General features: G+C 41.9%; 3 protein-coding genes and 1 long non-coding RNA gene across 4 annotated transcripts; 3 read left to right on the top strand and 1 right to left on the bottom strand.

Annotated features, from left to right (window-relative positions):
- Positions 1–33409: 33409 nt before the first annotated feature.
- Positions 33410–39112, top strand: LOC109146846. Its single transcript, XM_019294520.1, has 2 exons — positions 33410–33647; positions 37326–39112. The coding sequence occupies exons 1-2, from the start codon at positions 33410–33412 to the stop codon at positions 39110–39112; spliced, it is 2025 nt and encodes a 674-aa protein (XP_019150065.1).
- Positions 39111–39790, top strand: LOC109146862. Its single transcript, XR_002048519.1, has 3 exons — positions 39111–39126; positions 39227–39345; positions 39502–39790. It is a non-coding gene; the product is annotated as an uncharacterized LOC109146862 (long non-coding RNA).
- Positions 39791–41675: 1885 nt separating this feature from the next.
- Positions 41676–44235, top strand: LOC109146865. Its single transcript, XM_019294535.1, has 2 exons — positions 41676–41995; positions 43520–44235. Exons 1-2 carry the CDS (start codon positions 41755–41757, stop codon positions 43729–43731), a joined length of 453 nt encoding a protein of 150 aa, XP_019150080.1. The 5' UTR covers positions 41676–41754; the 3' UTR covers positions 43732–44235.
- Positions 44236–63249: 19014 nt separating this feature from the next.
- LOC109146835 (superoxide dismutase [Fe] 3, chloroplastic-like) lies at positions 63250–67553 on the bottom strand. The gene is made up of 10 exons (XM_019294507.1): positions 67443–67553; positions 67225–67364; positions 67062–67154; positions 66735–66926; positions 65967–66138; positions 64752–64825; positions 64630–64656; positions 64453–64476; positions 64220–64364; positions 63250–63498 (listed from the first exon to the last, which is right to left on the bottom strand). The coding sequence occupies exons 2-9, from the start codon at positions 67327–67329 to the stop codon at positions 64239–64241; spliced, it is 813 nt and encodes a 270-aa protein (XP_019150052.1). The 5' UTR covers positions 67330–67364; positions 67443–67553; the 3' UTR covers positions 63250–63498; positions 64220–64238.
- Positions 67554–72089: the final 4536 nt, after the last annotated feature.

Raw genomic sequence — 72089 nt, 5'->3', positions numbered from 1 at the left:
CCATTACTTGGTCGGCCAACGGCTCTTCCAGGTTTGTAACAGTCCTACGGGTCCTGCTTTCAATGCCCTAACGGCTCCCTTTTAAACAAGCCTCTTCAATGCTCTCAACGGCTCCTTGAACCGAGTCTTCTCCTGGGCTTGGGCCTTGGTCGACTCCTCGTCTCAGCCTGAGCTCCCATTGGGCTCCTCGTTAGTAGTTCTGATCTGGGCCCCGTGCCTGGGCCTGGGCCGACTCCAGGACTCAGCCCACTTGCTCTTCGGGCTCCTCAGACGCTGGCCCACTTCTCCTGTCTTGAACCATTTCCTTTGGGCCCCTATCTCTTGGGCCGGGGTCCTTACCCCATCAACTAGTCCCTCACTTTTTCATACCCGGTACGCTAGAGATAGGGGCCCAAAGGAAATGGTTCAAGACAGGAGAAGTGGGCCAGCGTCTGAGGAGCCCGAAGAGCAAGTGGGCCGAGTCCTGGAGTCGGCCCAAGCCCAGGCACGGGGCCCGGATCAGAACTACTAAAGAGGAGCCCAGTGGGAGCTCAGGCTGAGACGAGGAGTCGACCAAGGCCCAAGCCAGGAGAAGACTCGGTTCAAGGAGCCGTTGAGAGCATTGAAGAAGCTTGTTTAAAAGGGAGCCGTTAGGGCATTGAAAGCAGGACCCGGTCAGACTGTTACAAACCTGGAAGAGCGTTGGCCGACCAAGTAATGGCGTCCAACGGCTCCATATCTTAATTAGTCTTGAAGTCGGCCATTAAGGGCTTTCAAGTCGGTAGAGGAGGAGCCGCTATATAAAGTCATCCATTCTTGTAAAAGGACAGACAATTGAACACCCGGAGAGGGGAGAATACCAAAAAGATTCCGAGTATTAGCATTATCTCCGAGATAGGCATACATTTTTATTGAAAGGTGTATCCTCCAGCTAAAGGTTGTGTTGGACCTCCTTGGGCCTGAAAACCCTAAAACCATCACTGGCGCCGTCCGTGGGGATTGAAAGTAAGAGTCACGTGTCCTCTTGAGTGAGGCGAGTCCGAGGAACGACAATTAGAATCTCAGTCGAATTAGAAAAGCTCCAGACATGGCAGGAAGTGAGGAACATCGAGCCGTCATGACAATGGACGGGAGGCAGACCTGAGAAGCCAGCTGAATCGGAGAAACGCCCGGAGCCGGGAAAATGAGACAACACCGCCGCCGACACCACAGATAAACCAACAATTGCCCCAAGTGCTGCTCACCCCGGAGCAGCTACGCGCAATCGGGCGCGCCTGCGCCGAAGCAAGCCTAGGAGTGAGAGAACAGTCGTCACTCGCAGCCGCAACGCGCGAGTTACAGCCGCTTCATAGGCCCGACAACCGGCAATAGAGCCGGCGGGCCGAAAGCCAACCGGTACAGTCCGTTCATTCCCGGCTGGGTCCCAGCGTTGGGCGTCGGTCGGCAAGAGAACGATTGGGTCGGAAGGAACCCAGTCGTGCCCCGTTAGCTGCTCGCGATCGACAAGCTGCACAAGAGAAGAACCGTACCAAAAGAGCCAGGACTGAGACTCGTCGCGTGGAGCAACCTCCCTGCAACCCGACCAACGGCTGAGTCTGAAGTCGGTGAGAGCACGGAATCCACAGGAAATCGCACCCGGGAGAGGGTCGAAGTGGCAAACTTAGTGCAAGAAGTGCGAAATCTGAAAGAACGGATGGAGGGGAAAGCCAAATCCCCAGGACGTACGTTACTGACCGCCTTACCCTTCTCGGACGAGGTTATGGCTTTTAAGATACCGGGTGATTTCAAGTTCCCGGAGCAGGCCACGTTCGATGGAACCCGGCGATCCCGGGAGCATTTGCTGAGCTACCAGGCTAAGATGCAGGTTTTGGGGGTACGAGATCCGGTCATGTGCCGCGCTTTCTTACCCACGTTGAAAGGGTCAGCACAAAGGTGGCTAGTGGCGCATCCCTCGGGGTCGATTCGCAACTTTGAAGAGGCTGGCAGACCGCTTCATGAGCCATTATGCCGCTAATATCAAACCACAAAAAAGACTTAACACACTTGGGCGACATTCGTCAAGATGAAGGCGAGTCCTTGAAAACCTATCTGGCCCGCTGGCAGAAAGAAATCCAGTCTATAGAGGAAGTCGAGGACCAGACGGCGCTCACCTTCTTCATCGAGTCCTTGCGGTTCGGCCAGCTATACCGGAGACCTGAGGGACAATCGCCCGGCCACCTACGCAGAAGCCATTCATATGGCCAACAAGAGGGCCAACACAGAGCAGGCTATGAAGTATAAGCGGCAGCGCGAAGTCGGCGGATCCACCAGCGGGAAGAGAACGCGAGCTGAAACCAAGGAAAGGCGCCCAGACGTAACTCGGCGACCCGGAGGTCAGACGGCCGTACGACAGACCCGTCGTCCACGCCTATCGACCGATGCCCGAACATCTGGTCCACGAGATACAAGCGGTTTGCCCACCTCCGCCTCCGTCGACCGACGATCGCGCGATGAACGAAGAGATGGGTAAGACCTCTAAGTATTGTCGTTATCATAAATCTTATACTCACAGCACGGAGGAATGCTTCTACCTGAAGAAGATCATGGAGGGTATCATTCAGCAAGGAACCCCGCCTCCTAATCAGTGGAGGCGGAGATCGGTCAATCGAGGGGATGAGGATCCCGCCGCCGTCGCCGAAAACAGTCGAGGCAAGCAGCCGGCTCCCGAAGAGGAGGAGGCCCAGTGGCGTCAGAAGCCGGTTATCAACATGATAGTTGGCGGGCCGGAAGGTGGTGACTCAGCGAACACCAGAAAAGCCTGGGCCCGCCAGTTGTACGTCGGAACGGTGTACGGACGTGAGGAGAACCCTAAAAAGGTGTGCCGAGAGCCCATTGTGTTTACCGACCGAGATTTACCAGCCGGGGAAATACCGCATCGAGATGCGTTGGTTATAGCCATGGACATCAATGGCGTTGTCGTTCGACGAATCCTGGTAGACACCGGAAGCAGCGTCAATGTGCTATACCTAGAAACCTTCATCAAAATGGGAATGACTCGAGAACAGCTGAGTCCTGTCAAAACTCCCCTCGCCGGTTTCACAGGGGACTCGGTGGAGGCGGAAGGATCAATCACACTTCCAGTTGAGATCGGCAGTTACCCAGATGTACAGAAACTCAGCATGAAGTTCATTGTGGTGAACCTGGCCTGTTCGCATAACGCTATACTCGGCCGACCGGGTCTCGAGGATCTAGGAGCTCTGATTTCAATTGAGCATCTTTGTTTAAAATTCCGCACGCCAAACGGAATAGGCACGGTGCGCTGTGACCGTAAGGTCGCCCGCGACTGCTACCTACAGGCATGTAGGGGGATGGGCAAACGCGAGATACAGGTCCATGAGATCACCGAGAGGCCCCCAAAAAAGACGATAATACCACGCCCAGAGCCTGCCGTCGAGTTGGAAGAAGTCGAGATCGACTCCACACAGCCGGACCGACGGGTCCGAATTGGAGTCCGCCTCCCCGCGGAAGTAAAGGAAGAAATTATAAAGGTACTCCGGGAACACCGGATGGTCTTCGCCTGGTGCCCGGAGGACATGCCGGGCGTCGATCGATTGATCATATCGCACAGACTCGCCGTGGATCCCGGGCATCGACCGGTTGTGCAGAAGAAGCGATACCTGGCCAACGACCGAAGAGAATTTGTGAAGAAGGAAGTGAGCACGCTACTCGCAGCCGGACACGTCCGCGAAGTTAAGTACCCGGAGTGGTTGGCGAATGTGGTCCTTGTACCCAAGCCCTCGGCGTGGCTGATGTGCGTGGACTACACCGACCTTAATAAGGCCTGCCCAAAAGACCCGTTTCCCTTACCTCGGATCGATCAACTGGTCGACGAGACGGCAGGGTCGGCGCTGTTGAGCTTTATGGACGCCTTTAGGGGGTACCATCAGATATTCATGCACTCGGCGGACGAAGAAAAGACCGCGTTTTTGACACCGGACGGAGTTTATTGTTACCGAGTCATGCCCTTCGGGCTCAAGAACGCCGAAGCCACATATACCCGAATGGTGGCCCGATTGTTTCAGCACCTACTGGGAAAATCGATGGTCGCGTACGTCGACGACATGCTCGTCAAGAGCCGAGAGGAGAGCAAACACGCAGAAGATTTGGCCGACTGCTTCAAAGTGATGATAAGGTACAACCTCCGGCTGAACCCTAAGAAATGCGCGTTCGCCGTGCAAGGTGGAAAGTTCCTGGGCTACATGGTCACCAAGCGAGGTATCGAGCCTAACCCTGAGAAAGTACAGGCCATCGTCGACATGCACCCTCCCAGCACTATAAAAGACCTGCAACGGCTGACCGGCCGATTGGCCGCCCTTAGCCGCTTCCTAAGCAAGGCGGCAGATAAGACCGTGCCTTTCTTCGAAGCCATGAAGAAGAAGGAAGGATTCGCTTGGACCCCGGAGTGCCAGCAGTCGTTTGAAGAATTGAAACAATACCTCTCGACACCCCCGGTATTGTCTACCCCCCAAGCGGGCGAGCCCTTGTTTCTGTACTTAGCCGCCTCTTGCAAGGCGGTGAGTTCGGTGTTGGTCCGAGAGGAAGAGCAAGTCCAGCACCCGGTTTATTACGTGAGCCGGTCTCTAAAGGCTGCTGAGTCAAGGTATACCGCCATGGAAAAAATTGTATACGCGTTGGTGATCACCGTGCGCAAGTTGGCGCCCTACTTCCAAGCCCACACCGTCCGAGTACTGACAGACCAACCTCTCGGAAGTGTTTTGCGAAACCCATCGTCGTCCGGCCGCTTGGTAAAATGGGCCGTAGAACTAACCCAGTATGGGATTGAGTACCAGCCCCGGCCTTCCATAAAAGGACAAGCCTTAGCCGACTTCTTGGTCGAATGCACAGCGAGCGAGGAAGATAAGGAACACGCCATGGAGAACTGCTTAGGCGAGTGGTGGGAAATGCATGCAGACGGAGCATCAAGTCGACAGCACTGTGGAGGTGGTATTGTTCTCATTACTCCCGAAGGATTCCGACTGTACTATACCCTGAGCTACCTGTTCCAAGCCTCCAACAACGAGGCCGAGTACGAAGCTGTGTTAAACGGCTTCCGACTCGCCAGGGCCCTAGGGGTCGAGAGGTTACGAGTCAAGACTGACTCTAGGTTAGTAGTCGGGCAGATTTCAGGCACGTGCGAGGCCAAGAATGCTCGGATGACTCTATATAGAGAGCGCGCAGTCGAGGTGTTAAAAGAGTTCGAAGCCTACGAAATAGAGTATATATCCCGGATGGATAACATAGAGGCGGACATATTATCCAAGATTTCCTTGGAGGGAGTACCGGACCACTTGGCAAAAATCTGTCAGAGGGAGGAGCTAAGTCGACCAAGCGTTGAAGAAACACCGTTAAGGATCCAGCAAGTGACCGGCGAAGAATGGGACCGAGAGAAAAACCCCGAGATGTTCTGGATAGAGGACATCCGGCGATTCATAGAAAAAGGCGAGTTACCGCTAGACCCGGGAGTCGCCGCAAGGGTTCGACGAAAGGCCCCCTCTTTCCAAATCATTGATGGACAACTATATAAACGATCATTCGGAGGACCTTTGTTAAAATGTTTGCTAAGGCCCGAGGCCGAGAAAATAATGGACGAAACCCATATAGGCATTTGTGCCGCGCACCAAGGCGCCCACACGCTTGCTCGGAAGTTAGTCGTCCAAGGATATTATTGGCCAACCATGATGCGAGACTGTATTGAATGGATATCCAAGTGCAGCGTTTGCCAGGCATTCGCCAAGAAAGACACTCGGCCAGCTAAATTTTTACACGCCGATCACCACCGCTATCCCATTTGCCAAGTGGGGGATTGATTTGCTGGGCCCATTACCAGTCGCCCCTGGAGGCTTAAAGTTCTGTGTCGTAGCTATCGACTACTTCACCAAGTGGGTTGAGGCGGAACCACTGGCTACCATAACCGAGTACCAATGCCGACGCTTTTTGTGGAAAAGGGTGATTTGCCGCTTCGGCCTGCCCGAGCACATTGTCAGCAACAACGGGCGACAGTTTGATTGTCAGGCATTCGCTGACTTCTGCCGCCGACATGATATCCGGCACACTAAAGTGTCGGTGGCATACCCGCAGACCAACGGACAAGTCGAGAACGTGAACCGAACGCTGATGGATGGGATTCGGAAGAAATTAGAAGATATTCGAGGGAATTGGGCGGATGAGCTTGACCGAGTCCTATGGGCTTATCGCACTACCCAACGACGAGCAACGGGAGAGAGTCCGTTCTCCCTCGCGTACGGCTTTGAGGCCAAGGTTCCAATTGAGGTGGTCGAGCCCACTCACCGGGTCCGTACCTATTCAGACACGGAGAACGAAGAGAGTCTTCGAATTGAGAAAAATTTCTTAGAAGAAAAGAGGGAAGCCGCGAGTGCGCGAATGATTGAATACCAACAGGCGGTAAAAAGATATCGCGATTGGAGGATTCGTCCGCGATCCTTCCAGGTTGGCGACCTCGTACTACGGGATCGACAGGCCAGTCAACCCACCGAAGGAGGCAAGCTTGCGGTTAAGTGGGAGGGACCATACCGCATCGCCGCGGTTGTCCAAGCTGGAACCTACAAATTGGAAACCATGGAGGGCAAGCCCGTGGACCGGATTTGAAACGTTATCCACCTGAAGAAGTTCTACCAATAGAAAGGGACAAAGCATGTATGGGCCCAAGGGTCCTGAAAGACTTGAATAAAAGTACAAGTTACGGTTAATCATTCCATGGACTTGGCGAGAAAGAGTTAGGAAACAAGGGCCCAGACCTTTAGTCGTTTCCGTGAAAAAGCCAAGAGGAGTCGCCTCGACTGAGGGACTCGGCGAGTATTTAAAGAAACAACGGGGCACTGACCCTAAACGTTTCTGAGAAAGAAAAAGCCTAAGGAGTCGCCTCGACTGAGGGACTCGGCGAGAAAGAGTTAGGAAACAAGAGCCCAGACCCTTAGTCGTTTCCGTGAAAAAGCCAAGAGGAGTCGCCTCGACTGAGGGACTCGGCGAGTATTTAAAGAAACAACGGGGCACTGACCCTAAACGTTTCTGAGAAAGAAAAAGCCTAAGGAGTCGCCTCGACTGAGGGACTCGGCGAGAAAGAGTTAGGAAACAAGGGCCCAGACCCTTAGTCGTTTCCGTGAGAAAGCCAAGAGGAGTCGCCTCGACTGAGGGACTCGGCGAGTATTTAAAGAAACAACGGGGCACTGACCCTAAACGTTTCTGAGAAAGAAAAAACCTAAGGAGTCGCCTCGACTGAGGGACTCGGCGAGAAAGAGTTAGGAAACAAGGGCCCAGACCCTTAGTCGTTTCCGTGAAAAAGCCAAGAGGAGTCGCCTCGACTGAGGGACTTGGCGAGTATTTAAAGAAACAACGGGGCACTGACCCTAAACGTTTCTGAGAAAGAAAAAGCCTAAGGAGTCGCCTCGACTGAGGGACTCGGCGAGTATTTAAAGAAACAACAGGGCACTAACCCTAAACATTTCTGAGAAAGAAAAAGCCTAAGGAGTCGCCTCGACTGAGGGACTCGGCGAGAAAGAGTTAGGAAACAAGGGCCCAGACCCTTAGTCGTTTTCGTGAAAAAGCCAAGAGGAGTCGCCTCGACTGAGGGACTCGGCAAGTATATAAAGAAACAACGGGGCACTGACCCTAAATCGTTTCTGAGAAAGAAAAATCCTAAGGAGTCGCCTCGACTGAGGGATTCGGCGAGAAAGAGTTAGGAAACAAGGGCCCAGACCCTTAGTCGTTTCCGTGAGAAAGTCAAGAGGAGTCGCCTCGACTGAGGGACTCGGCGAGTATATAAAGAAACAACGGGGCACTGACCCTAAATCGTTTCTAAGAAAGGAAAAGCCTAAGGAGTCGCCTCGACTAAGGAACTCGGCGAGAAAGAGTTAGGAAACAAGGGCCCAGACTATTAGTCGTTTCCGTGAAAAAGCCAAGAGGAGTCGCCTCGACTGAGGGACTCGGCGAGAAAGAGTTGGGAAACAAGGGCCCAGACCCTTAGTCGTTTCCGTGAAAAAGCCATGAAGAGTCGTCTCGACTGAGGGACTCGGTGAGCAGTTAAAGAAACAAGGTTAAAGAAAAAGTGTCGAGCCCAAGATAATACGCAAAGGAAGAGAAAACGGGAATTTTATTAAAGTTAAAAAAGGCCCGAGAAGGAGGCCAGCCTTTACAAAAGGGACTATCCCAAAAGAAAAGCCCTAAACTACTGGGGAGGGGGTGTCAACATCAATCCCCTCGACTTGAGCCCCTGCCGTTGGTCCAGTCAGGGAAACAGAAGAAGGGTCCTCAGCCTGAAGAGAGGACTCGGCGAGCTCAGGGGGTGTTGCTGAAGGAAGAGTCGCCGGATCAGGGGCTGCCGGGTCCACAGCTGCCGACGGTCCTTCAGTCACCGGAAGAGCATCTATCACGGGCTTGAGGCCCCAGCCCTCGGGAGTGAAAGAGGAGTCGCGGACCAGCAAGGCAGAATGGATTTCTGTCTGCGCCTCGCGAAAGCCAAGGCGATAGTCACGCTCGCCCAAGTCTAGGAGGAACTCGTCACCATCCGGCGTCTACAGCCACTCCTTAGCAATTTCTTTTTGGCGAGCCTCTATCGCCGCCTTCACCTCCGCCTCGAAGGCGGCCGACTTCTTGTACTCCTCAACAGAGGTCGCAACAATCGTCGCCACCTTGTCCCGCTCCTCCTCCCACTGACGGGTGACCCTCAGCATATCGGAATTATGCACCTCCACCACCTTGAGGTGCTTCGCCTGCTCTTCCAGAAAGGCCTCCTCCGTCTGGCGCAGCTTGAGGGTCATAGACCGCATCTCGGCCTTGTAGTTCTACAGCAGCTTGCTCATCTCCATCTGGAAGGTGAGGTTCTGCGAAACGGCCACGAGTCAGATAATAAAAGAAAAGAACGAATGAGAGGAATTAAGTTGGGAACACTTACGCGATACGACTGGCGCAGCGAGGCCTCGATAATGTACTCATCCCCCAGAGCATGAGTCGCCGCCACGTCCTTAGGCAGGAGGACGTTAGCACACCACTTGCGGACGGAGGAGGCGCCTATCCAGATCTGGGCATCCTCCTCTACCTCATGGCACAGCCGGATTCTTTTCGGAGCCGGCTCATCAGTTTGACCGGCAGGGCGCTTAGAGCTCGGACTCTCTGTCTGAGGAGGAGGCGGCTGCCGAGTGGGCGACACAACGGGCAACGGAGTCAAATCCACCACATTACGAGGTAATGGGGGAGTCGACCTGGGGGCAGGAGACGGTTGGGAGGAAGAGGCGGCAGCAGTGCCGGAAGTGCGCTGGGTCAGCCGACGCCTCATCTTTTCGGCTTTATTCGCCATCTCTGGAGTCGGTTCAGCTGCTTCGTCGGAGCTGGAGGAGTCGGAGTCGTACGGACCTGCGAAATGGAGGAAACGCCATGAAGTATTCCGAGTCAGAATGTGACAAGATAAGAAAAGAAGAGGAACGAGGGGTAACGAAGACTACCTACAGTGGCCGCACCCTCCGGCAGCAAGCCACGCTTAGCCATGGCCTGGACTCGGGACCAGTACTTGATGGAGTACGGCCCAAAGCCCTTCAAGAACTCGCCGCCTAGGACCGCATCATCGGAAGGGACGGCACGCCGAGAGCAAGGCTTGAATAGAGCGGCCGGCCACAAGGTCGGAAAGGTGAAGGAAGAGAAAGCAGGGCGGACGAACAAGTAGAGGAGCTTCCAGTCCTTAATGGAATCGGACAGCCCCTCGAAAAGCTGTCGCCCCGGGCGAGCGGCAACTTGAACAAAGCCCGGCGAGTGCGAGCCAACCCTTTTCACGGTGAAGAGATACCGGAACAGGTCTAGATCCGGCTCGCACAACCACCAGTGGCAGAGGTTGACAAAGCAGGTGAGGAGTCGGTGAGAATTGGGCACTAATTGGCCCGGAACTAAGTTATAATGGCGGTAAAAAAGGGAAAGGAAAGGACACGGAGGAACTCGGAAGCCAAAGGCAACCGAGTGCAAGTGAATGCCGACACAACCCTCGGGGGGGTCGTAAATTTGCCGGCCCTCCGGGGCGAGGACTACGGCTGAAGGCCCAAGAAGGTATTGGGCCATTTCCAGGTCCACCGCATTAACGATGGACGGTGGCCCGGAAGGGCGGACGATGGAATCGAACTTGCCCCGCGGTCGTCCGACGCCACCCGGCAGAGCCGCCACCGTCGTCAAAGGAGCGGGGCTCAATGGAGTAACCGCCCCCGAAGAAGAGGGGGTCGGAGGAAGAGAATACGTCGATGGAACGTCCGCCGGAAGTTCCATACGACGAAGAGAAGACGTCGATGGAACGTCAGCCGGGAGTTCCATATGACGGGGAGGAGAAGAAGAAGACGAAGAAGGAGAAGAAGAAGAGGGAGAGGTCGCCTCCGGGTTATCAACCGAGTAACGACGGGAAGAAGAAGAATGCGAGGAAGAAGACATTACCTAAGTCAGGAGAGAGATCGGAGGAAGTACAGAGTGGCCGGAGAAGCTCAAAGTTGAAGTTGAAAGGAAAGACTGGAGAAGAAGAATGGAAAGAGAGACGAAATGGCTATTTAAAGGGGAGGAATTTCAAAGGACGGCCACGTGCCACCTTCTCGTTGGAGGAAGTGGAGGTGACGGGATGTGAAGGGACGCCGCATTTAATGCCTCAAAAGGCGGGGCAACGGTTCAGGCCTAGGGTTAGCCCACAGACGGCGTGTCTGCCCTAGGCTAGGGTCGAACGTCAGTGACCCGGCATGCTAAGCCGGAAGCCCGTAGTGGGCCATGGCCTCTGGGCCCACGAGATACGAGCTGGAAGCTTCTAGAACGACCCGGTAGAACCCGGCTCATCGAATGATATCAGCCGAGTTCACGAAGAGACTCCAGTCGCCAGGTCGGCAATCAGACTGGGCGATTCGCTCACCAGGAGGGTCTCGCCATAGCGAGACTAGGAATCAGTCCCATAGACCAGAGGTCGGACGACAAAATACTAAGAAAATGTGGGGTCGGACAGAAAAACACACAGTTTATTTAATTAGTACGAAGATTACAAGGCCCAGAACTCGACCGATGCAAATTACAAGAGAAAAACGAGTCAAGGCTTGGCTTCTTTCTCTGTCGACGGGTGAGCAGTCGGAGGGCCTTCCAGGACGTACTGAGAGCGGAAAGGCAGAGGACTCGGCTCAGGCTCAGGCATTTCGTCCAGATACACGGCGGGCTTCCCGTCATCGATCATTTGCAAGGGCCTCTCCAAGGCGCTCGGCGACATGGCAACAACAAAGAGGGGAGGAGCCTCCCACTTCTCTTCCACCATTGGTTCTGGATCCTCCACCACAGGCTCCATATCCACGTCGATAGGCTCCCTACACATCAGGTCCAGCATGTCTGGAGGCACCACAATGGGGTCTGAAGCCGAGTCGCCCACCAAACGACCTCCGTTAGCCAACCTCTTCTGCCTCAACTGCTCCAGACGAGCATGCTCCTTGTTACGAATGGACCAGCGGCGATCACCATCCCTGTAACTCATAGCGCCGTACCTTCGCAAAGTGGAGAGTGTTGCGATTTGCATCGACTGTGAGGGGCCTTTATATAGCCCAACGAAGGCAAATATCTAGGCGATAATCACGGAGGAGATTATAACTGACATAACTGAGCTGGATTAGACGGATGACGCGAATCTCTGTCAGAGATTAGTTCCATCAGATCCGCTCGGGAAGAGCGAGATTCGCACGCCAACGCAGAGAAGATTGGATTCGCCCAAGATACGGGGAATCTTGCAGGTGTCAGACTGAAAAGAGTCTGATGACGTGACCGACTCCTTGACCAGTCGTCCGGATGGATACGCAATAGAACACGACAAAACATAAGGCAAGGCGAAAATAACATTTCTTATTATTATTGTAGAAAAGGAGGGTACAAGTAGCAAGGAGCTTATTACAATAAGGAATATGAAAATGCTCCTAAAAAAGATCCCTCCGAACTACGGCCGACCCCGGTACATACGATCACTCGCCGGGCGGGGAGGAGTCGCCCCCAAAGAATCCCCCCGATGGTCCAGGTGGGGATGGACAGAACGAGTCCCAGAGTGCTGGCATGAGTGGTGGCGCAATTGGCTCCTCATCATCCGGATACGCCTCCAGGTAGCGGGCGTAGTCCTCATCATTCATCAGGCCCGTAACCGGCCCGTCCAGGTCGTCCAGCGGAATGGAGAAGGTCATTCTGAAAGTAAGTTGCTCTGGAACCGCCACCTCAACAAAGGACCCGTATTGGGAAGTCACTCGGGCAGTTGTGGGAGTAGGCGGATGGCGTGAAGGTGGAGCGACCTCGCGTCAAGGAGGAGTCGGCGGCCGAGAAGCTGAAGACGTGGCGCCGGCAGGAGACCTCTGAGAGGCCGGGCGAGGAGTCTTCTTTTTGTGTTCCCTTTCAGGCCGAGTCCGCTTGGAAGGCAGCGGACGCCAGGGAGACCCGAAGTCAATCCGTTTTCCTTTCAGAGGAGAACGACCCATGATGGACTTGAGAAGGTAAGAGAGAAGGGAAGAGGCCATTTATAGGTGCCAGGTTTAAACAGAAGAATCCAAACGGCCCCGTAAAATCCGGAGAGAATGGCTGAGGATCCGGATGTTACAAAAGGCTATTCAAGGCGTGGATATAGTGATTGAAGGAGATGGACAGTTGCTACTTTTTCAAACCCAGGCTAGCGTACCGGGTATGAAAAAGTGAGGGACTAGTTGATGGGGTAAGGACCCCGGCCCAAGAGATAGGGGCCCAAAGGAAATGGTTCAAGACAGGAGAAGTGGGCCAGCGTCTGAGGAGCCCGAAGAGCAAGTGGGCCGAGTCCTGGAGTCGGCCCAGGCCCAGGCACGGGGCCCGGATCAGAACTACTAAAGAGGAGCCCAGTGGGAGCTCAGGCTGAGACGAGGAGTCGACCAAGGCCCAAGCCCAGGAGAAGACTCGGTTCAAGGAGCCGTTGAGAGCATTGAAGATGCTTGTTTAAAAGGGAGCCGTTAGGGCATTGAAAGCAGGACCCGGTCAGACTGTTACAAACCTGGAAGAGCCGTTGGCCGACCAAGTAATGGCGTCCAACGGCTCCATATCTTAATTAGTCTTGAAGTCGGCCATTAAGGGCCTTCAAGTCGGTAGAGGAGGAGCCGCTATATAAAGGCTCCTCCATTCTTGTAAAAGGACAGACAATTGAACACCCGGAGAGGGGAGAATACCAAAAAGATTCCGAGTATTAGCATTATCTCCGAGATAGGCATACATTTTTATTGAAAGGTGTATCCTCCAGCCAAAGGTTGTGTTGGACCTCCTTGGGCCTGAAAACCCTAAAACCATCAGGGGGTATAGCAATCCTTGAGGGATTGATTTGTGATATGCATTGAGTTAGACTTGGGTAAAAAGAACTTGACTCATAGTAACGTCATAGAAATCCTTCAGGGATTGATGGGATAGGTGGACCATTTTTGGTCAAGAATTTATCGTCAAGGTTCATACTAAAGAGTGACTCATAGAATTAAAGTCCTTAATCTACCTTCTGGGCAAATAAATATAGAAAAATGCGGGCTATAAACTTAAATATCATATGCCCAAATCTCATGTCAAAGAGTTTCTATAGCAGAAACTAGCACTGTAAACATGTCATAGCCTTTAATTGTTATCACATGCAAGCTAAGGTTTAGCAACGACAGGTGCAACCTAACCATATTGAGAATTCATGCTATTGCCTCACTTATAAGTTGTGTGATGAATTTCAATAGCTATGGCCTATAGCAAATCATAAATTGTCAACAAGAGAAATAACAAAATCTCTTATGTGAACATAATCAAGAGATTATATGCTAAATGTTGTCAATTAAAGAGAAGCACATGTAATATGTGATATAATTGTCCCTAATGTCTTGGACACCAAAAACTCAATTTAGTCGTGCACATCATATTTGGTACACACAAGGCATGACATGACAAGAGATATTCTTATTAATTCATAAATTAGAAAAATGAGAGAAGTACCGTTCGCCGAAGAATAATGAGCACATGTTTGCTGCCGGGCCCATTCATTCCTATTTTGGGGAGTAAAAAACAGTACTTTTCCAAGCAAGCTCTCATTTTATCTCATATTTTCATGCAAGTATGAAAATATCACAAAACAACAAGATATACAAGCTGAAAATGGCAGAAACTTTCAGAATTTTGACCTGGATTGCTGAATTTTCTGGGAAAAAAACGGTAACACATTTTGACACAAAATTTTATAGATATGTAGTTCAGCAAGTCTAGAACGTACACGAAAATTTTCATGCCAATCCAAGGTCTAGAAGTATTTTTTCTAAAAAAATTTCCCAACATTGCTCCAGGCAGAAAAATAATTGACAGCACAACGCCGGTCAGAATTTTCAGGCAGTGATTACCGTGTGTAAAAAAAAAAATTCACAATTTGTTTGGTTCAGGCAAACCAACATGATGCGAGTCAATTTTGACTTTCGGAGAGTAGCATCTAGCATTAAAAATAGAAGTTGCAAACTTCATTCATAAGTCACTAGTGACTTTAAAGATCAATCCACATTCAGGGTCTTCCAGACCTTATTAAAAAAATAGCCCAATGACCGAACACTTTGCATAATTTTGTCATGTACTACTACTGGAGTACAATTCGACCATCATAGATGACAATGAGACCCGTGTACACCAAATATCCTTCCAGGATTGACTTAGGGTCTATAAATCCTTTTAGATCAAATTTCTATAATCAAGGGCTTGAGGCAAGATAACGTGTGACTGATAAAATTAGTGCTCTTGATTTACCTTCTGGGTAAAATTGTATTAAAAATTAGACACTATCAATTTGACTAGTTGCCTTCGGCAATGCTATGTTTAGAGTTTTGGCTATAATCACTTGTTGATCAAGACGATCCTTCAGGGACGATCATATAATAAGTGCTTCATTTCTAGGCAAAAATTACATGCATTTATGCAAATTCTGATTATGATTTAAGAAAAACCTCATCATCAAAAATGGCCTATAGCAAATAATAGATTGCCAACAAGAGAAGCATATTCAAATTATTCACAGCAGACACACCATTATCATTCGAATTAAGGCCATTATTTAAAGCAGGACTAGTGCTAGTGTTAGGCTCACGAATGTTGTGCCTACTAATCACTATGTTAATGATGCGCATAAATAATTAAGCAAAGCATATGCACGTCACAAACAGCCTCATTGCTTGTGTTGGTAAATGATCTCAACTTTCTTTATACACATGCAAGGATTAAAAACTTCGCATCAAATATGAAAAACCGTAAGCTAACCTTAGCTTGCCGGAATAAATCGAAGAAGAAACTTTGTTTCTTGTCATAGCAACGCTTGGTTTTTATTCCCCTCCGAACAAAATAGCCAAACATCATTACTAATAGCAGGTGCAAAGCTTTGGGCATTCTTCCACCAGAAAGTAAATTAGGAAACAGCTCTCCCAGTGAGCCATAGAAAACTTTGCTTCATTAGTTTCCTTGGTTGACTCTCAATTTTCCCGGCCAAGATCACCAAGCAATACAAGGGTGATGGTGGTTTGGCTAATGTTGTTGGTAATTTTGCCAACAATGTTGGTCAGATTACCAATTCTGTCATACTATTTAGTGGTCTTAATAATAGAATTAGGCACAATATTAGAAGCATTCTTCAAAGTAGCATTAACATCAGAAAAAGGCATGGTCACACTGCCAACACTTAGAGAATTATTAGGCACACTTCCAGGCCTAAAATTGACATCAGAATGGCAATTGAGAGGAGAATTCATACGGCAACAACATACACTGTAATGCATGTCTAATTAAAATATTTTTATCCATGGTTCAACACACAGATTGATGGTTATATACAACACACTCAAGTTCCAGTCAAGACCCCTGTTTAATTGGCATCCTCTTCCAGAGAAAGTAGCAACTAATCATCACATACTGATAGATGCATATATATACTCTAGCAGATATTCATATCCACAAATATACTTTTAGTGGAAATATGCACATTCATGATTGAAGACGTGAAGTACTAAAGATATAAGATACTTAGCTTCATTCTCCAAAGGCATAGTCCAAACACGCACGAGAGCGGCGAACCTATTGCGAGCTGCCGGCTCTTAGGCGATTAAGCCAACAGCGAGCCCAGGGAGAAGGGTAATCCACGAACGGGTAATCTCCGGTCAACCGTGACGGCCAAAACAAAGGGCTCGAGTGGTGTCACCACCGAGGTTGTCGCCCGGTTGTTTCCTGCCCCTGTCAATTGAGCAACATCACAAGGCCCATCGGTATCGCGACCATCCCATTCTCGAGAGAGCCGATCTAGTCATCGGACTGCAAATACCAGTCGCCCTTGATCCGTGAAAACCAACTTGCTCTCGCCTCGGTCGCCGGCCGATTCTAGAGTGGAGCTCTCCGATTAAGAGGTCGATGGCAATACCGAAGCTGATTTGCTGGTTTTGGGGCTTGAAACATAACGTTCGGTAAAAGGTGCCATGAAAGAAACCGAAATCGCGATTGTCTTTTTGGGGCGGAGAGGTCGAGGGTCGCGTGGAGGAAGCCGGACTCACGCGGCGCTCTCCGATCAGGGGCCGACGATCTGATGAACACCGTCTCTCGCCTCAACGATCGCAAAATGGGTAAAGCATCATGTGGTGATAACGTGTTAAACAGAAAAAGACAAAGTGGAGAGAGGAAAGGTCAGGATCTCTTTTATTCATCTGTTTCCTCTATACAGCATGCAATATACATGACAATTCATATATAATACAAAAGCTATAATGATGGTATTAATAATGACCGTTACATCCGTTATAGAAATAATGTCCACTTATGGTATATTTATAACAGTACGTATATATATACACAAACTGTACTCTCATGGAAAAAATTCCTATTATATTTTTGGATATTTCATCATTTTTCTCAACATTATCTGTATTGTGTTAGTGATAATGAACCAAAATCGATTTTATATTGCAAAATAATATTTATATATACACACAAGTATATAAAATATTATTTGATATATACCCGAAATATATATATACACACAAATATATATATGACGGAACCAACGGTTATATATACATATATATCTAAGAAAAAGATATACCAATATATATCAACCGAAATTGGAACTAATAATCCTCAGATTATAAATCCAATCCACAACTAAATCAAATAGAGAGAAGGATTTTGCTTAGAAGCGTAATCCAAAAACCGAAAGAAGGAAAGGATGGCTCGTGTATGGGTATAAGATTTTTAGCGTGAGTCAAGAGACCACTCTTTCCTTAAAACCTTATTTGTCACCTCCCACAAGTGCTAGGAGCGTCGTGGCCTAGGTTTCCCAGGATAAAACGCGCTATGGTTCGACGTTTGAGCACCCAAACGAGCGAACCCGGCGAACTAGAGCAAAGGCTTGAACACAGCTAGGCAAAGAAAGGAGTAGAAGCAGAGTTTTTGAAGCTGAAAAGTATGATTTCGTGTTGTGTGTTCTGCCACTTCGTGCTTGGAAAATCTGCTCCCTCTACCCCTTCTTATATAGGGAGTGGTGTACTAAATAGCATTAAACAAGGCCATTAAACCTTGGCTTTGTAACATCTGAAACAGCCAGCCATAACCCATGATTTAAATTCAAAATTACATCTGAATTAAATGAAAATTAATTCTGTAACAGAGAAATTTAATCTCACATTTCGTCCGTTGGCCTTCAGCCATGGACTGGCTTGGTTTCGGCCCCAGGCCGAAACCATACTGTTTCTGTTTCGGCCTCCCAGGCCGAAACAAGTCTCGGCCTCCAAAGGGCCGAAACTATAATTCAGTTCGGCACCCAAGTGACTATTGATGTTGGAAAAGTGATACCGAAAGTTGGTATAACTTAGCCCGCAAATTTCCGGACGACATTCGTGCCCGTAGCAACGAGCTCGGGCTTGAATCAAGCCTTTTTCAATCTCGTCTAGTTGGAATTTGATTTGCAACCCCCTCCCCCCGCGCGCGCGCGATAGTGCCCCTATGCTATACAATTCTACAAGCTTTAAAAAAGCTCTTGTATAAAAGGGGGGTCAAATCCTCTTTCCAAACCAATGTGGGACAAAAGCTCACTTTTTCCCTTCATTTTTCCAACTCAATGGGTCTACTTTGAGAATCAATATCTCATTCACCCATTATCCATTTTGAGCGTACAATATATCAATATCTTTGTCTCACTACGAAGAACCCGAGTCCACTTTGACCCGACCCAAATCGGAAGTGGACCCCATCGATAATTGTACCACAAAATAGCCACTTAACATGTCATTTTATGCAATTTTAATGCTATTTTTCCAACAATTCCCCACATGAATGAAAAATTGATTTTCGGGGTATTTTGAAATCGGAACCAGCTGTGTTCAAATGGTCGATCCCTGCATAGGATAGGTAGGGAGTCACTATACCCTTTGAACCTTCCCTTGTGAAGATGTGTCTACTCTACTGGCTGTATGGTAGAACGCGATGTCTTTGAACCGACTGCCGTTTGTGTAGACGATGACATATCTCACACAGGAACCTCCCAACCATGCTCTGTTCTCATGAGTGTGCCCATTTTGGTCGTGGGTCACCGTTCCTGGTTCTGCGAGAGTTTCTAAAGAATTGTGCCCAACAATTCTCCTTTGAAGCGACCCTCACTTCTCTCTTACATAGGTGATTCTTTCTCGAGTATCCCGCATACTCACATATGTCAACCGACATTCGAATCATTAAAGCATCAAGGTGCTACCCTCGTGCGGGAGTCACTGTTTCTAACGAGGAGTGGTAGGGAGTTCGAGACCCCCACAGTGACACGCTCCGTTCCATAATTTAGTTGTCCCATTGAACCTAGGTGCCAGCTAGGTTGGGTATCCACTACAGAACTTTTAGTCCAAGGGCTTTAGACCCATTCCTCGTTCCAATTTCTCCACAACCATTTGCTTACCCTCGAGTTAGCGAGTTAGCGGCCGCTACGTTATCTTTTGACATCACGTAGTCAATAGAGATAACCCTCGTTGTGAGAAATTGTTTAATGGTATTACGTCTTCGACTTATAAGTCTAGACTTACCATTCCACATCTAACTCTGTACTTAACCAATTTTGGCTTGACTATCGCAACACACACAAATTGGAGGTACGAGTTTATATATAGGAACATTCCCGAAAATATGGCATAGCAATTCGGCCTACTCGTTCGCGACACGAGTCTAAGGTTCTCAGCTTAGATCCCGTCGGATCTTTGCTATCACAAATCATTTCGAGAATTTCCATATAGCCAACTGCACTGGTCTATGTAACCACGTAGCCTATAATGGACTTGGCGTCCTTTGATATCCGTGCTATACTATCCAAGTACAGCTAGATATCCCACGTAATGCAGTCCAAAGTCACGAGCATACCTTAAGTATCTCATAACTCTCACTGTTGCCTTCTAGTGCGTAACACTAGGGTTACTCGTATGTTTACCGAGTTCGTTAACCGCTAAGGCAATATCCGGCCTAGTACAATCCATTCGATACAATTAAACCACCAATAATCTGAATGTATTCTCCGTGAGAAGTACAATCTTCATGATTATTGGCTAGTTGTACGTTAGTATATAACAGTGTCCAAGCCACTTGATTATCATTCCTTTACAGGGATTCAATCAACTCGGTGAGATTGGCTAACACGAGACCATACGGTCTTCCCACGATTTCAATCTCGAAGATTAAATCTGTGAAACTCACTCGTCTCATGTCAAATCTCAAATTTGACATGACCCTGGTAGAATTGATCATGTGATCGTTACTACCCACATTGAGTTTATCGTGTATAAACAACCAGTGATATCACCGTCTATCGTATGCAATACGTAGACACACTTTCACTTTCGTTTATACCAAACTCATTGGTCATCACTGCATGATCAAAAACTCACATGCCAAATACTAAGGCAATTGTTTCGAACCATACAATGATCTCATCAATTACACACTTTCTTTCCATAGCGCGGAACCACAAAACCCTCAGATTGTTCCATGTCTATTAAGAAAGCGACACATCCATTTTGATGAACTTCCAAGCCTCGCTCAACGACTTTGGCAAGTATCATTCTAATGGATTCCATTCTCATCACACGAGAATGTATATCGAAGTAACCATGGCACTCGCGTTGCATGTAATCTACAATTACAAGCCCGACCATTTTACTTCAATATAACCAACCGGTTTTATCTTCCGACTAGTGATCCACTTAGGATCCCGAGGTCTTACGACCTGGAGGAAGAACAACCAGTTCCAAGTATGATTCTCTAAGATAGCATCTACTTCACTCTCGATAGCCTCTCTCGGGTTGGTCCACATGTAGAAGTAACGCTTCTACATACGTTCGAGGATTGTTTTCTAACATCCATGTTAGAAAATCTAATTTATTTTCTAGTAAACAAGTTAGATTGTGCGCATCACACTCTAACATGTACGTCAGAAAATCTGGACCAAAGGATTTTTCAATCCTAGCTCTCTTGCTATGTCTAGCTTTGAACTCAGGTAATCTTTCACGCCCTTCAACCATAGCTACGCCGAAAGTTCCTATCAACGTGTTAGGTCCTTTATTGATCCTTCACAAAAAACATCTTCCAAGAACGATGAATTTCTTGATTCAATTTACCGTGTTCTTGTGTATGTCCAGAACGTAGGACTCGTGTACTAAGAACCAAAACGCCTTTGGCAAGACACCCCCACATTTCAGGCATTCGTACAAAAACTTCCTACGTACCCACAATTCTTAAGAATTTCATGCGGGTAACCTTATTTAAAAGGTACTTACTTGTCCAAAGTATTGTCTCACCCCACATACCTTGAGGTAGACCCGAACTTATCAACGTCTTGATATTTATGTTCGGCGACAACGTTCGATTGAGGTGAATACCGTACCGTACTCTCGAGTACAATACCAACGCTTGCGCATAAATCACCAATAGGTGTTTCATATTCACTACATCGACCGTTTGTAACCGCGCTAATTCACAATTAATTTGGTTATCCCTTTTATTCTCGTAAAGAATAAACATGTGTTACTCATTAGCACATCTCGTAGAAGCTAATAGATTAGCCTTTACAAAACCATTCGGTTTTTGACCGAAGGCCACAAACCCGAATCAGTGCTTCCAAAATTGAAGCACGAATCAGTGCTTAGTAATGAAGCACGAAACATGCTATACAAAGCACGAATCATTGCTGCCAGACTAACGCACCGATTCCAAAGCAATCTCTATTGCTTTAAATTATAAACTCACAGCAACATTCGGTTGCTTAATTTATAATTCCAGTGCTACCTAGCATTAAGATTATTAGTTAATTACACAATTAACCAAACCTCCTCTCGTGCTAGTCACATAGCACCTTTTACAATGCTAAATTTAATTAGCCTTTTCCACAGTGCTAATTCAACATGTTTGGACGTCCAGTGCTATTAAGCACTACAATTAGCACTTCAACAATGCAAATTTAATTAGCATTTCTCATTAAGCTCAAGCTTAATTTGACGTCCCAACAATTTGTCTCAAATCACATTTCATACTAGTATAATTTGGATTTTTGATCAAGTTAATTATAACACAATTAACAAGAACAAATCAACCAAATTCCCGACTAGTTGAATCAAACTCATATAATCGTTCTTAGAATATTATATAAAATATTCAACACTTGAGCTGTGACGCTCACGATTATATAGTTATTCCAATTTTTGACAAATTGATGCTTGAAATCCGTATCGTTCTAAATGAACCTGAACCGAAGTTCGTTACCGGATTTCAACATATAACACGCTTGTTACATTTCGTTCCGGCCGTTAAGCCATTTTAGCATTTTCCACATAATGCCCCGTGATGCACTACGCACCCAGATTGAATCATTTCATGCATTTGACATTATTCTAGCAAATAATTCATATGTACCAAGATTCAACTCAATGGAACAAATCATTTTATTCAACAATAAAATGTATCACAAGGATACTACAACATTTATTCAAAATAAATAAATAGAAAAAATCCATTGGAAACACATTTCCTTATTCCTATCTCGCAGTAATCCTTCAACCCGTGTGCCTTGTTCCATTTTCCAACCGTCCACTCCACGAAGGGTGGTCCATAGCGCACATCGGGGGTACCTCGGTTGTGACCTCACTCGTCCAACCATCCACATGTTTTAAACATAGCGAAATTGTCCTCAACCTTTTCACCAGGATGACGGTTCGCTTCATAGTGGCATTTCTCCTTCTTCCCATAATCTTCTTGAAAGCTAAGCTTCCGCTTGCCTTTCCTTTGATTACGGTTGGAGTTATTGGTCTCACTACAATAGTCCTCAGACCATGTAGTCATTACACCATCATAGGATCCTTCGTGGCTTTTAGCCGATCCACTAGACAACACAATAGGTACCAATTGTGTGCCATTAGCCACATGTCTACCGGTTCGTGAACCAACGTTCTCCGGAGCACCATCGTGTGTTTTTGCAACTCCCATGGAAATATTATTTCCAACGTTTCACGGAATGTGCAACATCATTGCCATTCCGACCATTTGAATGTGCACCTCCGGCAACATTCACGGATCCAACACTTTTGGAATCCATCGACTTGTTCATTATCAAAAAAAATAAGGTTTTAAGATTGTTGGTGATAATGAACCAAAATCAATTTTATATCGCAAAATAATATTTATATATACACATACAAGTATATAAAATATTATTTGATATATATCCGAAATATATATATACACACAAATATATATATATATATATATATATATATATATATATATATATATATATATATATATATATATATATATATATGACGGAACCAACGGTTGTATATACATATATATCTACAAAAAAGATATACCAATATATATCAACTGAAATTGGAACTAATAATCCTCAGATTATAAATCCAATCCACAACTAAATCAAATAGAGAGAAGGATTTTGCTTAGAAGCGTAATCCAAAAACCGAAAGAAGGAAAGGATGGCTCGTGTATGGGTATAGGGTTTTTAGCGTGAGTCAAGAGACCACTCTTTCCTTAAAACCTTATTTGCCACCTCCCACAAGTGCTAGGAGCGTCGTGGCCTAGGTTTCCCAGGATAAAACGCACTACGGTTCGATGTTTGAGCACCTAAACGAGCGAACCCGGCGAACTAGAGCAAAGGCATGAACACAGCTAGGCAAAGAAAGGAGTAGAAGCAAAGTTTTTGAAGCTGAAAAGTATGATTTCGTGTTGTGTGTTCTGCCACTTCGTGCTTGGAAAATCTGCTCCCTCTACCCCTTCTTATATAGGGAATGGTGTACTAAATAGCATTAAACAAGGCCATTAAACCTTGACTTTGTAACATCTGAAACAGCCAGCCATAACCCAGGATTTAAAATCAAAATTACATCTGAATTAAATGAAAATTAATTCTGTAACAGAGAAATTTAATCCCACATTTCGTCCGTTGGCCTTCAGCCATGGACTGGCTTGGTTTCGGCCTTAGGCCGAAACCATACTGTAACAGCCAGCCATAACCCAGGATTTAAATTCAAAATTACATCTGAATTAAATGAAAATTAATTTTGTAACAGAGAAATTTAATCCCACATTTCGTCCGTTGGCCTTCAGCCATGGACTGGCTTGGTTTCGGCCCCAGGCCGAAACCATACGGTTTCTGTTTCGGCCTCCCAGGCCGAAACAAGTCTCAGCCTCCAAAGGGCCGAAACTATAGCCCAAGTGACTACTCATGTTGGAAAAATGATACCGAAAGTTGGCATAACTTAGCCCGCAAGTCAATTTCCGGACGACATTCGCGCCCGTAGGTGCCGACGCACACGAGCTCGAGCTTGAATCAAGCCTTTTTCAATCTCGTCTAGTTGGAATTTGATTTGCACCCCCCCCCCCCGCGCGCGCGCGCGCGAGAGAGAGCCTCTATGGTATATAATTCTACAAGCTCTAAAAAAGCTCTTGTATAAAAGGGGGGTCAAATCCTCTTTCCAAACCAATGTGGGACAAAAGCTCACTTTTTCCCTTCATTTTTCCAACTCAATGGGTCTACTTTGAGAATCAATATCTTATTCACCCATTATCCGTTTTGAGCGTACAATATATCAATCTCTTCGTCTCACTACGAAGAACCCGAATCCACTTTGACCTGACCCAAATCGGAAGTGGACCCCATCGATAATTGTACCACAAAACAGCCACTTAACATGCAATTTTAATGCTATTTTTCCAACGTATTGTGCATGGCTCTGATCCCATTTCGATGATCTGTGACCAAACGCCTTACCCCGATGCTTGCCGCTCTCTGATTACTACACAACCTACTCCTCAATACGAAAGCGTAGAGTTCGACTTTCGCAAAAATGCCCTTAGATCGAGCAACTTTATCTCACGCTCAAAATGCCCACGCCGTGATATCCTCTATGGCCACACAATTACTTGGCAAGCTAGCCAAGTTAGCTTGGGCTGATTGTTTAGAGCTCTACGAAGACACCTTGTACCGCCTCAAAAGCTGTGTCTGCGGCTGTGAAGCTAAGTTGAGGCGCCAAGAGATTTGTGATATACGTGAAAAGGGGTGTTTATAAGGAAAGTGTGGAGATCAAGAAATCGATGAAGAACATCATGTTCATTGGAGAGGGGATGATGCTACCATTATTACTGGTAGCAAAAACGTCCAAGATGGCTCCACCACTTTTGGTAATTAAGTTTTACAATCTTGTTTTCAAAAGAAAAAAGTTTTACAATCTCTTTTTCTTATGTATACCCGTTGCATTGCACATGCACATGGTCACATGCATGCATTTATTTTGTTCTCAAAAGGTTGAATCCCCAACATCAAGATCTTCTACACTCTGGCCAAATCTTTACTTATTGTGCATAAAGAGCTTCCTCATTTTGAGAAGTTACTCTCACACTGTTACTGGTGAGACTCGATCACCACTCATTGTTTTCAAACTTCACCCCTATAACTAACTGAGCTGTCCATGCGGGCCACATGCATGCATTTATTGAAAAAATAGTGAGAAATTAACAAGTAAATTTTAATCTGCCTTGATAAATAATTTAATAACTTGTGTTAATATATATATATATATATATATATATATATATATATATATATATATATATATGATAATATTAATTCCCCCGTATGGTAGGGTGTATGTACATGTATATGAATGGATGAACAAAAAGGAAGACCAGAAGATGTCGAACAAAGTTATATCTTTTATTCATATGAATCCCTGAATCCCTTTAGAGAGAAGGGATAGTTTTTATCTTAGAGAGAGAGAGTAAAAAGAAGAGATCCCTAATTTAGAGGGCCAAAAGCCCTTTTATATGCCTAAGAAGGTGGCGGGTTTGACCCGCAGATCGAGACCCGAAGCGTTTGACCCCGACCCGACTATAAACGGGAACACGGACCCGGGGTATATAACCTATCAAAAGCCCCCCAGCCTGTGCCTTGACGACGAGTTAGCGGGGAAGGGTTCGAGCTGGAAAAACTGGTTTACACGGTCCGTGACATGTGCCGGTTGCCTCGTTAAAAACCTTAGGCTAACAAAAAATCCAGTGAGAAAAAATTTCAGCCAAGGGAAAAGAGTACAACGCTAAACACAGTCCGATGGACCAAAAGACATTGCCCGACCTAAGGGTACGACTTGCAAGATCTACTTTACCAATTACGGGATTGGATTTGCTTACGATTAACGAATCAAACTCTTGCGTGGCAAGGGAAACCCAACTGCACCGACCTTAGGGACAGCTGGCTTGCAACAATCGGGAGATTGGACTTTTAACCCGGTCTATCGATTGGATTCTAGTGCGGTTTGGGAGAATAAATGATGTCGATATAGGAAACGGGCGGGCAACGCCAACCGGGAGATTGGATTTGCTCGTGATTTAAGGATCAAAACCGATTCGCGTTTTGCTGGTTTTGATTGTTGCACTAATCACTACGATTTGCTTTTGAGAACTAAGAGTTACTCGGTCGGGCGACTTCCCCTTTTGCACTCGATTTATGAACCGAGAGTGTAACACCCCTAATTTTTAAAACATTTAAAACCTACGAAATGAAGGTGAGTCTATCATTATCCATCCAACCAAAGCGGAACTAACAACACAAGTGTCGGGGTGCTATGCCACGTCTAGATTTGAGAACCTAGACGCACAGGCTAATCTACTAACCAAAGCATAAATCCACAAGATCATAAACGAATACATATCAAGGCACGCATGCCAACCACCAAGTGCTAACTATCTAAGCTAGGTCTTCGTATGCATCTAGCGCGCTCAGAAGCTACAGATCTGCACCTGAAAAACATGCGGTGTAACAACCGTCAGCGAATAATGCTGGCAACCCACTCCAACGCGTTAAGTACGATATAGGTAGATATAAGAAAACCATTTTGAAACCGGAATGTGTATATAATCCTAAATAAACACTAGCTTTAAAACCAAGATCAAGACTCAAGGCATAACGACAGGTTTTAACATCACGAATCCTCATAAAGATACTAGCATGCGTCCTAACTTGCAAGATAAGATAATCACAAGGCTCAATAATAACAAACAATATCAACAAAAAGTCACAACGACAAGCAAAGGAAACAACAACAATAGCATCACAATCCAGCCTTATACTAAGTTCCAACCTTTACTCCTCTCCATCCTTATATCAGTTCCAACCTGTACCTCCAGACCACCCTTATAACACCACCCCCTTATCCCTCCGGGCAACTACATGCCCCACCAACATACCTCCAACATAACCACCGATTTGATAGCACCTCAGTACCATTAACACATGATCTGTGCCTCTAGCACCACTATCAAGGGGTCTTGCATATAGCACGAAGACATGGAACCGCAATGCTTATAACTTGATCTATGCCTTTAGCAAACTAATCAAGGTTGGTCCGTGCCTTCAGCACGATAACCGAATGGTATGTGTCTTTAGCACAATAATCGGGCACCCGTTGTGCCAACCTCCAACAATTCTTTTCCACCAATCTCATCTCTTTCTCATCAGGTACAATCAATCAGTCAACATGCACAGTAACGCAGTGGCCACCGCTCAACAACAATAACACTCAATACACATCAACACATAGCAAGGAACAATCAAAGGGAAAGCACAACAATCACATAGGCTATCATCAACAAACGACATCGACATAAACACGCAACCCATAAGATACAGCCTAAGCTCCACTTCCAAGCTAACGAGACGACCACAAGACACCCACGAGATCATGCAAACCTCATCCTAGGCCAACGGGATACTAACTTAACCCACATGCAACAATCACTACCCATAACTCCTAAAACGGTACCCGAAATATCAAATGAGACACATAAACACCAAACGGGGCACAACGGGTCACGGGGAAACACAAACGAGACAAAACAACGCACTGCCCCGCCCGTACCAGCGGGTGTATGGCGGGTGGTCAACCACCCGTCGGCCACCTGCCGGTGGGCAGTACCGTGTACCAGCGGGTGCACGGCAGGTGGTCGTCCACCCGCCGCCCGCCCGCTAGTACCGTGGTGCGTACCTGGCGGGTGGTCAGGTGGGGGTTCATCCCCCCACCGACCCCCCGCTGGTACGATGGTATCTTTGCACTTTTTCCACCCGGGAATTCATCTGTTACACCCAAAACTGAGTCCGAATACATCCCAATACACAACAACAACATAGACTTGAACCACAAGAATTAAGCCAAGAAACCAACACAAACAAATCCTAAATTCATGCTCCTAACATATCAAGATTCCGCCTTACCGACCTCAATGTCGAAAAACTTCTTGTTCCGGTTCCATATCGATGAAGACAAAGGTCCGCCTTACCGACCTCAATGTCAAAAAACTTCATGTTCCAGGTCCATACCGATGACGGCAAAGCGCCCGCCTTACCTACCGCAGTATCGAAAACTTCGGTTCCCAAACCTACGAGGAAGAATTACCTTCGGCTACTTTGCTTTGTAAGCTGTAACACGATCATATATATAGGTTTGTTGTGTGCGGAGCCCGGTTAGGTTGGCATTGCCACTAGGGATGTCAATTTAGCCCGAACCCGATGGACCAACCCAAAAAAAATCGAAACCGACAGGGCTATGGCCCGAACGGGCTAGCCCGATAAAACACATTAGCCCGACGAGCCCGAAACTGATTAGCCCGATACCCGATAGGGCTAGCCCGAGAACCCGAACTATTGAAAACTATTCTTTATTATAGAAGTGATGTGAAACCTAACATATATGGAATAATTATTATACTTTAAAATAAATAAATAAATATATATATATATATATATATTACTTATATATATATACGCTACTGTATTGTAGGCTTGTAGCATATATATATATATATATATATATATATATATATATATATATATATATATATATATATATTGCTACAATACAGTAGCGTGTATATATATATATATATATATATAATTTAAATTAAAACTTAAATTTTTAGTTTTATAAAATTTAAATCAACTTTAATCTAATATTTTGACTAAAAATTGATGAGGAAGGAATTTTTCGTCCCCGCTAAATTCTCCGCGGGAACGTAGATAGGGACTATTTTTAATTTTTCGTTGAGGACGGAGATGGGGAGTATACTTCCCGCCCCGCCCCATTCCGTCCCGCCCTATTCCGTCCCGCCCCGCCCCGTTGTCATCCCTACTCTAAATATGGGTACTCACTTTCAGTTTTTAATTTTAGTTCAGATGGTTCAATCCGCCCGATTAGCCCGACAACCCGAAGTTTAGAGTTAGGGCCAAACCGAACCCGAGAATAAAATATTAATAAACCGATTAGCCCGACAACCCGACAGGGCTAGCCCGAAACCGAGTGGGCTGGCCCGATTGACATCCCTAATTGCCACCACTGGGCGCTATAAGTCCGATTAGGTCAGTGTTCACCACCGGCTTGGTTAGCCATAGACTGCATCTCGGCATAAGACTTACGTAGTAGGCGCTATAAGCCCAATTAGGTCAGCATTGCCACCACCGGTGCTATAAGCCCGTTTAGGTTAACATTACCACCATCGGCGCTACAAGCTCGATTAGGTCAGCATTGCCACCACCTACACTATAAGCCTGATTAGGTCAGCATTGCCACCACTAGTGCTATAAGCCTTATTAGGTCAGTATTGCCACCATTGGCACGATAAGCCCGGGACCATATCTTGGCTTTAAGCCCTACGAAGTAGGCAATTGAACATGCGAAGTCGGACTTCCCACCCCGGGCAAATCCAATCTTTTGATTGGTAGTTTAATCACATTATCACGCTAAAGACCTGATCGCTTGATCGGTAGCACTCAAATCCTCTATTACGTTAGAGATCCGATATCTTGATCGGTAAGTTTAGACTTTGTAATCCCCAAAAGCCCTACAAAGTCGGCAAAATGACCATTGCTACTTCCGCACCACGAAAGCGATCAGGTCAGTTCCCGATCGCAGTCGAAGTTTAAAATGAGGTCGGGAAGCCACCACATCTACTCCCTTGTGTTAACGATTCTCAAAACACAGTGAGTGCGGGGGGTGGGGGGGGGGGGGGGAGGTTACACTGATAGGATTTGTAGGGCAATTCCATCGGCCTACGGAGCTACTAAAGCGCTTCCTGAGCAAAGTGACCTTCCCGGTGCCGTTATCGTTAGACCTCTAGGTCACCGAGCGTCCCTTTGCTTGAGACTCTCGGTTTGTAAACCAAGCATAAAAGTGAAAACTGCCCATTGCAGGATTTGTAGGGCAACTCCCTCAGCTACGGAGCTCACTAAAGCGCCTTTCGAGCAAAGTGACCTTCCCGGTCCTATTATCGTTAGGCCTCTAGGTCTCCTAGCGTCCCCCCGCTCTTGTAAACCGAGCATAAAAGTGAAAACTCCCCATTTAGTTGATTTTTGTTTACCAAAACGCATCCCGTTATCGTTTGGCCTCTGGATCTCCTAGTGTCCTTCCGCTCGGGACTCCTGGTTCATAAACTGAGCATAAAAAGGAAGAAACTCCTCATTCAATTGATTTTGGTTTTTGAAACCCATCATAGTGATTAATGCGGTAATCAAAACCAACCAAACGCGATCAGCTAAGAACGACCTTATAGTCAAGTAAATTTAGGTAAGGGTTTGACCGAGCTCAAACCACCTACGACCAGTTAGCCCGAGTGAAGGGCATTGGGAAAGGCGTTCTGCTTGCGATCGATAAGATAAGTAGAGGTCCTTGGACCGTGAGTAAAATCCAATCTCTTGATTGATAAGACTTTATCATTAGCTCTCCCTACAAACCTAATCTCTTGATTAGTCAGTTTGGATCGTTAGATCATGAGCAAATCCAATCCCTTGATTGCTAAAATGGGGATCTCTAGATCACAGTTGATGCAACCTCCCGATCGCAGTTAATATGACCTCTCGACCATCGCTGATAATTTGGTCGTTAGGTCGGTAAATACTGATCTCCCCAAACCATGTTGTAGATCCGATCCATAGATCGGTAGAATCCAGACAATCCCTTATAGACCAAAAGACTATGCTCATGGTTGTGCTCTCTTTTCCTTGGCTAAAAATTTTTCCCACTCGGTTTTTCTTAGTCTAAAGTTTTTAACGAGGCAACCGACGTAAGTCACGGAATGTATAGTCAATTTTTCCAGCTTGAACCCTTCCTCATTAGTTCGACCGTTAGGGCACAGACTAGTGGGGCTATTTGATAGGGAATATACCCCGGTTTGGACCTCCTTTACGTCCATGCTCTCGTTTTGTAGTCGGGTCGGGGTCAAACGGTTAGGGTCATGGTCAGGGTCAACGGGTCAAGGTCAAGCCCATCAAGTGCCTATATAAAGGGTGTTAACCCTTCATTGTAGGGGTTCCTTCCCCACCTCTCCTACACACTCTCTCTAGGTTTAGATCCTCACTCAACTCGCTTTAAAAAATGTTAGAACTACAATGAATAAAAGACTTCTTCAAGCTAATACTCTCCCATCTTATTCTTGCTTTACATATACTGTTATACACATAGTCCCCGCGGGAGTATTTACGGTATCACACTTAAAAGCATAGCCATAAATATTGTTGGATATGAGCGAAAAATCAAAACACATCAAAACATTATAAAAAAATATTTAGACCAAAATAGGGAAAATTGCACTTTTCGTCCCTAAGTTATAAGGTAATTGTAGAATTCGTCCATAAGTATTGGTCATACTCACTTTTCATCCCTATGTTATCATTGACGTTGCACTTTTCGTCCCTTTACTAATAAAATATTAGGGACGGAATTTGCAATTTTAGTATAACTCAGGGACGAAAAGTAAGAACGAAAGGACGAAAAGTGCAACGTCAATGATAACTTAGGGTCGAAAAGTTAGCATGACCAACACTCAAACACGAATTCTACAATTACCATATAACTTATGGACAAGAAGTTCAATTTTCCCACCAAAACATGAAATATAATTAGTTTGATAAAATGATTCAAATAGAAAACACATTATAAATTATACATCTCACTATCAATATAAAAGAATGATTGCACATATTATATTTTAAAGAATAAAAATAAAATATCAGTATTAATATATTTCTAAAAAGTCATAAATATTGTTGGATATAGACGAAATATCAAAACACATCAAAACTTTATAAAAGAAATTATTTATACCAAAATATGAAACAAAATTAGTTTGATAAAATGATTCAAATAGAAAACACATTATAAACTATACATCTCACTATTAATACAAAATAATGGTTGCACATTATATTTTAAAGAATAAAAATAAAATTATCACTAATAATAATTCTAAAAAGGCTAACTCAACTAATGAGAATCAAACCTTGAACGAAAGTAAAGCTATAACTTACTATCCCACCTAATTCAACCTTTAATTACTTATATATATATATATATATATATATATATATATATATATATATATATATATATATATATATATATATATATATAGGCGGGTTCAGGTGCGGCAGTGTCTTACGGTGCGGTTATTTCTTACGGTGCGACAACACCAATAGTTCACCAAATATGCACCATCAACGTTAGGAAATACACCACACAAAACAGAGTAAACAGAGCCCTGCATCACCAAACACACACCATTAGGTGTGAGTAAAAACAGCATACACTGTTCAAAAATACACCATTGGGGATGGTGAGTTATATGGTGTATTTTTTTGAGTCTGTGGTGTATTTTGTGATGTTTTATTACATTTCATTGGGGTGTGTTTTTATTACACTGTTGGTGCATATTGTTAACACTGTTGATGTATTCTGGAATTTGACCACACCGCCGCACCGTAAGACCCCGCCGCATATGAGCGCTCTTATATATATATATATATATATATATATATATATATATATATATATATATATATATATATATATATATATATAGACACAGACAAGGGTAATATATGGGGGTAGTGGGAGGGGGCCCGCTGCCCCCCTTAAGCTCCGCCACTACCTCACATAACACATGATTATAAGGTTGATAACAATAATAGACATTTTAGAATAAAACAACTAGAAGATTCCTTTTTCATGACGCGGCTGGATGGCCTGTGGCATTTCAATTTATAGCAGTTATATCATGGACTCGGATCTAAAAATACATAATTTATTTAATTTATTTATTTACTCAATTATGAATATTTAGTATGTAAATTCTAAACATTCAGTATGTAAATTGTTAATATTCAATACCTAAATAACTAAATTATGTACTTTGTAACTTGAATCTACCTTACAAGATGGACGACCCGAGTCCACATAATAATTTGCCACACGACATAGTCTCATAAAATCCACTATAGACAAAAAATTCTGTGCCTAGACTAAAAGCCAAACCAATTTATTAATCGTAAACCCCCTCCCTATGGAATCCGATCCCTTCCCCTATGCCCGACTCTTCCAATTCACCATTCAATCCATCCCAGCAACCTAGTAAGTATACATACACAAACTCTCATGGAAAAAATTCCTATTTTTTGGATATTTAATTTCATCATTTTTCGCAAAAAAGCCCGACCCTTAGAGCAACTTTAGCTCAAGCTCGAAATGCCCACGCCGTGTTATTGACCGACACCCACACAAACGACGTTCAATCACGGCTGAGCGCTGCCATTGCTAACCATGAGTCCTGCCAAAATAGGTTCACCGATATGATTTCCAGTTATCACAATACTCGCACGCATTATATTATTTCCTAATTACACTCTAAGTCACTTCTCCAAGCACCTCAACAACTCGCTTGCCATAAACAAGGCAGCTAATTCTGAGCAGTGGGGAGGCCGGCGATGGGGTATTTCCGGCGTGGGTTCCGGCGTCCGACAGGAAGCTCCTTGAATCCAAGGTGGCTAAAGATGGGTCGGGCCAATATAATTAAGACCATTCATCAAGCTGTGTCTGCGGCGGTGAAGCTAAGTAGAGGCGTCAAGAGATTTGTGATATACGTGAAAAGGGGTGTTTATAAGGAAAATGTGGAGATCAAGAAATCTATGAAGAACATCATGTTCATTAGAGATGGGATTGATGCTACCATTATTACTGGTAGCAAAAACGTCCAAGATGGCTCCATCACTTTTCGTTCCGCCACTTTTGGTAATTAAGTTTTACAATATAATCTCTCTTTTTTTTTTTTTTTTTTTTTTTTTTTTTTTTTTTTTTTTTTTTTTATGTATGCACTTGCACATGCATGCATTTGTTGAACCAATATGTGAATTAGCAAGTAAATTTTAATATGCCTTGATAAATAATTTAATAACTTGTGTTGTACTGTAAATTTCAATCAGTAATTATATTTTAATTAAAAATTTTCTAAAAGTCAATTAAATAATTAATACTATATATATATATATATATATATATATATATATATATATATATATATATATATATATATATATGCCAGCCATCCATCCATGTGTCCAGATCAACGAATCAGATGTAATTTAAAAAATAAAAATAGGTGGCAATTTTTTTGTAAATAACTTGAACTTTGATGCAAATAAATGTGTTATAAGTGCAAGTAGCTGGTGTATCTTTGCAAATAAAAAGTGCAAGTAATATCACTTACAAGTGCACATATTTTCACTTACAAGTGCAAGTAGTTTTACCTTATTAACATTTGTGCACCTAGGTATAACATCAGGTGCACTTAGTATTGATGCTCAGTTCAAATTTTACTTGCACCTATAATACATTTTACATGCACTTGTAATACATTTTACTTGCATATAATTTTGTCTTGTTAACATTCATTGATCGGGTGCACTTACTTTATCTATAAGTGCATGTAATTTTGCCTTGTTAACATTCATTGATCGGGTGCACCTACTTTCACATAGGTGCACCTAGATCTGGACACATGGCGCGCGCAAAATTATTCGCATTTCGCTCCTGGGCGCGCCATTCGCACCTGAAAGCAAATAGATGTTCATAAAATTATAAGCATATTAAAATATGGTGTCTAAACAAATTTAATTTTTCGAAAATAAAATGAAGTATATCCAAATAAAATAAATTAATTTTTAATTGGAATATTGTATCATATGTTGTGAATGGTTGCAAATGTCATTATCTATCGTCTATAATTTTCAATTATTTGTTAATTAATCAATTACAGTATATAACAAATTAATAAAATGATGACCAATTATATAAATAAATATATATATATATATATATATATATATATATATATATATATATATATATATATATATATATATATATGATACAAACTTTATTTATTCTTCGTTGGTTCATTTCACTGTACAATATAAAATAATACCATGTCCTTGTTTTTTTTTTTTTTTTTTTTTTTTTTTTTTTGTTTATTTTGTTTTGTTTTTGTTTTTGTTTTTTTTTTTAAGGAACCATGTCCTTGTTTAGTTATTAACAGCTTTGTTAAAATCTGACGATTTGACTATCTTTGGAGTTTTGACTGAGTCAAAATTCTACAATAATTGTTTGACAAACAACAAATTCAATTTGTGTTTTGAACCAAAAGCACTAAAAAAAAAGTTTCAAATAGCAGCTGCATGTTAGAATGGTTTGGAGAAGTGTAAAATTCTGATCAATATAACATACCCTCAATAAATTAGTATGTAATACTAATTTTATTTTATATATAAAAAAAAAATACTGCAGCACAAATTCGCTACAGCCCAAATTAAATTACCTTACTTCTAATTTTTTTATTTAAAAAATAAAATTACATTAATGAATTTAGAAAATTTAATAATAGATTAATATTAAAAATATTATATAATTAAGATGAAGAGGAAGAGGAAGAAGAAGAAGAGGAAGAGGAAGAGGAAGATGAAGAAGAGGAAGAAGAAGAGAAAGAGAAAGAGGAAGAAGAAGAAGAAGAAGAGGAAGAGGAAGAAGAAGAAGAAGAAGAAGAAGAAGAAGAAGAAGAAGAAGAAGAGAAAGAGGAAGAAGAAGAAGAAGAGGAAGAGGAAGAGGAAGAGAAAGAAGAAGAAGAGGAAGAGGAAGAGGAAGAGAAAGAGGAAGAAGAAGAAGAAGAAGAAGAAGAAGAAGAAGAAGAAAATGAAGGGGAAGAGGAAGAGGAAGAAGAAAAAGAGGAAGAGGAAGAGGAAGATGAAGAAGAAGAAGAAGAGGAAGAGGAAGAGGAGAATGAGGAAGAAGAGGATGAGGAGGAGGAGGAGGAAGAAGAGGAAGAGGAAGATGAAGAAGAAGACGAGGAAGAAGAAGCGGAAGAAGAGGAAGAGGACGAAGAAGACGATGAAGACGATGAAGGGGAAGAGGAAGAAGAGGAAGAAGAAGAAGAAGAAGAAGAAGAAGAAGAAGAAGAAGAAGAAGAAGAAGAAGAAGAAGAAGAAAAAGAAGTGGAAGAAGGGGAAGAGGAAGTAGAAGGGGAAGAAGAGGAAGAGGAGGAAGAAGAAGAAGAAGAAGAAGAAGAAGAAGAAGAAGAAGAAGAAGAAGAAGAAGAAGAAGAAGAAGAAGCAGAAGAAGAGGAAGAAGAAGAAGACGATGAAGAAGAAGAAGAAGAAGAAGATACACAAGGAGTCTACTGTTATACAATGCTTGACCATCAATTTGCTAATGATATGTTGTACTGTGCTTATCATTAATTTGAAATATAGGAATATGGTCGAAGTTAATTAACCTATGTATAGAATTAAAATTGACATGATGCACTCTACCATGGCACAAACGCGAAGACTCAAGCAAGTAGGTTAAATTTATAACACTTTTATTAATCACGATTTTATATCGAGCTTAAAATATAAAATACCCATCTAGTATATAACCCATGCCTACATACATTCCTGATTTCGACAAAACAACCTTGTCTGACTCAAACACAAACCAGAAGCAGTGATGTAAAACTCGGTCGCCTAGTCGCCTAGGCGCTAGGCGGCCACTTGCCTTGCCGTTTTGGCCTATAGGCGGCCAAAATGCGCCCGGCCACCTAGGCGGCTGCCTGGGCGACCTGGGCGGTCAACTCGGCCGAGTTTGGCCGAGTCGGCCGAGTTAATTCAATTTTTTTTATTGGGTTTTTCGCTCAAACGACATCATTTTGAGCGAAAAACCCAAATTAAAAAAAAATTGTAATTCTGATTTCTAAACTCCTAACTCCTAAGTCGTGATTTCTAACCCTAACTTCTACACTCAAGGGAGACACTACACACTACAGCGAGAAGCCAAGAACTCCGTCGAAGCGCCGTCGCCGTAGACTCCAGCCGTTCGTCGCCGTCGAGCTCCAGTCGTCCGTCGCCGTCGAAGGTCCAGCCGTCCGTCGCCGTCGAAGGTCCAGGCGTCCAGCACTCCAGCTCCATCGCCGTCGAAGGTCCAGGCGTCCAGCACTCCAGCTCCGTCACCGTCGAAACCCGAAGGTCTATACTCTGTAACTGTAAGTTCTCACTTCTCACAACAAAATTCAATTTTTAATTTTTTATGTTTTCACTTTTCAATTGTTCTAATTTCTAAGCAGTGTTGGAACTTGGAAATATGCAATTTTTTTTAAGCAGTACGCAAATAGCCAAATATGTAATTTTTTTTTTTTTGCACTAGTCAGTGTTGGTATAGGCAGTAGGCAAATATGCAAATATGCAATTTTTTTTTTTTTGCACTAGGCAGTGTTAGAACTTGGAAATATGCACTAGGCAGTGTTGGAAAATGGTGTATTTTACATTTATTGAATTGTGAAATTGTGAAATTGTGAATTGAATTATGCACTATGCTTACATTTTCATATGCACTATGTGAAATTGTGAATTGAATTATACATTTATTGTGTATGATTTTTAGTTATAATGACTTCATCAAGTGCTTCGGCTACTCAAAGTGTTGGATCTTCTGACGCATCTATACTTAAAAGGAGATCAAATGATGTAGGGTGGGAATATGGTATTTTAGTTGATGGGAAATATTTGGATAAAGTAAAATGCTTGTTGTGCGGGAAAGTTTTATCCGGTGGAGTGCATCGAATAAAAGAGCATATTGGTCATATACAAGGAAACGTTACTCCGTGTTCTAAAGCTACTAAAGATGATCAACTTAAGTGTAGAAATGCAATCAATGAAGTCAAGATGAGAAGGAAAAATAAAAAATTTAATGAAGATAATTTAAGAGCCGAGGTGAATATTGATAGTAGAAGTGAGTCAATTAATGTTGAGGACTTGCAAGGGTCTCTTGGATCTATGAAGCCACCACGTTCACTTGGCCCAATGGATAAGTTTGCAAGTGGCATAAATCCCGAACCTTTCATGAATTTAGGAAAGACATTGCAACAACAACGTATTGATGGTGCAATATGGAAGGAAAGGACAAATAAAGTGAAAGAATATATATGTAGATGGGCATATGAGGCCGCTATTCCTTTTCATGCATTTGAAAAAGATAGCTTTAAGATGATGTTAGAAGTAGTTGGACAATTCAGTCCCGGAGTTGAATCACCAAGTAGATATGTGATGAGTGAAATATTCTTGAAAAAAGAAGTTGATAAAGTTCGTGAGTCTTTGAAGATACATGAAGAGGAGTGGAAGCTAAATGGGTGCTCAATCATGACGGATGCTTGGACCGATAGAAAGATAAGAAGTGTAATGAATTTGTGTGTGAATTCAAATTTGGGCACCGTTTTCCTTTCTTCTAAAGAATGTTCACTTGATTCACACACAAGTCAATATATTTATGAGTTTGTTGAGCATGGCATTGAACAAGTTGGAGTTGAAAATGTTGTTCAAGTTGTCACGGATAACGCCTCAAACAACATGGGAGCTTCAAAGTTGTTGAAAGAGAAGAGGCCAACCATCTTTTGGACTTCTTGTGCCACTCACACGATAAATCTAATGCTTCAAAGCATTGGAAATCTCCCGAGGTACAAGAAAGTCCTTGATCAAGCAAAGGCATTAACGATATTTATTTATGCTCATCACACGACTTTGGCAATGATGAGAAATTTCACAAAGAAGAGAGATATAGTGAGGCCCGGTGTGACTAGATTTGCATCTTCATTCATTACTTTGCAAAGTTTAGCCGAGAAGAAGATTGAATTAAGGGCAATGTTTTCTAGCAATGAATGTGAGGCATGTAAATTTTCCAAGATAGCTAAAGGGAAGGTAGCACACACAACCGTAACAAGTTTGGGATTTTGGCAAGGTGTAACGGCATGTTTGAAGGTTTTTGCACCATTGGTGAGAGTACTTCGACTTGTTGATTGTGATAGCAAGCCATCAATGGGGTTTGTATATGGTGAGCTTATGAGAGCTAAAGAGGAAATCAAACATGCTTTGTCCGATGTCCCAAGGAACTATAAATCGATTATTGACATTATTGAAGAAAAAATGAAAGATAGGCTTGACTCTCCTCTTCATTTGATGGCATATTTGTTGAACCCTTATTACCATTATAAGGATCCACAACTTCATTTGGATGAAGCTGTAGGTGTTGGAGTTGTTGATTTTTGTGATATTCTATTCGTCAATGATTTTGACATGCAAAATAAGATTTTAAGTGAAGAATTGCCAAAATATAAGAAGAAGGAGGGGATGTTTGGAAGAAGTATCGCAATCAAAGCATGTGGGGTGAAGGGATGACAACTTTAATCCCGGTAAGTCATTCTTTATTCTTTAATACTTTATTGTTTACTTAACTATATTTATTAATTTATATTTAATTATTTATTAATTATTATAAACTTTGTTTTGTAGCAAATTGGTGGTCAACTTTTGGTATCTCAGCCCCTTTATTGAGAAGAATAGCCATAAAGATTCTTTCTTTAACATCTAGTTCTTCGGGGTGTGAAAGAAATTGGAGCACGTTTGAAGGGGTTAGTAACTTAATATGATATTCTATTTAGTTTGTTATCAATTTGCCATGTTAAATTGTTAATATAAAATATAAATATGAATTATGATACTTAATACTTTGTTAATCATTAATTCATTATTTCAACTTTTGAATATTTTTATTACTTGAATTGTAGATACATACAAAGAAGAGAAATATGTTTGAATCAAATCGTCTCAACAATTTAGTTTTTGTCCAATTTAATGCTACTTTGATGAACAAGAACAAGCAAGATAAAAATATTGAAAAGTTGGTTGGTAGTGATGCAAGTTTAGCACAAGATTGGATTGTGGAAAATGTTGAGAATGAGCCGGGAATGGATTGCAACAATAATGCTATGGAAGTGGATGAAGCATTACAACCCCGTAGAAGTGCTAGATTGAGGGATCTTGATGAAGATAACTTTGAATCGGGAGAGGAAAGTGAGGTGGAAATAAATGAAGTGGAGTTTGAAGATGATGGGCAACGTGTTATTGAGCAATATGGACAAGATGAAGAAATTGGCAATGATCCTATTCAATCATGATTCATGAATCACTTTGGATTTCAAAACTTTAAACGTTAATTATGTTGTAAGTTTGTAACTTGAATGTTGAATTTTTGTTGAATGTTAATTATGTTGTAAGTTTGTAACTTGTAAGTTTAAACAATGATACTTGGATGTTGTTTCATTAGTTGGATGATTAAATGTGGTATTGTTGTTTGAGTAATCGAGTGTTTGACTTGTTTAGTTGTTTGAAGGAATGTATGATAGATTGATAGTTTTATTATTTGGACGTGCTATTTGATTGAATGTTGAAAACAACTTCATTAAATTTGTCAAACTGCAAGTCTACTACTGTTTTTTAATTTTTTTTAGAGCCCGCCTAGTGCCGCCTAGGCCCCGCCTAGCCCGCCTAGGCGCTAGGTGCTGGCCGGCCACCCGACTAGCGCCTAGCGCCTACTGCAACCTTGACCGGAAGTCATTCTTGTCCACCATGAGCTAGAAACTCGTAGCTCCGGTACGTACAGGACATTTTTCGGAGTCAGCTCTTTCCCAGAGGTCATCATGGGAACTACTTTACCCCTACCTTCCACAACAAACTGAGCAGAATTCCCCATCTATACCTTTTAACTATTAGTTGTCTCAAATGTAGTAAACAACTCACGGTTGGAACACATAGGTTGGGTCGTACACGTATCAATGAACCATTTGGTTTGTTTCAAACCAACCAGGTTTACCTCGGTCACCATTTCTGGGAGGATGATTTAGAACTCATTCTGATTGACATGCATTAACTATCATTCCTTCGTCATCTTGACTTAGGACGATCCTAGAATCCTCCATCTTGTATTCAAGGAAAAGGCTAACGACAAATATCTTTGCCTTACTGTCATCACTCTTATACTTCAGGTCCAAAGATTCACATGGCTCATAAGCTATTTCCAGTTTACAGTATACATTGTACAATGAGTCACACAAACCGTTTAAAATGTAGTTTAGGCATAGGAAAACAAAATATTTCCAAACCCTCACCACGCTTATGGTTTGAGCGTTAGACTCACGTTCCTTTCTACTACGAACCATCTCGGTCAAGAACCATGACATGCCGAGAACCACTAGGTTGAACAACATTTTAAGTTGCCACCCTATGAAATTCAACTCCTTGAATTTCCACGGTCTTTCGACCAAATTGGCCACTTGGTACCGTCACATGCACCTTCATCGTACGGATATTCCCTTTGATGCCATCACCGGTTTTCCAACCAAAGTTCATAGGTTTTCGGAATGTGCAACCACGTTACCGCTCCGACCATTCGAATGTGCACCATGAGCAACATTCACGCTACCACTTACCACAATAGTGGGAACCATCGACTTAATTCACCAATAAATGTATCGATTTTAAAATTGTTGGTGCTGGTGAATAAGTCGATACAAAAAAATATATATAAACTATATATTTATACGAAAATATGGAATTTAATTTACAGAAAATTAATTCTAACTAATTTTGGTACAAAACCAAAAATTATATATATATATATATATATATATATATATATATATATATATATATATATATATATTTATTTATTTATTTATTTAGAATAAAGTTCTGGTGCACTCCACTCTTAAAGTGTGAACCGTGTGCACTTCTCATAGCCGTTCATCTTAGAAGATCAACGGCCGGGGTTGAGGGTACGTGGGGCTAGTGTGCACCGCAGTGTTGGGTAGTGCATCTTCAATGTGCACAATTGTAGGGCCCTTTAATAACAAGTCTAATTCTAATTCGGTAGTGGAGTCACAAGGGCTTCAGAATTCAAATTGGGAGTTAATTCCTCTACGGCTTTCCAGTGGTGTGGCTCTCTGTTCATCTCCCTGTTACAGGTTCGGTGTCGGAAGCTCATGGCGCGGTCAAGTGGATATCGGCGGTCGAAGGGGGGTAGGCCTTGGCGTCCGTTCACGCCGGGAACGCCGCCGGTAGCTAGTTCGCACAGGGTTGCAGTGGGTTCCTGGGCATTCAAGCGGCGGTCAGGCGGCCGTCCGTCGCGAGCGACGGCTCGTGGGGATTGCGACCGTCCGGCTTCCGGTGTAGCATCTAGGGTCGCTGCAAGGAGACGGTCGGTGCAACGGAGGGCGCAGTGGGGTTAGTCCCGTTCCCCTTTCGTTTTTAATTCTTTTCCCTCTTTTTAGTTCGTCAAATCAATGCTCCTTTTCACATATACAAAACCGTGTCTCCTGCCCGGTACCGTGAATTGCAGTAGAAAACGAAACTTTATAGTAGATTAGAGTGACTATTCTAGCTGGATTACACAGTGCATGTTGTTTGGTTCCTTTGTCTTCTTCCATCAATTCGTGGCTTGGTGTTTTAGCACGCGTCGCATACAATCTTTGGCTAAAACACCACACTGGTAGGGGTTGGTATGTTGTAGATCAGGTTTTCTGTTCCCTTTCTTGCCTTTTTTTTTTTTTAGTCTGATTTTCTGCATTGCATCTATGTCTGTGTGTTTACACATCACTGTGAAAGAATATTGTCAGCACACTATATAAGAATGTTTGAAATATGTGGTTTTGACCTATATATGTTTGCATTATTAATGGTATTTTGTATATATAGTTCCATCCTTGATCAGGTTTTCTGGTTTCTTTTTTGCCTTTGTTTTTTAGTCTGTTTTTCTGCACCACATCTATGTCTGTGTGTTTAGAATGTTAGAAATATATATTTGTGACCTATATATGATTGCATTATTAATGGTATATTTTGTATGTACAGTTCCTCTATTTTATTTTTGGGTATGGCTTCATATTTAATTTAGTTGAACTGATCAAAAAAATAAAAAGATCCATTTTTGTATAAAATACTCACTCTAGTTTCAAATAAACCAGCTCATGTACACCATTCTAGAGAAGAAAAATAAAAGAATCCAACACTCCCAAGCCGATGCAACTCTTTTTCCTAAAGTCCAACTTCAAGAACAAACAAGCTCACCAGTAATTTTAACTGCACTCAAAACATTAATGGACAAGAAACACATTCAATTGGTTGAAAGTTAAGATGATATGTTGTTTGGTAGACACATGATAACTATTCTTTGTTCACACACTTAAAACTATTTTGCTGATCAAATTCAGTTTTGTAAAGAAGTAAAAACCCAAAGCTTGATAAGATTATGGTTTAGTATTAAATACTAAGTAGGATTGGCGAATTCTACCATAGTACTGACGTTACGTCACTACTAGCATGTTCACGGTAGATGGAAAGCACTTTCTCCGATGGTGCAGGGGTGATACACCACATCCATGTTGCCTAGTTACAACCTATCTCTTTGCAAGCTAGTGGTGCATGTTCCCTTATAAGCTAGTGGTGCATGTTTATCAAGTATCAGATGGTCATATGTTACTTCTTATACATAGCAGGTTTCTATATTGCTATCTAGATTTGGGGTGGCTTTAATGGCTTCAAATGTGGGATGGAAGGAATTTGATGAGTGTAATGTTTCTCAGTTCTTGATTGTAACAATATATGTTTGTCACTCGTACTACTTGACTAAAACTTGTAATTTTGTCACTTTCTTGTGCTTGACTATAGAGAATGGACACTTGTGGTTCCATCCTATTCTGTTGTAGAATATTCGTTCGGGTGCTAACCTGTCTACTTTGGTGTGCTCAGGTGGGGATGCACAACATGCGGTTCAACTAAGTGATGGCGGAAGCGAGTCTGGTGACGAATTCTATACCCCGCCACGGGTTCTTGAGGATGTGGGCCTTGAAGGGTCTCCGAGTGTTGGGCCTGGACACGCGGACAACCGGTTTTCGCAGATCACCACGCGGGGGATGCCTAAGGATGCAGATGGCGTGGAGAGACACCACGTCTACCCTTGACTCTGCGGTGTTTACAATGCGGCACATGGAGGCGTATACCGGGCAAAGTTGCGCAAACTGGGACTGTGGGTTGCAACGGGAGAAATGCCACCAATTTCTAGACCTACGAAAGAGGTTCATGCACAACATACTTTTGTGCAAGGACAATGAACACATGGAGAATGTAGCCTCTCGCGTTGGCCAATATGATACCAAGAGGGTGGCACATCTCCACCCGTGATTACGTAGAACAACTATCGCGACAGTAGTTAATACAGTTTTAAAATGCAAAACTGCTGCATTTTGGTTCCCCCACCTACGGTTTAGACATTAGTTAGTACATGGTTCTGTTGCAAAATGAAAGCAGGTCGGTTTGGACACCTATGCTTTAGTCATGTGTGGGTGTTATTTAGCTAACTTTTAGCGTGCAATAAGGATGTGCTTAGTCTGCTTTTTGGTTCATATTTTTCCTGCATATACATTTGGCATGTGCACTAATTAGGTGTTCATTTATCGTGTGCAGTAATTAGCAGCAAAATCCCTACGTCAATCTCATCTGCGTTAAATTTTCATTAGCAATTTCTCAGTGTCAATTTTGTTTACTTGGTAGTACGTGAATGATGAGTTAAAATGAATAATTACAGTGCCTAATCACATGTTAATTATGAGACTATTGAAAGAGAAGTGGCTTACTACGAGAGAATAAATATGCAGTAACAAAACAGCATTAGGTGCTGGCAGAAAGGAGTGCAAAAACGAATCAAAATTAATCTAAACCAAGTAAACTAGAATGGAACAAGCGCTTGTTTCTTCGACCCGGGACCATGGGTTATGACTAACTAATCCACGTTGCACTTGGAAGGACAACTACGAGCATTATGACGGGCGTACTCACCGCACAATCCGCACTTTCGCCCAACTTTAGCATTGTTCTCTATGGCTATCTCCCGACTGCTTTTAAGACGTTTCCCACTCCCTTTGTTCTTAGCTTGGGCCGGGGCTTTAATGGTCATGGATCGTGGTGGATGCACCCCACAAAATGCCTTGATCGCTGCATGATTATCCTTTGTCGACAAATATAGACACCTTAAACTCCCCATTACTGACTTTCTTAAATCCAAGCTTAGCGCCACACCCCACTCTGTTAGAAATCCGTTTCCGTCGTTGTTTGTGGCTACCACTGCTGACACTACCTTCTATACATTTGCTACGCCCACCTCCTTTGGCCCCTTGTCGGTTGCATACTAAATGACGGGAAATAATTGCACCACTGCGATCTCGCTTAACAGAGCTGTGCCGAATGTCAAATCCACCTGCTTGTCCATAGGCCTTGTAGAATTGGATTCCTTCGGCTAGGGAGTTAAAACATTGACCGATGGCTGGTAGCAAGTCAGTGTCTACATCGGGGAGCCAGTATTGTTTAATCGCAGTGTCAAACCTTGTCGCGCTCTGCAATACATCCCCGGTACATAAATCATCGCCAAGTAACCCTGCAATGAATTAAAGGTGCACGGTAACATTGTTAACATAGATGAAGTCAAATAATAATATAAAAAAAAATCCCAGTACATTTCATCAACTAAATTGGAGTTCAAGTTGATGGGTTAAACTTTGTCAGAATAAGTAAAAACAGAATCAGGTAGCCTTGTCATATTGAATTTGTGGAATAGAAGAAAAAACTGTATGCATGATTGGATGATAATGCAGTTCATTCAAATGTTTGACATGTCCTGGCCAAAAAAATTGAAGGAACTGCAACATAGTAATGCATTCATACGATTGGCGTACAACTTAAGTATGGTTTGTTGTTCCACACGCATGCATTCATACGAACAAGGTTGCTTGGCCCCAAACAATACCATTCAAATACGAATATAATACACATGCAATGCTACCTCCAGTTGTACCTTTCCAATGACGCCACAGCAAAAAAAAACCAAAAATTGCGTACCTAGGCAGTGCACGGATGGGATACGCAAATGCCAATAGTATGGGGTTGGGACCTGTAGTCGCATGATATGCAGCGGCAGCCGCCGGAGGTTCTTCACTCTGAGAAGGCATCGTCCTTGGGGGTCGGGGAGGGATCACCGAGAGTAGAGCCGTGTAAACCGGCAAACTGGTGTAAAGATAAGTAGTGAAGTCCAATTCGGTCTAAAATACAGAAGGATTAACTGAATGTGCGTCGGTGCATTGTAAGGAAGTGTACGTTTATTTTGGGCAGTTGGATGCACGAAATCAACGCACCGGATGAGTGCACACGGTTCACACTTTAAGAGTGGAGTGCACCAGAAAATTAGCATATATATATATATATATATATATATATATATATATATATATATATATATATATATATATATATATATATATATATATATATATATATATATATATATAAGGCTCATATGTGGCAGGGTCCTTAGGTGCAGCTGTGCGGTCATATCAGCGTCGTCCATTTTGCTTAATCTGACGGCAGCGACTAATTTCTGAAGATTTGAAGATTTAAGCGCGTCTTGGTAAGTGGAGGGTATTATGGTAATTATAGTGGTCATTTATATCGGTCGTTTAACAGAATACACCAACAGTATTAACAAAATACACCAACAGTGTTAACAAAAGACACTAATAGTGTTAGGAAAAGCACAACAATGAAATGCACAAATACACCAAAATAACACACAACACACCCCAAAAATACACCATATAACTCACCACCCCAATGGTGTATTTCTGAACATTGTGTGGTGCATTTATTCATACCTAATGGTGTGTGTAACACCCCCGATTTTCAACAACTTTTTAAATCAATTAAAGCTTAGTAAAGAGATAAAGTCTACTCAATAAGATTAAACAAGGCGGAAGCTAACTAAACAAAACCGGAAGATGCTATGCCACACCTATATCAAACATAGGTGCACATGCATATACTACAACTACAGCAGTCTAACAACTCAACTACTTAGGCTCACAGGCCTCAACAACTATTAAAGGAAGAGATAATCTAGCTACAGGCCACTAGCGCGCTCTCCAAAGCTACCCAACCTGTAAAGCAACAAATAGAAATGGGATGACGCCCGGTCAGCGAATAATGCCGGTAGCCGACCAATACTGTTAAGTATCATACAAAGATAGGATATATATACAAAATCATTTTCGAAACAGAATATACATACATATGTTCAAAACCAAGAGCAGAAGTCAACACAAGACTCTACGCACTCACAACAAGATAAGGGAACACATCCCAAGACCACACGAGATACAACGACTCACAAGAACGGCTCAAGGTATAATCTACCATCACACAGTAGATTAACACCCGACATGCATAACATAAGAGAATAAGGACACAACCATTGGCAACACATTGCCTTTGTGACTACACACGTCACAAAAAGAGATACTCACAACAACGGCTACACAAGCCTTCGTGACATCACCATCACGAATTGAAATGCCTTCCTTATGCCCGGTTCCAACCTTATGGCTACCCCCAACCTTATGTCTAGTTCCAACCATTACCTCCAGGACCCCTGTACTTCTTAGTCCAACCTTTTCCCTCCTGGGACCGTCGTCTCCCACCAACAAACCACCAACAAGACCACCAATTCATAGTACACAAGGTACCATCACACACACGGCGACACACGCCTTTCCAAAATACGTGAACCCGATACACAGGTCACAAACTCCATAATCACATCATGGCCACCACGAGGACCATTGCCGTACCTTGGTGACTACTGTCCTCTACCACTAATCGTGCAATCCAGGTACAGCCACACACACATCACACCATAACAGGAATCAATCAACAGATCACAACGAAGATATGAAACCATACTCAAACAAGGAATAGATCACAGTCCAACAACAACGATGAATAACACAAGTCATCATCAACCAATAAGAAGGTACAAACAACACACACGCAAGCATTTAAACACCGAACTAGCATGCTTATCAAACGGGTAAACCAAACATAGTTCCGAAGAACACACAAGACTCATCACGGTTCAACGAATCACAATGTTGAACACTTAGCACGATTCAAGACACCACAACTTACACGGAATCCTACCATATAGTTCTTGTAATTTTGGATTTTCTCTTTTTTGATAAATAAATAGGATTAGTCAACTGTTCGAGATTACTGATTGATTCAGTTATGAAGATAGTCAGTAATAATCAATCATGTACAGGATGTAAGAGAAAGATAACAGCACAAACTCAACGACACAGAATATTTACCCAGTTCGATAGAGTGTGTATCTACGTATGGGGGACGATCACATAGGCGTCCAATCCACTAAATCATAATCCAATGTACAAAGGTAGATATACAATAATCTTACCCAAGTGCCCCACACAAGGTACAAACCCAGTCTACATAGGTTTAGTGGATTGTTGAAGATGGAGAGCCATGCATACAGAAGTCCAATGAAATCCCTTCACTTGGAGAGCCCACTCTGATGCAGACCACTTCAATGATGCTCTTTAAGGTTGTTCCCACAACAGTGTGATCACAGTGTCCTTTCGTTTAAGCAGCAGTGATTCTTCTCAAGTTCATCATCTTAATCACCATGAACATATTGTATTGAGAAGATACATGACAATCAAAGATCTAGTCTCATATAGCAGATAGGGAGTGTTTCTTCTTACTTTCGGCGTAACCCTAATTCTCTTCGAATAAGGGTACTTATAGATTCTTCAATAAACACTCTCCATAGATGACTTAGATTGTAGAAGGTAGGACTATAAAAGAGGAATGTAATCTCAGAAGATTAGGTCCATACCTTTCTTGAAAAAATACGCTGATCTTCTTTCCAAATTTGTCTGATAATACCGCGTAAGTCTTTTAGGAATCAGCTTCCTAAATCAGATCTTCAGAGTCAGTCCTTCTGTTGTTGCTTCTGATTGATCAGTCGTCTGTAGCACTGTACGGACAAACTCTAAACCTATCTTAGTATGCCATAATAATATTGCCAATTATAATATGGGGTTTTTGAACATTTAAAAACACTAACAAACTCCCCCTTTGGCTATTATTTGGCAAAACAACTCGACTATATAGATAGACAAAACATAAAGAACTAAGATAGGTTATTATAAAGAAGCAACCCATGAGTCTGATCCGATTACATAGAACTAAAACAAAAACATAAGATCCAAGTAGTGGTGCCATCAAAAACAACGCCCAGCCAGGGCCAGAAGGTACACAAACACAAAAAAAAACTCCCCCTGAGTTCATACTACTCCCCCTTTTTGCTAATGATAGTCAAAGGTCAAGCATTGGAGGGAGTGTCACTGTCAGACTTCACAGGATCAGCAGCAGAGGCCTCAGTCAGGCTTAAACAAAGAAGAACAGTGGCTAATTCTGTACGAGCCCCTGTCAGCTGTTTAGCGATTATGCCATGAACGGTCTCGAGCTCAGAGACTCTTGCCTTCAATTGGATAGAGAGTTGAAGATCTCGTGCATGCGGCGAGTTATCTCCCGCTGTATCAGTCTCAGGATTGGAGGGTGCAGTCACCAGTGTAACATCACAGATATGATCTCCAATCAACAGACGCCGGTCCACCGTGTAGAGAAGGGTCGGACTGATCACCTCACTCGTCATAGGCTCAAGGCCCTGTAATGTAAGAATTCCAAAGATCAAATTTGGAAAGGGCAGTCGTACCTTTTGTTCTCTCGGGTGAATCAGAGTGAGAATGTGAGAATAGATCCATGACCCAAGGTCAAATGACATCCTGGTTCCAATTCTGTATAAGAGACTGGCCAGTGGCTTGCCAACAGTGTGGAAATGTGCCGAAGGGAGCCAGTTATGTAGAGCAAGACGATGAAGAATCACATATTTTGAGGTGAGCTGAGAGCTAGGTAGAGTATCCTTATCACCAGTAGGCCATCTGTCAGCTTGTCCACCTGTGACTGTTTTGGCCACTGCATCGCAGTCAGTGATAGCCTCCTCTTGAACTCCTTGCAGGCCATAGTATTCGTTAATCATGTCAGGGCCAAACACATACCATTTCCCTCGAAGAAGATCTGCAGTGGATGTTCTCCAGACAAATTGTCCATCTCCTCATTGAGATTACAGTAAAATTCGTATGTGAGCAACTTGGAATAAGGACAGATGGCAGTGACAGTCTTCAGAAGACCCACTTCTCTCAGCAAGGGCAGAACATCACAGACGGAATTCATCTGGTTTTCATCAACCGATCTTTGAACAATCAGTTCTCTTCGGACCATTGTGGACCACTTGGCTTGAGCAGAAGGAGAAACAAATTGAGGTCTGTAAATGGATGTGTCAGAGCTTTCAGTAGCTTGAGCCTCAGGTGTAATGCTCCGAACTCTGGCACGGGTAGCAGGTTTCACTTTTCTGGTGGAAGATGCGGGGACAACAGGTGGTTGAGCAGCAACAGAACCCTTTTGTTTAACAGAAGAGCGTAGAGTCTTGAAAACTTGTTGGATAGGTGGATTAGATTCAGATTTGACTGTTTCACTAGACTTCCTTTTATTCTCAGGCTGATCTGTGTCAGCATTGTCATCACCTGTCTTAGCAATAACTTTTATAGGAACATTCTTCCTCTTAGACCTTCTTGTTTCTTTGGTTGGGATTGAACAGGAGTCACCGAATGACTGGAGTCAGATACTTGAGCAGAAGAGCCATCAAGCAGCTTAGTAACCTCTCGTATTTTAAATTTTGTGGAGTCAGGATGAGCAGTGGCCTCAATGGTTGGAATGTCAGATAGAGGTGCTTGAGACCCATAAGCTTCAGCCAGAATCTTATCATCTTCGCTAGAGGAGTCAGATGGGTGAATCACTCGATACGGTTGAGGAATCGAAGCAGACGGCAGTCCAGCAAAATGTCGCACATGCTCCAGACTTTCACCTAACGATGTGGCAGTGTAGACTGGGATTCCACCTGTTTTCTCAGACTTATGGGAGCTTGAGAGGTCAACAGACTGAACATTAGCGGGTAGAACAGAAGGATCATCAGCAGGGCAAATTTCTTTGAGATCAACAGCAATCTCAGCAGATGGCAGAACAATATTATCAGAAGAGAATACAATAAGACTCAGAGTATTGGGCTCATCAGATGATTTTTCTTTTTCATCAGACACATGCAAGACATCATTTTTCACACAATCAGACTCATTTAACGGCAGGGATGAAGGATCAGCATTCACATGGGGTTTCTCAGAGATTAAAGCAGTTAAATTTTCATTATTAACAGGCACACAAGACGGAGTAGCAGAATCATCAGGTTTATCCGGTGAAATTTCAATAGGAGAATCAGAATTGTTTGACCTGTTTCGGAGGATCTCCAGTCTGTGTCTTGCCTCTTTTTCAGCAGCTTCGAGATACAAGGGCTGCGACTCTGCTTGCCTTCGAGAGACCTCAGCAGATTCTAGGGCTCGTTGTGCAAAATGTCGAAGAAATGCCCCGGCCCGATTTCCATCCGAGGGTTCTGGAATAGATATTGGAGACACCTCATCACTGGCTTCAGAAACCATCATCAGCAGTTCTGTTGCATCTTCTTCAGACCAATTAGCATAAAACTCTGGGTAGTTTGTCATAATAGTCACCAATATCTCATCACGAAGCAGAGGATCAAGCTTGAGTTTCTTCTTCATGGCAAACTGTAATAGCGTCTGGATGTGCTTAAAAGCCACTTCTGGAGAATGTGTCTTGCTTCCAAGTTTGATGATGATATTTCTTACTGGATCCGCCATTGGAGATTTTTGTGAGAGGAGAAGAACAAATCAAGGGAGGCAAGGATGCAGAGAGAGAGGAAGACTGAGTGCTGAGGTACTCGTAGATATTTTTCTTCTTGGCCCGATAACAAATAGACTTAAGGGTGATGAACCCTAATTAATGTGGCTAGTCAAATAGAATGCAGACGCGATTGATTTGACCAAACGGTACAGCTTCTTTTTAGGAAGGAAACGGAACCCAAGGAAATTTGAATTTCAAAAAGATTAAAATCTCTAAGATATCTTTTAAGATATATTAGGTTATAGAATCCACTTAACATAATAGAGAGGAGTCTTAAAAAGGAAGACAGATCATAATTCTGACCCGTATACGGAAAACTCCACTCCTCTCTGACTGACCAACTGCTTTATTAGTCAATTCTGCAAATTCCCAGAGCAGACCTGAGAATTTCAAAACGATTTGCATCTAGAGGCTTAGTCAGAATATCCGCCAGTTGTTTGTCAGTTTGAATATATTCCAATTCAATCTCCTTGGATTCAACTAATGATGCCTGATATCAATATGCTTCGTTCTGGAATGTTGAACTGGATTCTTTGAAATATTAATAGCACTGACATTGTCACAATAGAGTGTCATAATCCCTTGAGTAAGACCATAATCCAGCAACATCTGTTTCATCCATACTAATTGAGTACAACATCCACCTGCAGCTATGTATTCTGCCTCTGCGGTGCTTAGTGAGATTGAATTCTGTTTCTTGCTTAGCCATGATACTAAGTTCTTACCAACAAAGAAACATCCTCCGGAAGTACTCTTTCGATCATCAATATTTCCTGCCCAATCAGCATCACAGTATGCAACAAGACTCAGTTCACTGTCCTTGGAATACTAGAGGCCATACTACATCGTTCCTTTAACATATTTCAGAATGCGTTTTGCAGCTATCAGGTGTGATTCCTTTGGGTCAGATTGATACCTTGCACAGATTCCAACACTGAACATTATATCTGGTCGACTGGCTGTTAGATACAACAGACTGCCTATCAAGCTGCGATAGACTGTGTTATCCACTGATACGCCAGTTTCATCTTTCGATACTTTTGTGGAGGTGGAGATTGGTGTCCTGGATGATTTACTTGATTCCAGATCAAACTTTTTAACTAGATTCTTAGCATACTTCTCTTGTGAAATAAAGTATCCTTCAGGACTTTGCTTGACCTGTAGACCTAGGAAGTATGTCAGTTGACCAACCATGGACATTTCAAATTCTTCCTTCATCACTTTTACTAACTCGCCTGTGTATTTCTGTAAGGTTGATCCAAACACAATGTCAGCAACATAGATTTGGGCTATGGTTACATGACTTCCAGTAGTTTTAACAAACAGGGTTTTGTCAACACTTCCCCGTTTATACCCATGCTGGAGCAGATACTGTGTCAGTCGTTCATACCATGCCCGTGGGGCTTGTTTGAAACCATAGAGAGCTTTTCGAAGCTTATAGACATATGATGGATGATCTGGATCTTTGAAACCTTTAGGTTGAGCCACATAGATATCTTTGTGGAGATAGCCATTCAGGAAGGCTGTCCTGACATCCATCTTAAACAGTGTGAATCCCAAAATACATGCGACAGCCAACAAAATCCTGATTGACTCGAGTCTAGCTACAGGAGCAAAAGTCTCATCATAGTCAATCCCTTCAATCTAAGTATATCCTTGAGCCACTAACCGAGCTTTGTTCCTTGCTATATTCCCAGCTTCATCAGTTTTATTTTTAAAGATCCACTTAGTTCCAATTACGTTGATACCATCAGGTTTTGAAACTAGATCCCAGACATGATTTCGCTCAAACTGATGTAGCTCCTCCTGCATTGCCTTGATCCACAGATCATCCTGTAAAGCTTCTTTAATATTCCTGGGTTCTATCTTTGAGGTATAGCAAGCAGACCCAGATACTTCTGTCAGATTATTTCTTATTCTGCTCCTGGTATTCATCCCATCCGATGGATCTCCAATAATGTTATCTGATGGATGGTTTTTCTGAGTTCTGGTGGGTTTGTCTTTACCTGTATCATTTATGAGGTTTGTCTCATGTTCCGAACTTTCTTGATCTTCATCTGACGATTCTTGTGGTTTGGGCTGACTGTTGCTATTAGTGGCAGTTGGGTCACTGAGAGGAAGCTCTGTCACTAAATCTGTCACTGTTGTGTCTACTGATTCTTCTGGACTGTCATCTATAACCACATTTACTGACTCCATCACAGATTGAGTCCTCTTGTTGTAGACTCTGTAGGCACGACTGTTTGGAGAGTATCCAAGGAAGATGCTCTCATCACTCTTTGGTTCGAACTTCCCTCTTTGTTCTCTATCAGCCAACACATAACACTTTGTCCCAAACACATGAAAATACTTCAGATTTGGCTTCTTACCCTTCCAGATCTCATATGGTATTTTGGTTGTTCCTGGTCTAAGATAGACCCTATTTATGGTATGACAGGCTGTGTGTACTGCTTCAGCCTAGAAGCGCTGCGGCAGATGCGAGGCATGTAGCATAACTCTAGCCATTTCTTGTAAAGTTCGATTCTTTCTTTCCACTACTCAATTCTGTTGAGCAGTTCTAGGGGCTGAGAACTCATGTGATATACCGTGCTCGGAGCAGAAATCTGAATATAGTGAGTTCTCAAATTCCTTTCCATGATCACTTCTCAATCTCTGAACTTTTATTATAGACTCATTCTTTTCCTTCTGAACTCTTATACACAGAGTTTTAAAAGCCTTGAAAGCTTCTGTCTTTTCTCTCAGAAAGTATACCCAGCTGTATCAAGAGAAATCATCTACACACACAAATATGTATTTCTTTCCCCCAATGCTTTCAGTCTATGTTGGCCCTATGAGGTCTATGTGGACAAGATCTAGGCACTTCTCAGTGGTGATGCCTCTTACTGCTTTGTGTGGAGTTCTGATTTGTTTCCCAATAGCACATGCACCACAGATTTTTTCCGGATCTATTATGATCTTAGGTACACCTTTCACTGCTTCCAGTTTTATCAACTTATCCATATCTCTGAAGTTTACGTGACCCAGTCGTCTATGTCAGAGTTTTGATTCTTCAGATTTGGATAGGTGACAAGTAGTTCCATTTGCCAAAACATAACAATTGTCTGAGGACCGAGTTCCTTCCATGACTAGTTGATTTGCTTTGTCACTAACTCTGCAGCAGTTACGATCGAAGCACACATTCCAATTTTGATCACACAACTGACTGATGCTAATTAGATTCGCTTTCAACCCACTGACTAGCAGGACTTCTTCTAATTGAGGTAAACCTGGTACATTTAGGATACCTTTCCCAACTATTCTCCCTTTTTGTCCATCTCCATATGTTACAACTCCACTGCTGGGTTGAACAGCCATCAGACACTTAACATTTCCTGTCATATGTCTGGAACTGTCAAAATACCATCTAGCGTCAGTTGTAGATGCAGTCAGAACAATGGTGGGGTAGCAGATAACTTCTGACTTCCTGACCCAAACCTGTCTAGTGAATGGTGTAATGGTCTTATTATGATATTTTTCCTTCCTTTGATCTCTGTAGAAAAAATAACACTCAGGGCGAGTATGACCTTTTGTTTGACAGTAGTGACAAATAGGGGTGTAATATTTAACTTTGACAATCTTATTTTTGAACCTTGAATAATGAGATTAATGAGTTAATCTGGCCAAGCCAGTATCAGCAGTCTGGTCGTACCTCCTTCCCTTGTTCTGCACTGACTGAGATGACTGTCCGTGTTCATAGTTGTGATCAGCTATGGTCTTAGACATACCCTCTTTGATGAACTTAGGTGCGTTATTCGAGGATTCACCTCGTTCAAATCCCAGACCTTTTTTATCATTAGGATTTCTGCCAGAGTCTAGAATCTTATCTAGGGTAGATGTGGTGTCCATCATCTGGATATTTTTATTCAGACTCTCCAATTCCTTGACCAGTTTTCCTTCTCTGGACCTTATCTGAGTGATGAGATCTTCTTTTATGACTAGATCTGTATTCAGTTTCTTTAGAAGATCATCTCTTTGCTTCAGCTCTTCATTCAGATTCTTATTCACTTTCACAAGTTGTTCCCAGCTAGCAACAAGTTTTGCAAATTCTATTTCAAGTTGAGTATGTCTCTCTTCAAAATCATCAGTTGATATGTACGATTCTTCATCTGATTAATCTCCGTCTGACTGAAGGTCTGTAGCAGTAAAGAAGGCTAAAAAGTTTCCCACATTATCATCTGACTGATCATTTGAAGTTTCCTCCTCATCATCGCTTAAAGTAGCTACAGACATAGCCTTTTTCCTCTTGAGATATGTTGCACATTCAGCCTGTATGTGTCCATGTCCTTCACATTCCCTACACTGCACTGACCGGTTGAGGGATTTACCTGTGTCTGTGGAACTGTTTCTGTTTTGTCTTGTTCGACCAGTCTGAGATTGATTGTTCTGTGAGAAAGGTGATATATCAGCCTTTTGATATGAGGAGTTGTAGCCTTTTTATTGTGTCCTGGTAGCCTGACCTTGACCCTTTCTGTTGAAACCTTTTAAGATTTTCTAGAAATTCTTGGTTAGAAGTGCCAAGGTTTCATCATCTATGTCGTCTGTGTCAGATTCTCGATCAGCCTCAGCCACAAAGGCCACTGACTTTCCTTTTCTGTTGCTTCCAAGATCATCATCAGCAAGAACTTCTAGTTCAATGTGTGTAAGCTTCCCATAAGTTCTCCGACAGTCTTCTTTTCCCAACCTGTGTGTTCCTGAATAGCAGTTACTTTCATTCGAAAGCGTTTAGGTAAAGATCGAAGGATCTTTTTGACCACTCTCTCATCAGTGAATGGTTCTCCAAGAATTGAGGCTCGGTTCATAAGATTCTGAACCCTACTGTGGAAGGTCAAAATGGTTTCTTCTTCAGTCATTCTGAGTGCTTCGAATTCTGACAGAACCATTTGTAGCTTTGACTGTTTGACATCACTAGTTCCTTCAAATCTGGTTTCAAGAATTTCCCATACCCGTTTAGCCTCTTTTACTCCTGTCACAAGAGTAAAAACAGATTCATGCAAAGATCCTACAATTGAATTTAATGCCTTGTTGTTTAGATCCAAGGCATTCATTTCATCGTCTGTCCAAGTCTCCATGGGCTTATCTTCAGTAACTCCTTGTGCATTCTGAGTAGCGGGACGACTCCACCCAGTTAGGACAGTACAATAAACCCTGGTACCTTGTGCTTGAAGGAGTAGTTATGACCATTTAGTTCTGGTGGTTTCATACTTGCATCCATCCTGAACACAAACAACTAGCCAACGAACACACAGAAAAACTTGCGAAAGACAGAGAGAATGCAAAACTAAAAACAACCCGTCAGATCAAGTCACTATGTAGACTTAAAAGCTCTGATACCACATGTAATTTTGCATTTTCTCTTTTTTGATAAATAAACAGGATTAGTCAACTGTCCGAGATTACTGATTGATTCACTTACGAAGATAGTCAGTAATAATCAATCATGTAGAGGATGTAAGAGAAAGATAATAGCACAAACTCAACGACACAGAATATTTACCCAGTTCGATAGAGTGTGTATCTACGTCTGGGGGACGATCACATAGGCGTCCAATCCACTAAATCATAATCCAATGTACAAAGGTAGATATACAATAATATTACCCAAGTGCCCCACACAAGGTACAAACCCAGTCTACACAGGTTTAGTGGATTGTTGAAGATGGAGAGCCATGCATACAGAAGTCCAATGAAATCCCTTCACTTGGAGAGCCTACTCTGATGCAGACCACTTCAATGACGCTCTTTAAGGTTGTTCCCACAATAGTGTGATCACAGTGTCCTTTCGTTTAAGCAGCAGTGATTCTTCTCAAGTTCATCATCTTAATCACCATGAACATATTGTATTGAGAAGATACATGACAATCAAAGATCTAGTCTCATATAGCAGATAGGGAGTGTTTCTTCTTACTTTCGGCGTAACCCTAATTCTCTTCGAATAAGGGTACTTATAGATTCTTCAATAAACACTCTCCATAGATGACTTTGATTGTAGAAGGTAGGAATATAAAAGAGGAATGTAATCTCAGAAGATTAGGTCCATACCTTTCTTGAAAAAATACGCTAATCTTCTTTCCAAATTTGTCTGATAATACCGCATAAGTCTTTTAGAAATCAGCTTCCTAAATCAGATCTTCAGAGTCAGTCCTTTTGTTGTTGCTTCTGATTGATCAGTCGTCTGTAGCGCTGGACGGACAAACTCTAAACCTATCTTAGTATGCCATAATAATATTGCCAATTATAATATGGGGTTTTTGAACATTTAAAAACACTAACAGTTCTAGACATACGAAATATCAAGAAGACACTTAAATAGTTCCACAAAAGGACATCGGGAAGTCAAAAGACCAAATACCGAGTCAAAAGAATCACGGGGAACAAATCCCCAAACCACACCATCATGTTCCCCGCGGGTGGACCCAGCGGTAGACCCCCACCCGTGGTTCCGCCCGCGGGTACACACCCACAAGCCTCATGTACCCCGCCGGTGGGGCGGCGGGTAGGCCACTGCCCGCCGTTCCGCCCGCGAGTACGTACCTATGCCCAAAATAATCCGTTCGGGGATTTTCAACACCAAGTTCAAATTCAAGTCCAAAACATGCCAAATCTCACCAAATACAGCAAAATGACTTGAATCAAAGGAATAGCCAAGCAATGGCATACAAGAACCCTAAACACAAGCTCTAGATATGCATTTTCACAAGACAATGCATAAACACTCACATTTCATAGCAAAACACATGTAGAATCCAAGAAATCATCATATAGGTAAGCAAAATAGATTTTGTAGAGCATGGGTTACCTCATCCGCTTAACATCCAAAAACAACGCCAACTTAGGCAAGGCTCAACTCATAAGCCAAACGGGAACCTGTGAATCAAACCGGATTTCCAACTAATTAACAAGAGTTATTAAAACATTACTAGTTATACTCATAAGGGGAATTAAACCCTAGATTGTTCATTAATTACCCACAAGCTCAACCAACTAAACTAAGCATCTTATTATGAACTAATCACAATTATTAAACCACAAGCTAAGCTAAGTAACTAGGCATTAACAAGACTAATATTAAAACTAAGTTACTTAATCTTATGAGGTTTAAACCCTAACCAACAATCAACAATAACCACACATTTACCACTACACCACTTAACCACTTGTTAACTTTTATTAAACACAACTAATCTAATACCAAACTAAACAACAAAAACCAAGAAAGAAGCTCACCATCAGCCATCATCTTCTTCGTTTCTTCATGCAAAGCCGCGGGTGGAACACGGGTGTTGTCACCACCAGTGCCTATACTGCTTCATCGGAGCTTCCTAACACACTGGGAGAGGAGGAGAACACCGTCACAGCCAGAGGACGCCGGAGTGGAGAACCACCGTCGCTCCGCCGCCGTCGAACCGAGAAGCTTCGTACGCCGCCCACTTTGTTGCCGAGAACTCTGTTCCGCCGGTGTCACCATCCACAACTGCCTCTGCCCGACTTCCATCGTCCAAGAGAAAAGAGGGGACTGCCACTGCTCCGTCCACGCCGAGACTGTTCGCCGACCGGAGGAGCCAAGAGAGCACCACCGCTGTTTCTGCTGCTTTGCACGTCGAAGACTATCCTCACCAACTGCTTCGCACACTTATTTGCTAGAACAAAGGAGGGGTCGAGGCTTCACTGTACGCCGGAGGGACCACCCAATGCCGGAGACATCACCTTGACATCAAGATGTTGCCTTGATCGAAGAAGAACCACACGACGCTGCTGAGCTACTATTTCCGCTACTGTCTCGCCGGAAGAAAAGAACAAGATGAGAGATGACGGGGGCTGCTCTACTTGTGCGCTTGGTCTCGCCAACGTCGAGATGAAGAGGGAAAGAAAAACAGAGCATGAGATTGGTGGTGGATGCTCACACTGCTCTCTTTGATCGAAGGGAAAGATGAGAAGATGAATATGATGCGGCTGCAAGCTTAAGGATGGAATGGTGAAGTTGAGGCTGCAACTACCCGACATATTGCTCATGTGGGTATGAATATAGTAGGGTTACTATATTTAGGAGGTGGGCTAGGCTAGACTTGGGTTGGGTGATATAGCTTGGGCTTAAACAATTTGGGTTCACAAGGTAATAATACTTATATTTATACATACATATGGGTTCAACTTGTGAGGTTCAAGACTTATATAATATATAATAAATAATCACATTTTGGGCTTAGGATAACAAATAAACTTCTAGGCTAAAATTCCTTTTTGGGCTTAAGGCATTTTGGTCGTAAAATATTATTTTATACAATAAATAAACCCGAGCCCATTTTACAAAGTAATTAGGCATATATAAATATTTCTAAGAAAAATATTTACTACCGAGACTATAATTTATTTTTAGGAAAATACGGGGTGTCACAGTGTGTCCTGGTGATGCGTACCGAATTTGTGCATTGTTTTTTGGTGTGCATTTTTTAACATGGATGGTGTATATTTGTATAACTATTAGTGCGGTCGCACTGACCGCACGGGAAGACACCAACACGAATCCACAAATACACCCGAGTAAGGTTAATAATGCACCAATAACGAACATAAAACACACAACACTATGATTTGCCCTCTTCTGGTGCCCAGTGACGACTTTAGCCTTGCAGTTCGCATAGAGTGAGAACGTGCGCGAAAATATCAAAGAAGCCCTGACGAATGTGATTCATTGGATTTATCTAATCTAATGGCCTACAATTGACCGCACCGCGGCACCTAACAGCACCGCCGCACTTGAACCTTCCTTTATATATATATATATATATATATATATATATATATATATATATATATATATTAGTGCAAATAGGGATTTATTTTACGGAAAATAATCCCAACAAAACTAGTACGAAACTAGTACAAAGGAATTTAAGTTTTAGGAAAATTAATCCCACCATACTTGGTACAAAATCGATAAATTATTTATATTTATATATAATAAATAAAACGAGAATGGATTTTATAAAACAGAGGTTTTAACCCAACACAAGAAAGGAGAAGAAGGAGAAATCCGAGTTGTGTAATACTCACACTTTCCTTAAAACCGATTCGCTACTTCCCAAGGGTGGTAGGAGCGTTTAGCGTCAGTCTCCCAGGATAAAATGAATTAAGACTTTAGTGTTTGAGCACTCAAACCTAAAGTCTGGTGAACTAGAACAAAGGGCGAGCACTGCCTACACTTTACGGAAGTGTTGGCCGAATTTTCTTTGTAAGAACAATGATTTAGAGAGAGGAGGAGAAAAAACTCAAATTTCGATTGTTCAAAATCAGTACCTTAGAATTCTGCCCAACACCAAGTATTTATAGGAGATGGAGAAATAAATAGCATTATTCCACGGCATTAACATCTAGAGTTGGAAATATATACGAAAATTGCCAATTTGTGTGAGGTTGGTAGTGTGTTTTGCAATGATGTACTACGATCTTATTTTGCTAGGGATTTATGATTTGAGATTTGTGTGAAATGCTCTTGTTGTGGGTGATTTTGTGTTGCTCCTCATTCCTTCATGGCCACATTGAATGAGGTTGTTTGAGAGAGATTAGTTGATGAGAGATCATAACTAATCGTAGTCTTTGTCATCCACATTCCCCGCCCTTCGATCCGAGAGGACAAGGTCCGGGAAGGATCGTAAACAATGTGTTTGATTAAATGCCTAGGACAGGTGATTTTGGCCTAGAGAGTTAGGTGTCATGCCTCAACCTAGCATCTATCCACACGAGTCACGCAACTCACTTCCCCTTAAATCCCTTTACCATAAACTAGTACATGTGCGCAAAATACACCCTCCAACCTCCTACCTATCTCTTGGTTGATTCACAAACTAGTTTGCCTTTGTTCATCACCTTTGCTCTTATAACCTCGTATTTCCTATTTTGCATAGTGATAATCTTTTGTTTAAAGCTTTCTTTGAAGTAAACCTTGGCACTTTACGAACTCCAAGTTGTCATCCACGGGTGAACGACACTCGGGTTGGTTCTCACTCCCCATTTTACCGCATTTCCATCCACCTACGCGACTCTTTACACACCTACTCTTTTGGCAACGTTAAATAAAATGAGAACCGTAAGAAAAAACATGTGTCACCTGAAATATTGTATCCAATGTCTCAAGTTCGAATCTCATCATCAGCAATTTTACAAGGTAAATTTTGAAGAGGCCAAATTAATTAAATCAGATGAAGTATGGGCGCTGGTTTGGCCTTTAGGCGTCAATTGCAAAAGGAAATTGGGATGCAATTTCAGATGGGCGCCAATTGCTATGACAAGAAGATGAGATGCAATTTGAGTTGGGCGTTGATTTCAAATGGGATGCAATTTGAGTTGGGCGCCAATTGAATGTGGAAAATGGGATCCAATTTCGCATGGGATGCAATTTCATGATGGGATCTAATTTCATATGATGAGCAATTGAAATGCAATTATTTCAATTGGGATGCAATTTCAAATGGGATGAAGTATAGGCACCAATTACAAGTCAAAGAGCTGAAGTATGGGAAGCAATTTCGAAGCAAAGTGTCCTTACTAAAAATAGAAAAAGTCATAAAAAGGATTAAAAGTGTCTAAAAAAATACTAGTCTGGGATGTTAAATGGCAAAAACAATAGTCTGAGACTAAATTTTAAATTGCCACCAAATACAAGGGACCTCTGATGGAATTAACTCTTAGAAATACATAGAAAAATTCAAATCAAAAGTAGTATTTATTTAAACTATCATTTTTAGACCAACTATTTAGACTATCGATTTTACAAAGTTGCAAACATTTATTTTTGTGACAATTATAATGAATTTCCTATATTATCTTGTATTCATATACTTTGAGTTACATATTTAAATAAACAAATTAAATATTCAATTACATATGTATGAACTTTTTCTATTTAATTTTGCATTGATATACCCATATACTTTCAAATATTTATTTAAATATAAACATTGGGCATTAATCTATTCGCGCAATGCGCCTGTAGAAAAGCGCTCATATGTGGTCATGTCATTAGGTGTGGTCGTATCTGTGTCGTTGAATCAATTTAATATAACGGCAGTGGTAATTCTGAGGATGTTCGCGCATTTTGGTAAGTGGGGGTGTTATGGTAATTACAGTGGCCATTTATAGCGGGCGAGTTCCAGAATACATCAACAGTGTTGACAACATACACCAATAGTGTAATAAAACACACCACCGTGAAACACACCAATGATGTATTCCCGTACACCACTGTGAAACACACCAATGATGTATTCCCGTGTTATGATAATTACAGTGGCCATTTATAGCGGTCAAGTTCCAGAATACACCAACAATGTTGACAACATGCACCAATAGTGTAATAAAACACACAACAATGTGATTTTCCCTATTCCGTTGTTTTATGACGAGTTTACCCTTGCAGTTCGCTGGGTAGGAGAATGTGCGCGAAAATACTAGAAAAATCTTTAATTAATATAATTCATTGGATCTATCTAATCTAATGGTCTATAATTGACCATATGACCACACCTAACAACATGGCCACATGTGATCACCCCTCTCTCTCTATATATATATATAGCTCCAAAACACCGTTGTTTTGGGCGGTACTTTTACTAAAATGTAATAGACCGAAAGTTTGTTGAGATTAACTGGAGGGAATGGGGAGAGTGATTTGCAGGAGAAGAATGGGGGAGAATTGCAAAATATAAAAAAATTTAGATTGCAGAGAAATAGGAGGGAGAAAAGGAATAACTTTCATTAAAACTCAGCATGATAATCCAAACACTGCCTACAACTTCAAATATCAAATCCCTGTCAGTCCTATGCAAGCAGACAAAGCTGGTTTTATTCTTTGATCCAAAAACGCCATTTTGGCGCCCATTCTCTTTGGTTGCCAATCTTCTGCTATTTCGCTTAGGTCCTTCTCTGCTGAATTTAATCCATTCACCTGCTTCTGTTTCTGCTTAATGACATTTACTTCCCTTTGTCATCATCAAGGCAGGAAAGCAACTAATTAGGATGGGGTTGTTTCCACTTTGTTTTTAGTTTCATTTCATCACAACAGAAGTAGCAATATGCCTAGTTATTATGTACATTTAAAAAAAAAAATACACGCAACTCTACTTTCTACACACATAATTATACAAATGCACTAAGCACCTTAGTGTTTAGTTGACACTTCTGTGCCTCTCCTTGAGGAAAGGTCACAGGATCGAATCCCCAGGAGTGGGGTATTGACTTTTTAAGCTACAACAGATGAAAATGTTGGTCAATGGACCGGAAACAAGACTGCAAAGATCAAACAGAAATGTTGATCCATGTAAAAATGAAATTTGAATTCTTACTTTATTCTCTCATTCTTCTCCAATGGAATTATAATTCTTTTCCTCCTTAATTCCTTCCTTGCAACCAAACACCCCCTAAAGGTTTAAATTACTTTGAGCACAGGCATACAAAGCATCAATGGTAGAATAAAGTAAAAAGCAAAAAAGACAAAAAAGAAAAAAAAAAAAAAAAAAAAAAAAAATAGCACTATTTCATTAATGTGATCCTCAACAGGAAAATTTAGCAAAGATATTTAGGTGATCCATACTAGAAACAAATCCAACTCAACCCTCAATAAAGCATCTTGTAGATATAACAGCTCTAATGAAGAATGCCCCTGCTTTACTTTGACAGATGCAATATAAATTATATCCTTACCGATAAAGTTGGAGGAGTGTCATGCAACAGGAATTTTGGGTTCTCCTAAGTTCACAAATGCCTGTGCGCGAGCCATGCGTACCAATGCAGATTGCCAAGAAACAAGGTGATTCATGAACATGTTAACATACTTGGCTTTATCATTCTGTAAAAAAGAGGAGGAATTTAGACAATGACTGAAGATAAACAATAGAATGAAGAGTCAGAGATATATAATACTTGTGAGTTGTTACCTGGTAATCAATATAATAAGCGTGCTGCAAAGCAGAAAAAGATAGGTTATCATCAGCATGTATCATGTCTGTGTGTGCAAGCAAATAGTGCTGTGTGTGTGTGTGTGTGTGTTTAAATGTTTAACTAAAAGGGAGGAACAGTGAAAAAGGGGTAAAAGTAGGTGACGATGAACATACTTCCCACATATCCAAACAGATGAGAGGCTGGAAAATTAAGAGAAGTCAAATTAACATCAAGAGAAGTTTATCAAATATTTTTAATGCTTGTAATACAGATGAGATCCGCAAAAAGTCCTCACAATGTCATTCCACAAAAGAGGGTTGACAGCATTTGATGTTCTAACAACAGCAAGACGTTTCTCCTCACTCTTCACTGAAAAATAACAAATCAATCAGAAGACATGAAGCACACATCAAACAAATATACAAGTTAGAAGACATATGAAGCTATGAGCAATTTGTCCATTGAGACACTAAGCGGGTGTTCGGTTTGCTGGAAACATTTTCCAAGGAACTAGAATTTCTAAAATTTGAGGAAAACTCTGTTATGCTTTGTTTGGTTGAGGAAAATATTTTCTTAACTCGGTATTTTATTTTCAATAGCATTTGGGAACAAATGTTCACTTAGCAAGACAAAACTACCCTCATATGACCTGATTGTATTGAGCATAGTTTGGAGATGCAAGTTATCAAATAATGCTTATTTAAATATTGCTATAATATTTATTACATTAAATATATAATTATAATATTTAAATTTAAATTTTTTATTTTATAATGTTTTAATATTTTAATTTATAAATTACTATTACTTAAATTATCATTATTATTGTGTAGGGACATGTACTTTATACTCATTATTCCTTACAATTCCAAACCCAACCAAACAATAGAATCAACATTTCATTCTCAATTATTTTCCACGGACCAAATAGGCTGTAATGACTACAATTGAGACTATAAAAGCATGTATCCTTTCTCCATTGATGTGATGACCACAAACAAGAATACAGGGCATTTTCCCAATGCAGACACTTTGTATATTCATATGCCATTTTACCTCAAGAAATCTATCAAAGAGCTGAAATGATTTCGATTCTTCAAATTCATTATATCTTTGATTTCCAAATTTTGATAAGGCACCTATATAAACCTATACATACACCAGACAAAAAGTTTGACAAAGAAATTTTCAGTGACTTTCAGATTGGTAAAAATGATACCAGTCATTTATGCTCCTAATGATGCTCTCAGGAAACGTACTTGATACGTTGAAAATATAATTGAAGAAATGGTTGACCTTCATATCCTCATTTATTTTAATTACTTTTAACTGAATGAATATTAGGACAAGGTAAATAAATGTTTAGCCATGAGGCACTCTAATTGCAATGGATAATCAGCCCATCTATGGCACATTACTGGTTTGGTTCAGAATGGAGGCTATTACTAGTAAAGTAGACTTGTAATAACAGCTTAAGAAAATGTCAAAAGCCCACTTGTAGAGAACTTACAAACAAGCCAAACCCAACCAGAGCCAAATGATGTGAGGGCTACTTCTACGAACTTCTCTCTGAAATTTGTGAATGAGCCAAAATCCTTTTCAATCTGCTTTAGTAGGCTCAATGTAGGCATGTCCCCTCCTCCAGGTTGCATGGATTCCCAAAAGAAATCATGATTCCATACCTATAAAAGCATAAGGCTTCCATAAGTAGTGCAATAGCTAAATAAGCTTCATAAGAGACTGAAGCATCAGCAGCTGAGAGGGAAGTAAAGTTCACTTTTTTTCACTTGGCTCGATTTGGTGACACAACTCAGAAAGATATCTCAATAGGCATTCTGTAGATAGCCCTACCATAATTCAAGTAAGCAAATTCTGAATGCAATGTTCATAAAATTTCAATATAGCGTCTGTCACCTACAGGAGTATTGTAATTTCATTACTATTTTGCTCTTGTTATTATTATTATTACATTATTATTATACAAGGACATTTTAGTCTTTATTCACTTCTTCCGACTCAATTCCAGCCATTCTATTCCTGCATACCAAACAGTGTAATTTGAATTCCCAACTTATTCTCTTCCCACCGGAATTACAATTCCTTTCCCCCTTAATTCCCTCCTTCCAACCAAACGCCCTGACATGTTGATTGAAAACTAAAAACAAGTGCAACATGGCATTTGTAATCTGTATGGATACACTAGACTCTAAAACTTGCCAACCATGTAAATGTAAATGTAATGAAGTGACGAGAGGTGAGAATGACAGACCCCACGTACCTGAGCAGCATTGTTGAATTCAGGTAATGGATTACCATTGTTATAGGTCACTCTAATAAGTTCTTCCATGGTGAATCCATACAGTAAATCATTCTTCTCAAGCTGTTTGTTAAGGGCATCCACATAACTACGATGGTGCCCACCCCAGTGTATCTCTAGTGTCCTTCGGCTCATGTATGGCTCTAATGCATCCTACAAGTGCAAATTGCATAATAAAAAATTAACAGAAATAAATAAAGAAATGTAGCAGGTAAGCTAAAGAACTGAATCCTCTAAATCTGAACAACCAAGATTGAAAAGCTAAAAATCACGGAAGCCTGGCCTCACAAGTTCAAACGGAGGTGCTTTGAGGCCGTAATAGGCACAAACTTTCCCTGCAGGGTAGCGATTATGACTTCTTCTGTCGCGCTTCTTCAAGCCCTACATTCAAGATACCAGCAGAATTCAGAAATTAGAAATGCTGAGAAGCAGGACACAGGAATGAACGTACGATATAAGAAATTTTGCCCCAGCTCTTTAATTGCTTCAATGGCGCATTGGAAGTGTCAAGAATCATAGAGCTTGAAGTAGTAGTAGAAAGGGAACACCAACTCATGTCTCTCCCTTGACGCTTAAAAATAGAAGATATTTCTGCAGAAAAAACAGAAGAAACAACATTATATTTTGTGTGAATATGAACATATATATGATAATGAAAACATAACTTGCCTGGAACTGGATCTTTCAAAGCTTTCTTCTTTTTGCTTGTAAAGCGATAACGGGGAGGCAACTTTAGTCTTTAGGCAAGGCCGCGAGGGCAGGGCGTGTCTGATATCCCAAGCTGATGTTGGGCCTTCCATAATAAATGTAAAATGTGTAATCAATGTAGATGAAGGAGATTCACAATCCAATCCACTTTAAATATTAAACAAAGGGAAAATGACACATTCCCCTTGAGTTATATACTTATAGCACTTTTTTCTCCTGAATTATTCAAGTGATTGTTTTTCTCCCTAAAATGTTAAATAGGCATATTTACCTTTAAAATAAATATTTCATTTATTTTTCTTTTTCAACAAATTATGACCACAATTTGGTTCAAACCAAACAGACACTATAGCAACCAAACCGAAATATTCTAATTACAATTTAGAATCGAAACCCGATATTTAGAGTTTATTAAAATCACGAACCAGGACAGTCGGTTCATGTTCCGAACTGAAAAAAAAAATAAAATACATTTATTGTTGAATTTAGACTATTTTAAAATAAAAAAAAATAAAATAAAATTTTAAAATAAAGACGGTTCAAAATTGCAAACTGGATTCGGAACCGCCAGTTCACGGTTCAAGATCCAGTTTTTTCGATTCATAATTTTAATAAACTAAAATCCAAATATTGGATTCTGGATCTGAATCATAACCGGAAACTTTTAATTCGATTGATATAGTGTCCAGTTCAATTCGAATCAAACCGTAGTCATCCCTACGTATATGCAATAATTTGTTGGAGAAGAAAAATAAATAAAATGTTTACTTTAAGGGTAGAAATGTCAATTTAATATATCAAGGGGGGAAACAGTCACTTTTAAAATAATTGAGGGGGCTAATGTGCTTACATGAATAATTCAGGGGGAAAAAGTTCTATAAGTATATAACTCATGGAGAAAAAATGTCATTTTCCCTTAAACAAATTAGTGATTAACTAATGGATAAAGTACAAATAAGCCATCCAACTATTTTAATTAAGTCACTTAATTCAAATAAACTCTAAATTCATCTATGAACTTAGAAAAAGTTACAATTACTTTTTTTTTAGCGGGTAACTTTCTGGATCTTGCTTAGAGCATCCACATTAGTTGGGAAGATTTGGGAGATAATGTAAGAGTGATTAGGAGAGAGAATGTGAAAAGGGGAGCAAAAAAAAAAAACCAAAATTGATTTTTAAAACAAAAAAAAAAAAATTAAAGAATTCAGTCGCGTCAGGCGCGCCAGTCGGCGCGCCTGACGCGCCTCCGGGCGCGTGCACTGCACGCGCCCGGCCTTTCTCCTCAGTTCCGCGATACGCGTGGAACTGCGGTGTTTCTTTTCTTTTCTTTTTTTTTTTCTGCCATTCTCCCCTCCTTTGTAGGAGGATTATTTTCTCCATTCTCTCCTTCTCCCATCTGTTAAGCTGCATATTTGTGTACTATTATCTCCATATTATCCTCTGATGAGGATGCTCTTATTAGGACTGACAGGTGTATTTAAATAAATAAAAATTTGTCCACCTAGATAAAGTCATTTACCCAATCCTAAAGACAGCCTCAATAGTTGCAAATTTTAAGGAGATTTTGCAGGTGTTATTAGGAAAGAAAAAATGGAAGAAAATAAAAAAAAAAAAAAAAAAAAACAAAACAAAAAAAAAAAAACAAAAACAAAAACAAACAAAAAAAACAAAAATTTGGAAAAAAACAAAAAAAACAAAAAAAAAAAATTTAAATTACGTATTGCACACGCCCGCCTGGGCGCAACTCTCCATTTTGTTTGGGGACCACAATGCCTACCAAAGTCTCTATTTTGCAGGAAGAAAATTTTCACAAAATCTTATATTTCCATCTGTTAAAACTTAACCCAAAATTTGACAAAGAACCCCTTTTGGGGATGCCCTAATAAGCGTTCATTTTCTTGCTCTCCCGTCGCTACTTCCACCACCGACACTAACGGAGTGCAACCACCATCGTTGCTCTAGGTAAGAATGTCAAGACTCAAGCCGTCGCGAACCCTCTTAATATTAACAAGAACATGGCAAGCATCATATCCACTTCTACGACCTCGTCATCGCAGACCCATCTCTCGCTGGTGGCATCGAGGATCTGAAGCTTGCCCCCGAAGTTCCTACCAGCGCCACCACTTCTGGTGGCGTCACTGCCAATTTGTCTTGCAAGAAGGCTACCCCTCCCCAACTTGCCAAGAAGTTAGTTATTAAGCTTTTTTAATTCTTAAGCTTCCATTTTCTAGATTTTTTTGTCCCTGGGACATTTTTTAATTTCTTGATTCTTTTGTATCATGTGCTTACGTCCTACTTTTAGTACAAATAATGGATAGGAAATAGAGGGAGAAGAGAAAGAAAAAGAAGAAAAATATGAGTGGTTTGATGTTGTAGACTTTTGTTTTAGCATCTAGGTTTAATTTGGTCTAAGTGTGGCATAACTCCCCTCAGTTTGGTTTTTGCTTCCGTCTTTGGGGTTAGTTCGCCCATCTTGCTAGTAGTAGAGCTCATTTGCTCCTTCTCTATTAGTATAGTTCATGGCAATAAGAGCTTTCGACCATACACCTCTTGACTTATGCTCCAACTAGTCTTTTTCTAGCTTTGCTACTTACCTTTGTTACTCATTGTGCACTAAATTAATTTAAGCTCAATTCCCGCTCTATGCTTCTTACCAAAATTAATTCTTCAAGACTTGGTAAATTTTGCTTGAATCCCCAGTATATTTGTGCTTGCATATACGGACAAATACTAGACTCAAACAAAATAAAATTGGGGAATTCTAATTTTTCAAAAGAGTTAATGCCATATGAGGTCCTCTGAGTTTGATGGTTTTGCCATGTTTAGTCCTAAACTTTTAAATTAGTTGTTAAGGATATCTGTGGCTGATATATTTTGTATATGATTAAATCTAGTTGCATTCCTTTTATGTAGCATTGTTAGACTGGTTGTTACAACAACCTGCAGCTAACTACTCACTATCTTCTCTCCCTTGTATGCTATTTAAAGCTGATTGTTTTACATCAATAATATCAGTCAAGTTCATAATCTATTATGGTATCAAGAGCCTAATTTCTCCTACGAAGTTTTTTTCTCCTTCCCCTTCCAAATGGCTTCCGCTACTACAACCACAATAATCCAATTAAATGCCCCAACACACTTCCCAATTAAACTCACAACCGTGAATTTCCCGGTGTGGCGGCGTCAAATTCATGCCACACTTGTTGGGTTTAATCTCTTTGGCTATGTTGATGGTACAACCAAAGAACCAGCCAAATTCACTGATCCTGCTCAAACTTCTGTCAACCCAGCTCATTTAGCTTGGTATCGTCAAGACCAAGTTATTGTTAGTGCTCTACTTGGGAGCTGTCTGACACCATACAACCCTTATCTCCTCGGCTACGACAGCCTATGATGTGTGGCAATGTCTTGTTGCTAGTTACGCCAGTGCCTCACGAGGACGTATCATATCCCTCAAGGCCAAACTCACGAGGAACCCGCGAGGTTCTCGGTCCATCACCACTTATCTCAATGACATGTGAGCCATAGCTGATAATTTAGCGTTGGCTCAGTGTCCCGTACCTGACGAAGATCTAATCGTCTATGTATTGACTCAGCTAGGCGAGGATTACAGTTCCATCACATCGGCCATCTGCGTTCGTGAGAAGCCTCTTTCTTTTGGCGAGTTGGCAGATGTGCTGACTGACCATGAACGCCAATTGACAGACGCAGATGCTTTGCGTCAGTCCTTTTTTACTACTAATGTTACTCAACGCACCTCGTCACCTCCGCGGCGCAACCACCAGTCCAACACCAACCGGAGGGCCCGCAACAATAACAATCATTATGGCTCCAATCGTCAACAAGGGGAACACAATCGCTCAGGTATCGTCTGTAAGTTTTGTTATCATACGGGTCATGAAACAAGGGTGTGTCGCAAGCTAGCCCGATTTTAAAAGGAGCATGATGTTCCTCATGTGCAATCCTATGTATCTCCTACAGCCAATTCAATGACTTGGGCTTCTCCTCCCTGGATGTTTGATAGTGGGGCGTCGCATCATGTGACACCAAGTCTCGCTCCTCTGTAGACTTTCGCCGAGTATAGTGGATCGGATGAAATACGCCTGGGTGACGATAATTCCTTACAAATATCCCATATTGGCCAATCTGTAATTCCCGCTCCTTCTAATGTTCTCACTCTAGATATTGTCTTGCGTGTCCCACAGTTACACACTAATTTAGTTTCTATTTCCCAGTTATGCAAGACTAATCGTGTGTCTGTTGAATTTTTTGATTCTCATTTTCTGGTCAAGGAACTTCGAACAGGGATTCCTCTGCTACGAGGAGTGAACATTACACTACAAAAAAACACGAATATAGCGACGGACATGTTCCGTTGCTAACCTAGCGACGGATTAGCGACAAATTAGTGACATATTTTAATTTTTTTTGTTAAATGAAACTCTAGCAACGGCCTAGTGACGGATTTTGCGACGGAAAAGTCCCGTCGTTAAATACGTAGCTAATTTTAGCGGCAAATTTTGGTGCGAATAATAGAGATAGATTAGCGACGGAATTTTCGCGGGCTTACTTGATTATTTTAATTGCTACAACCTCGCGACGGATATG

This window comes from Ipomoea nil, unplaced genomic scaffold, assembly GCF_001879475.1.
Source record: "Ipomoea nil cultivar Tokyo-kokei standard unplaced genomic scaffold, Asagao_1.1 scaffold1940, whole genome shotgun sequence".
Classification (NCBI taxonomy): domain Eukaryota; kingdom Viridiplantae; phylum Streptophyta; class Magnoliopsida; order Solanales; family Convolvulaceae; genus Ipomoea; species Ipomoea nil.
The sequence above is the reverse complement of the archived record's forward strand: the minus strand, read 5'-3'. Positions and strand labels throughout refer to the sequence as shown.

Excerpts from the sequence above, each read along its gene's own strand:
- LOC109146846 (XM_019294520.1), top strand. The coding sequence starts at position 33,410 with ATGGGTCGGGCCAATATAATTAAGACCATTCATCAAGCTGTGTCTGCG. Across the intron at positions 33,648-37,325 it reads TTTTCGTTCCGCCACTTTTG|TTATAATGACTTCATCAAGT; the intron begins GTAATTAAGTTT and ends TATGATTTTTAG.
- LOC109146865 (XM_019294535.1), top strand. The coding sequence starts at position 41,755 with ATGGCGCGGTCAAGTGGATATCGGCGGTCGAAGGGGGGTAGGCCTTGG. Across the intron at positions 41,996-43,519 it reads GCAACGGAGGGCGCAGTGGG|GTGGGGATGCACAACATGCG; the intron begins GTTAGTCCCGTT and ends TGGTGTGCTCAG.
- LOC109146835 (XM_019294507.1), bottom strand. The coding sequence starts at position 67,329 with ATGAGTTGGTGTTCCCTTTCTACTACTACTTCAAGCTCTATGATTCTT. Across the intron at positions 67,155-67,224 it reads GGGGCAAAATTTCTTATATC|GGCTTGAAGAAGCGCGACAG; the intron begins GTACGTTCATTC and ends TCTTGAATGTAG. Across the intron at positions 64,826-65,966 it reads TGGTTGGGTTTGGCTTGTTT|TGAAGAGTGAGGAGAAACGT; the intron begins GTAAGTTCTCTA and ends GTTATTTTTCAG.